At 43.2% G+C, this 61,860-nt stretch overlaps 5 protein-coding genes across 9 annotated transcripts; all 5 read right to left on the reverse strand.

Annotated features, from left to right (window-relative positions):
* Positions 1–7,878: 7,878 nt before the first annotated feature.
* Positions 7,879–18,296, reverse strand: raver1 (ribonucleoprotein, PTB-binding 1; the record flags this gene model as incomplete). Of its 5 annotated transcripts, none has more annotated exons than XM_079745693.1 (14): positions 7,879–9,753; positions 9,852–9,908; positions 10,400–10,537; positions 11,366–11,437; positions 11,758–11,900; positions 12,009–12,090; positions 12,193–12,362; positions 12,555–12,633; positions 13,214–13,320; positions 13,447–13,567; positions 14,034–14,225; positions 15,904–16,373; positions 17,116–17,182; positions 17,967–18,296. In XM_079745693.1, the coding sequence occupies 14 exons, from the start codon at positions 18,294–18,296 to the stop codon at positions 9,607–9,609; spliced, it is 2,175 nt and encodes a 724-aa protein (XP_079601819.1). In that variant the 3' UTR covers positions 7,879–9,606. The 5 variants fall into 5 exon arrangements, with proteins under 5 accessions (XP_079601819.1, XP_079601816.1, XP_079601818.1 ...); XM_079745690.1 differs by having other exon boundaries at positions 12,193–12,395; XM_079745692.1 differs by having other exon boundaries at positions 12,555–12,636.
* Positions 18,297–18,835: 539 nt separating this feature from the next.
* tyk2 (tyrosine kinase 2) lies at positions 18,836–28,024 on the reverse strand. Its single transcript, XM_079746533.1, has 24 exons — positions 27,889–28,024; positions 27,276–27,483; positions 27,056–27,176; positions 26,825–26,957; positions 26,570–26,733; positions 26,108–26,486; positions 25,807–25,986; positions 25,414–25,571; positions 25,038–25,155; positions 24,740–24,923; positions 24,386–24,489; positions 24,103–24,270; positions 23,752–23,836; positions 23,407–23,534; positions 23,064–23,199; positions 22,513–22,664; positions 21,743–21,887; positions 21,501–21,592; positions 21,203–21,395; positions 20,720–20,838; positions 20,029–20,201; positions 19,824–19,941; positions 19,478–19,588; positions 18,836–19,371 (listed from the first exon to the last, which is right to left on the reverse strand). The coding sequence occupies exons 2-24, from the start codon at positions 27,454–27,456 to the stop codon at positions 19,225–19,227; spliced, it is 3,489 nt and encodes a 1,162-aa protein (XP_079602659.1). The 5' UTR covers positions 27,457–27,483; positions 27,889–28,024; the 3' UTR covers positions 18,836–19,224.
* A 331-nt stretch (positions 28,025–28,355) lies between these two features.
* Positions 28,356–32,270, reverse strand: cdc37 (cell division cycle 37 homolog). Its single transcript, XM_079746565.1, has 8 exons — positions 31,944–32,270; positions 31,472–31,753; positions 31,125–31,230; positions 30,934–31,049; positions 30,720–30,842; positions 30,046–30,228; positions 29,868–29,939; positions 28,356–28,793 (listed from the first exon to the last, which is right to left on the reverse strand). The coding sequence occupies exons 1-8, from the start codon at positions 32,049–32,051 to the stop codon at positions 28,629–28,631; spliced, it is 1,155 nt and encodes a 384-aa protein (XP_079602691.1). The 5' UTR covers positions 32,052–32,270; the 3' UTR covers positions 28,356–28,628.
* A 3,404-nt stretch (positions 32,271–35,674) lies between these two features.
* Positions 35,675–41,693, reverse strand: LOC307082536 (vascular cell adhesion protein 1-like; the record flags this gene model as incomplete). The annotated part of the gene is made up of 9 exons (XM_079746155.1): positions 41,559–41,693; positions 40,950–41,225; positions 40,458–40,784; positions 40,012–40,266; positions 39,618–39,731; positions 36,832–37,098; positions 36,376–36,708; positions 35,768–36,022; positions 35,675–35,682 (listed from the first exon to the last, which is right to left on the reverse strand). Exons 1-9 carry the CDS (start codon positions 41,611–41,613, stop codon positions 35,675–35,677), a joined length of 1,890 nt encoding a protein of 629 aa, XP_079602281.1. The 5' UTR covers positions 41,614–41,693.
* A 4,067-nt stretch (positions 41,694–45,760) lies between these two features.
* LOC307083124 (vascular cell adhesion protein 1-like) lies at positions 45,761–53,885 on the reverse strand. The gene is made up of 9 exons (XM_079746933.1): positions 53,643–53,885; positions 50,752–51,036; positions 50,323–50,655; positions 49,851–50,114; positions 48,121–48,384; positions 47,820–47,975; positions 46,699–46,908; positions 46,264–46,500; positions 45,761–45,964 (listed from the first exon to the last, which is right to left on the reverse strand). Exons 1-9 carry the CDS (start codon positions 53,695–53,697, stop codon positions 45,768–45,770), a joined length of 2,001 nt encoding a protein of 666 aa, XP_079603059.1. The 5' UTR covers positions 53,698–53,885; the 3' UTR covers positions 45,761–45,767.
* Positions 53,886–61,860: the final 7,975 nt, after the last annotated feature.

Here is a 61,860-nt window from a genome sequence, read left to right on the forward strand (position 1 = left end):
ACCCTTCAGGCGTACTGCATTAGTATGCCCTCATTAAACGGCCTTGTTTACGCATTTGACTTGTGTGTGTGGACCCTTCCCATGATTTTTCTTGGGGTTTAAACCTCAACATACCGTTTGTTCCCGCCACAATTGCCGATGGACGTGTTGGTGGTTCCGTGGAATGACGATGGCCAGGACATGCGAGACTTTTTCAACCCGGGTCTGTCACTCGTATCCACCGCGTTCGAGCGCTCGATCCGGTGGTGATGCCGATCGGTGTCGGAGTATCCCCGGTGTTTGATCTTGATGGGCGTCCGCGGTTGTCTCCAGAGATGTTGCGGGGGTTTCAGGGTGGCCTGCCCTTCCCGGGGAACCGGGAGGGAGAGGGAAAGGTTCTTCTTCGGGCATGGTGGTGGTTCCATCATAGTGCAAAAAAAATGAAAAGATCCCTTTTCGATATCTTAACTTATTGTTGATAATAATATATGGCTATAATAATTCACTTCACTTCAAATGAAAATAAAAAACACATTTCATGTCCGTGACTGTCACTTAAATCAAAGTGACCAAGTCCAGTGTTCCTATAATGTCCACATTTATAAATCACAAGAATAAAAACTGTCCACAGTCCACGATCACAGTGGCAACGTGTAATCTACTGGTGAAATGAATCCACAAAAACCTTAATTTCATTGTTTTCGTTGTTGTTGTTGTTTCCCGTCTTGGTTTAGGGGGGGCACTGTCCTCCTCTTCTCCTTCTCAGACGAGATGCTCACCATGGGGTTTATCCTCGTGGCGAGGGAAGCCTCACCGGTGGTGGTGGTGGTAGTAGTAGTCGTCTCCTCCTGAAGTTGGAATCCTCCTCACCCATAGCGTATTGGATCATTTGTTTTCAAGAAATTATTGCTTTTTTTTATCAGCCTCTTTATGGCAGAGGCAAAAAATAAATTAAAAAAAGGAAACCGGGAGCTCCCGGTGTGTCGCGCGGCGGTGTATTATTGCTGCCTGTACACAGGTCTGGTCCTCCACCGTCTCCAACTGGAGCCATAAAAGTGCTGCTGATGCTGCTCAGCGTTCGCGCACGAGAGGCGACCGGCGCGTCCTCATCAGCGCGCGTACCCTGCAAGCGTCTCTTCCGCGGAACTGTTTGCTCCAACACGTTCAGGATGACGCTGGATGGACCGAGACTTCATACACAAAAGCCGCCGCGCTCATGTCACTATGTTACAAAAGTCTAAGAGCCTTCTGGTGGCCGGGTGGGCATTTAAACATCCACGCTATCTTCCCCTTTCTCTCCATCATTTCCCCTCCTCCTCTCTTTAGTTTTCGGGTGACAGCGCATCCTATAGATAGAAGACACTAATTGTTAACTGCGGAGGATTCTTTTCCACACTCTAAGATGGCAACATTTCTATACCAATCTCACGATAATAGTGGTTCGTGTCTCTCTCTCTCTCTCTCTCTCTCTCTCTCTCTCTCTCTCTCTCTCTCTCTCTCTTTCTCTCTCTCTCTCTCTCTCTCTCTCTCTTACTCTTAGTCTCTATCTCTCTCCCCCTCCTTCGCGCTGTCTATTGCTCGCTCGGTCTATTCGCTCGATCTCTGTACGCAATCCACTCACGATTGGTGGTTGCCTACCCTAAGGGTCTGTCAGAAGTGCAGAATATTACGTATTTTCGTTGCTCTACCATGTTTGTCATACAGTGGACTGTGGGCAAGTCCTTGATAGGAAATAAACAATGCACACTGCATTGCTGGTGGCTATGGAGGCATCTGGAAAAACAGCATCAGTGTTTGTTATTTCAAATATTTTACTCTTGTGATAGCCATTTTGGAATATTTGTTATATGCTTGCACTATGCGAGGTCATCACAAGGGTCACATGTCCTGATGCCCTGACCAAATATTTCCTGAAAGTCCAATGTTGCCATTAGGCAGTTCTTCCCCATCTTTGTCCCAAAATGACCATAAACGTGCGTACGGTTGGGATGGGGCGTTTTAAAACGTCAGTGGGGGCCCGTGGTGACGTTTTGCCCAGGGACCCCTAGAGGGTGAATCAATTCAGTAAAAGAGTTTGAACAGCTTCTCTAATATGGATGTTCATTCAGTGTTTTCTTCTTTCATAATGATGCACATGAAATCACAAACTAATTTGTGTCATAGAATTAGCTGGCTTTGATGGATAGGATTGTAAATCCTTGAGAGATGGAGACATTTAGCTACAAAGGAAAGGCTGAAGTGCCAATTTATTCAGGTTTCACAATTTTTGCAAGTTACGACTTGCATCTTAAGTAAGCTGGCATCTTGTTAATTCATTCTTGTTTTATTTTTCACATCCCAGCAATGCGTTAATGTGTCGCATTGCATATTGGGAGCCTAACAATCTAACACAAGACAACACATTGGCTCTGATAGCCTACAATTAACCATGGCCTTATTTGCAATTAGTTTCCATTTGTGAGCATAACTTATACAAATAATGGTCCAGGGACCGGAAGCCTGGATGGTGAAAAGCATTGCATTGTCGTTAGACTTCTGGCATTCTAGTGTGGCTATGGGGCTATTAGAAAGAAAGGTTTGTTAGCATATTAAAATACCACATCCATTTCAACATTTATAATGTGCGAGCAAGGTTTAATGAGGTTCTGTGTGAGCGTGTGTATACGTGTGTGTGTGTGAGTATGTTATTATGGATTTACCAAATACTGATTCATTCATTAAAGACAGTGCTTTGCATAGGAAGGTAATTATACATGCCCTTGAATCCAAGTCCATCTCTCAAAATGGAACGACTGAAAGAGGGACAAGCATAGAGAGGAAACCCAAGTCTCCCTCTCGGACCCATGTGTGCTTGTTTACATCTCATATATCAATGTGGATCTCCCAAAGTGGCATGCCTTTAGAATGGGAGTATAGAATATATAATTGTCTTATAATAGTCACATTGTGACCCTCAAAGATCGTATTGCTATTTTGTTCTAAAGTAATGAAGCAGTGTACTGACATAACGGTATACATAACCAACACTGTTTATTGGCTTATTTTTCCATAGCTCGTTGTGCTATGGCGATACTGTAGCATAATAATAAATTAAGAGACGCCAAACGTGATTTATGGCGAGGACACTTTGATGAGGCTTAAAATGGCATCACTGCACAAAGCACTTTATGAGTCTGTTTGTATCATCTCTTTTTCCATGGTCCACTGCAGCATGAAATGCTGAAAACAAAGTGCATTTGGACGACGTCACAAGCAAAAGTAACGACAGGCCACAATACAGCTGGGTGGACTCCGACAGAAGAAGAGGAAGGGTAAGAAAGCGAGGTCTTCGTACAGCTGGACTCGCAGTTCATCTAGCGACTGACTGATTCATATCGTCCAACTCAGACAAATCATGGCCTTTCTCATTACACATTCATACTGTGAGGAGTAATTGAAATGTCAAAAGACTGCATATTATAGGGTTGTTTTTGTGTATGTGCGTGTGTGCGCGCACGTGTGTGTGTGTGTGTGTGTGTGTGTCTACCATGGCTAAAGGTATGTATCAGTGTTATATAATACAGATGCACTGTGCGTGCCTGAGGAACTGCAGAGAGCGAGAGAGGCAGATACGGGCCCGATATGGTCGTACAGTATTTAATCATAATGAAGGCCGGGACTTGGGAAAGGCCGTCTATATCCGACACATCATCATCGATGACAGTTAACTCTTCATCACCTACAGCCAGACCCTTAGTCCCGTGTCCATAAAGAGTACACACACACACATGCGGGCGCCAGGGAATGCTGACTTTCCCCTCCTTTGTAAGGCCATTAAAAATTGATCTCCGCCACCTGACAGCAAGGAAATATTCCTTGCAACTGAAGCGTGAACTATGTATGCGCATTTGTGTGTGTGTGTGTGTGTGTGTGTGTGTGTGTGTGTGCGTGTGTGTGTCTGTGTGTCCGTGTGTGTCTGTGTGTGTGTGTAGGTTTCATATGTGCGCATGTCTTTGCAAATGTGTAGAACAATGGAGGGTAAATGAGATGTGTCAGAATATGTATTTTTGTGACCGTGTGGGTGCAACAAAGATAGAGAGAGAGAGAGACAGAGAGAGAGAGAGAGAGTAGAGAGAGAGAGAGAGAGAGAGAGAGAGAGAGAGAGAGAGAGAGAGAGAGAGACAGAGACAGAGATAGAGCCAGAGAGAGGGTAAGTGATAAGAGTAAACGGACAAGAGCAGATATATACAGCAGGGATGCTCAGGAACGGAGAAGGAAGAGGATGCAGCATTGGGAATTACAGGTCCAGCAGGTCATCAAGACGTGTGTGTATCGCGGCAATAAAAGGACTCCTGAAAATAGCCTCAGACTCAAGTGTCTGCTCTTTCTTCTCTGGCTTTTATTTTTGCCGTGTAGCAGTGACAGGGGGTGGAGGAGGAGGAGGAGGAGGAGGAGGAGGAGGAGGAAGAGGATCTGGCTGATGCCCCCGTATGTCAGTCTGACAACCCCCTTCTGTTGCCAATGCATATGGATGCATGGGCATGTCAATTTAAAGGGCATATGGTGATTACAACCTATGGCAATTGCACACCAACTGTGGACAACAGCTAGAACTAGCCTTGTATATACTTGGACATAGAATTGGACATCCAAAAAACGAATCCCCCATTCCAGATGAGTACCAGGAACCCAATTAAATAGAACCGACCAGTGTAGAGCAGAATTCATTAGAAAGTCAACCAGCATATGTGTGTGTGTATGCGTGTATGTGCTTGCGTGTGTGTATATCTACTTCCATCATGCCACTCAATGGGCGCTTGTGGTTACCTCGTATGCCCATTAAACGGCCCAGTCTTGCAACACGATGCCATTTAAGGGTCTGGGAGAAACAGGGAGGGGGGTGGTTCACTCCTGGGACACACTAAGCGCCGCAGAGACCTTGAATCACAGAGTCGCTGGATTACGAAGCTCTTCCAAAGAGAAATTGATTGGGTAGCGGGGCTGCTAAAGCCTTAAATGGAGACTGGAAACAGCGCCATCGATAATAACCACAAGGCTGTCCAATTTCTCTACATAGACTCATCCAGTGGCACCCCCACCACCACCAACACCACCAGCATCACCACCACCTTCCACTTCCCACGTGGCAGAAACGGTTATTGGGTGAATGACGCCAGTGGTTATTATGAAGCATCTTTCATATTGCACTGATGTGCAAAAAATCCATAACCTCTCACTGCACACTAGATGCACATCGACAACAGCACTTTGGAAGAGGGCTTAAAAATCCCTCTTAAAGTGTGTGTGTGTTGATGTTTTGTGACTTGTGACAGGAGATAGAGCCAGAGGTCTATTGCAGGACTTAGTCATTCAGGTCCCACTTCCCCTACAAACCGAGAGCCTCCATGGCGCAACAGTATAAACTGTTTAAAAATATCTTGCATCATTTTCTTTTCTTCTTTTTTTTGTAATTGCCGATGGAGGGGCATTAAAGTCCTCTCGAGTGGCTAGCAGGACACACCACAAAATGGAGGTTCCCATTCGAATGAAACAGGGAGACTATACTGGCTTCCTCTGATTTTTAAGAAGACACTGATTGTCAAACAGAGGAGTGGGCTGATGTCTATGACTAATTCTTCTATAAACAGCACTTGTGACATACCCCATTCCCGACACTTTGTCTTTTTCATTCCCATGCAGCAAGGCTGGATTCCACATTACGACTAAAACGAATACATCGTCATCGTGTCGCGTTTCAGCCCGTAGGCCTGTTTACAAATGTATCATTTCAATATGACATCAGAGGAAAACAGGCAATAACACAATGCTACATAAGCACCATCAAATCGGTCAAAGGGGTTTGGCTTGGGGGGGGGGGGGGGGGGGGGGGGGTCAGGTGAGGTGAGAGAGGCAGTGTCCTCACCACGAGAACCCCAAATTCAGAGCTATACAAGTGTGTGTGTTTGCATTCAGATCCTCTTCATACGTGAGGTCTCGCTGCGCTGCTGCAGTGCTCTCCCCACCTCCCTGTATTTGGGAAAATCACAGGTTTCAGCAGCATCCACCAGCTACTGTGCAGGGTGACTGTGTGGGAGGAGAGCATGAAAGGCAGAAATCTAAATGTGTCTGACATATCATCCACCAAGCCCCAGTGATTCCCTCAGAAGACTCTGGATAAGACACAGGCGGGCGAGGTCTAAGAACATATATTAAGAGACGCGTAACGGATTACAGGATTACACCGCAACACCGTTTGTTAATGTTAGGCTTCTGTGTCTGATATCTCTCCATCTCCTTTTAACGTGATTAACCTTCTCCAAAACCCTTTCAAGACTATAAAGAAATTATACTAAATGTTTGCAAATTGCATTGCCATAGAAATGTGTTGCATCCTAGGTACAGCAGATGCAGGGAGCAGTTTACGTAAAAAACAAAATAAATGGGCTGAAAAGATTGTGGATGTGTACTCTTGTTGCATCCCAGTTGGTTAAGATTTTAATACAAAAAAAAGCATACCGCAGTACTCCGCAGAGGAAAATATTACGTCCATTGCATTTGTGAAGCACGCTGCAACTTTTTCCCCTTTAAAAGTTATTGCTAATTGTGTGCACATTCTTCAGTGTGCCTCTAGCTTCTGACAGGCTGACTGCAAAGACAAAAATACATTTGAACAGGGTTAACCATCATTTAGACTCTGAATTCTAATTTCCTGGCTAATATTATCGTGTTGGATATAATAAAACTGCTATCAATCGTTTGAAATGTCTATGCTGCGTATACAGTGTGCTTTTGCATATTTATTTTAAACAAGTCCTTGCCATGGCCTTGAAGTGAATTCTTCTTCCCACTGGATTCTGAATCCATTCATCCAGGGTCATTGGGGTCATGTTTCTTTAAATTAAACCAAAGAAAAAATGTCACATTGAAGCTTTGCTTTTCAAAATGTGTTCACAGCCAGTGACAGGGTCCATTTACTGGACAGGACCAAAATATGAAGATATAGCTGCATTTATAAAACAGGATAAAATATGTGCTGTAAATGAAGAGCAATCTATAATCCGCAGGGGGCTGATGATATATTGATTACCGATATGCATAATATATTTTAAAAAAAGTGGTTCAGTGAGTAGTCATGATCTACAGGTCAGTGTCCATCATGGTATTTTTAATCAACATGGCCGGACATTACATCATATGTATTGACTATAGGCGAACACACTATAGCACATTATGGAAAATGGTATTCATTTACTTACACTAAAAATCGCATTGATACTGCGGGCTTACAATCAATTTCAATACAGAAGCAGACTTGTTGATGCTCTCGATTCCTTTCTCCCCCGCCCCAATCCCTAATAAAATAAGTACATCTAGCAAAATATATTTTAGGACACAGGACAGGCCCTTGATTAATCTACTTTGCTAGAACCTTTGAACTTCCATTTATTTTTAATACAGCCGAGCTTGGACAAAGAGGGATTTCCTTTTCTTTGGCCTGGCTATATGACATTAATAATAGGATAAGTTAATAGGATAGACCTAAAGTGAATTAATATTTAACATGAAATACCGTCACTGGTCCAATATGACTGGATTTATATTTAACAAATCAAAAAGTCCATGACCTTCCTTCAAGCCTCCAAAATTATACAGTGAACAAAAAAAACCTGCGTTCGCGAAATTGTTACCATGGAAACTAATTTGAATATTAGGTTGTGGCACTTTCACAAGATCTACTCCTATTAAAAGTTTGAGTACAAGCACTTATATAAAACAAATGAAGACATCCAAAAAATGAAGCTGTTTTAAATAACATTTAATTTCTCACATCACACACACGCACATATAAACAACCATTACCATACATATGAAATCACTTGCAAATGGAAAGACCAAAGAAAACCAGAAATTATTACAGAACAGCAGCATCACTTGGTCCAGTTAACATAAGGCCCCTGGCGCAAACCATTCATGGCGATCTAGCCGTTCAAAATGTACAGACAAAACAAAAACATGTTAAGCCAACTCACTCTGAAAAATAAAAAAATAAACGGACCAAAGGCTGATTTAGCTGAAGAAAACAAGAGTTCGGGACTCCAAGGAAAAAAATGATCAAGCTTAAGTATTAACACGGCAATGAACACAGAAACCAAGTGTAGCCGGAAACGATCACGGGGCCTCTTTTGGGCACAGACACACTTCTAGGCTCAGGTAGACCTACAGGCCCATACGAAGTCAGAGGTAATGGGTTAATACAATCAAAACAGTCAACCAAGGCTCCACAGACAGACACGCACAGACATACAGACATATCCCCGCTGCCAAGCATCCATTATTCACAGACTGAAACTTAAAGCGAGTGGTAGCATACCTGGTAAACTGCCTACTTCGGCGGTCTCCACCATGTCCCACGGAGGCGCTAGATAAGGACTTTTCATTATTTAACTCCCGAAAAAAAAAATGTTTGGATGTTTAAATGCGTCAAACGGTGCATTTGAGGTGAGGTGTCAGGGATATACCGGAAAGCCATCTGAAAGTCAGCAGGGGGGGGAAGGGGGGGGCAGAACATAATACTAAATACAAGCAAGAGGGGGTCAAAAGAAAAATACTATCACACCAACAAGTAACCACTCCATTTCAGGGCATACGTCGAGAGGGAATCACCGGGAAGTGTGACCGGAGGAGTGCTTCACTCAAACTAGTGCAGAGGAAAACAGAAGTGCAGTTCAAAGACATAACCATGTGGAAGGGTCCGGGGCTGAGACGGAGGGTTTCCTGGGTTCGTAAATACAAAGTCGATGGGGGGGGGGGGGGGGGGGGACGTCAGACGTCTGTACAGACGGGCGGAAAGCTCGTTGAGCGTCAGTAGAGGGGCCTGAATCGTGTCCAGCTATGTAAACAAAGAGCCAAACCGGTGGGATGAAATTGGAAGGAATCTAAGAACACCTAATGCAGCAAAAAATAAAAAAGACTGAACTTTTTACACACAGAAAAGTCTATCAAAAACAACTGTGAGGAATTACCATGGCACAAGCAAAGCTGCCATCCACACGTCCTTTGGGTGGTAGAGACTCAAATAAAAATTTGTATGAATGCATCACAGTAAAGAAGTAAAAAGAATAATACAAGTAGCACATGTAGATCCTTAAAGCACCACGTAGCAGCATGATGGAGCTTTGACGGCCATAGATGGAAATGAACTAGAGATAAACCTGTTGACAAGTCATACTCGATAGGGAGGAAGGTGGGGTAGCTAGCCAAGTTAACATCACCATTTTTTTTCTCTCTATTTCATTACAAAATACAAAAGTATCTGGCAAAAAAAAAAAAAAAAGGACCTCCTGAATTTAAAAAAAAGCCACACAAAAAAAGTAAGGCAATTAATAAAAATAATTTACCAACACACTGAAATCATATATACATTTGTCAAATAAAATACATCAAAAAGAAAACTCCCTTAAGGCTGGCACGCAACTGTCCAGATGGCAAACAAGCCGCGCTCCCTAGCGCCCTCCAGGGGTCGCCAGCGGGAGCACACACAGAAAAGGAACCGGGTGGAGGGTCACACTGCTGGTGGCTGGGGGCGCTGCGTCGGGTCCGAGGAGGTGGGAACGGCGACTAGCACAGGAAAGACAGCCAGGCCTCCGGTCAGAAGATGCGCTTGCGTTTCAGGTAAGAGTCTGCGTAGTGGCCCCCCAGGCCCTGGGAGTGCTGGCCCACGTAGCCCCCCTCAGGGCTGGGCTCCGGAGACGGGATAAGGCGCGAGAACATGCGCTTGTGACCGCCGATGGGCGTCTGCGGGTAGAGGAAAGTAAGACGTCCCGATGATGAGCGGTACGTTCACCAGCAATTGGGATGGTGAACGATATAATACATTTGGGTCGAGTTTATACCTTCATGGCATTCCCCAGGTAGTCAAGTGGGTTACTCATAGGGGGCATTCCTACGGCCTGGAAACAAAGAGAAACAGAACAATTGTTACCCACGGTGAGAACTTTTTTTAAAATATGACCTCCCTGGATTCTTGGCCATCATCAACGGATGACAACATTTGAAGAAAAAAAAGAACATAAATACAAAGCCAGGACCGTCAATGTAATCCAGATGGAGGCAAATTAACAGTACCATCCCACAGACTGCTGTAGTGTACACAACAATACACAACTTTAATCTGTTCTGCTCGACATGAAACCCTTGCATTAATCCACACAAAACATAATATAGAGCACCCAATATTTCACAAATCCCAATGTGTGTCACATTAATGAATGATTAATGAATGTCATTAATTAATGAATTAATTAATGACCTCGAATCCCATCCCTAAAAAAATAATAAAATAAAAAAATATATAAAAATAAAATTTAAAACTTTACATTGCATGAGAAACGTTGATTTAAAAAAAAAAAGCAACCGACTCAATTAAGAAGGGCAGGCTCACCTTGTTCAGGTGAGTGGAGGGGAGGCCGTTCCGGGCCGGCGCGCCGGGGGCCGAGTTGAAGTAGGGCGCGAGCGGCGGGCTGGGAGCGAAGCCGTAGTGAGCGGAGCGCTCGCCGTATTCAGGCGGACAGGACAGCTGCTGGGACATAAGAGCAGCGGGTTGTTCACAGCGGGCCCAGCATGACCCGTCGCCTCCGATGAGCCCCGTGGGCAGGTGGAGGGTGAACACGGTCCCCCCCCGCCCTGTGACATCGGCGGTCTGTCGACCACGATCGATGGCCTCGGGGGCAAGAGGACGGCGTCGTACCGCAGCGGCTTGGTAATGAGATGCCATTGATTGAGGAAGAAGTGCAACAGACTTATTTTCAGCAGCAGGCACGACCGAGCCAGTACGTTTGTAACCACCTCAAATTGGTTTTGGAGAGACCTAACGTTCTGTGGTCGGTCTTTAGGTTTGGACATGGTTTCTTGTAAAAAATCATTTAAGTTTCAACGCCATGGACGTATTTTTTTGGAGTTCAGTTGAGCTGGTGAGTGTTGCTGATGCAAACAGTGCCTTCTTAAAATGCTCAAATCGTGACCGTTACTTGCGCTCTGTCCTATTGCTAAATAAATATGAATTATTTATATAACTACATATTGAAAAGGGATTGAGGGACCCCACCACCACCAATACAAAATGGCACACAAGAAAAGGATGGCATATATATAACTACTGCTCCAAAAGCGCCGACAGGGAAAGGCATCAACGGTGGCGGTTTTTAACTGACATCATTGAAGATTAACCCATAACTAATCCGGAGATGTACTCTGAGCTTGAACCCCACCCCAAGCCCTCAAACAGAAAAGGGCCCATGGGATTTTCTTTCTGCAGAACACGTCCTGTGGCGTTTCAAGCTGCTGTGGCCGACGGTAGGAGATTAGAAGGGGGAGCAGCCGCCCCCCCACCGCCTCCTCCTCCTCTTACCTGCAGCCCGAAGCCTGCCAGCGCCCCGGCGTCCAGGTTCTCCTGCTGCTCGTACAGGTGGCCCAGAGGATCCTGCAGCAACACACCGCACAGGGAAAGGCCACATCAGACAGGACGGTCTACGAGCAGCCGGAGCGCACGGCCTTCACAAGGCATTGCGACATGACGGGAGTGCGACTCGTTTCAGAACGGTGGCAATCTTCTGTTGCCAAATTGTCTTGGAAAAACCCTGTGACGAATTATCGTCGACTTTTTGTAAACTTAAATTAGTTTTTAAATCTTGCGTCTCAGAAACCTCGCGGGGAAATGACAGCGCGTCAACTTTGTTGCCATGCTCAGCCCGTTCCTTCCATCACAAAATGTTCACGGGGGTGTGCTGTTGCGGCAGTTACCTGGTGTAAGGGAGGGTACTCTGGGCTGTAGGACTCCTGGTAGCGCAGGTTGTAGTTTCCATGCACGCCGTGGTTTGAGCGATGGTTGGACGCGCTGCTTAACGTCTGCCTCTTCCTGTAGGGGTGGGGTCTGCAGTTCGCTCCTATATATGGGGGGGGGAAGGCAAAGGAAGCGCATTGAGCAAGGGTACCCATGTATAATATAAGTGTATAAAAAAAGATGAATCCTTTTAAAAAAAAGGCACACGTACCTGATGAATACATGTTGTGGCCATTGAGGAAGGATCCCTGGCCGTGGTTGACCTCTTTCGGCGGCTCGCCTAGTATTGACAGCTGAAAAATAGGGAGGAGCTCAGTTGGTTTGCAGGATTTTACGATGATTAAAACGCTACCCATCAGGGGGTCAATATTCAAGCCACCTCTTGGAAGCCTTACCCCTTGTGGAGCGAGACCTTCTGCTCCCATCATGCCGGCCATGTGGGGCATGGAGATGCCCTGCAGGGTGGGAGAGGGCGTCTGGGGGAAGGAGCCCGCCGCGGTGGGAGACTCTTGATCCCTCCCCAGGCCTCGGTTAAGAGACATGGGCTTCAGAGGGGCCAGGGCATCTGCAGGGAGACCGAGACCCGGGGGCACGCCACCTTGTGGTTAAGACGGTTCAAATCAAGCATTCAACCTAGGACTAACATTTAAAATAATGGCTGAACATTCAGGAAAACGGGTCAGATGTTTTGCAAACGGGACTGCAAAACCGCATGGTATTTATGGGGGGCGACGGCTGGAGTGAGCAATTGCCAAACCTTGTGGGAGCTCTCCGAGCATATGGAGGCCCTGCTGGAGAGGCAGGGTCGCCAGAGGACTGTCCCCCATGAGTCCTGCCTGCTGGCCAGGGGAGAGAGCAGAGGGCACTGGATGAGACCTCAAGGAGGGAGTGAGACTGGCTGCTGTCCAAACTCGCAGCGTAGGCAAAGTGTTAGGGGCCAATGCACACTTACCACAGATGGAATGCACTCGCATTTTGATACATTCTGTTAAGGCACGTGCACCATCACACAAGAAAAACGAAACTGCAAACACGGAACACGCAAACGGAACACAAGGCGCGGGGAGATCCTCATTGCTTCCAGGGACACAACAACAAAAACCGCTGGGTTCGAGGCCGGTGGCCCTTTCCTCACTGAACTACAAAGCCCAATACGAAACACACGCCATGATCACTCACACATGGCACTAGTCGGTTCTCTTTATTGTGCAGCACCTGAGCCCAGAGAAGATGATTTCCTAGAAAGGCTTGCTAATGGCAAAGGGAAAAAAGAGGGGATGGGGAAGGGGGGGGGGGGGGGGGGGGGGGGGGAGGAGTGGAACCTTTCAGTCTGCGTGTGACAGTTGAAAGCAAGAGACGCGTGCGATCAGGAAAGGCCTGGGGTGGGTTGAGTGGGGGGGGAAGGGGCAGGGGTACCTGTTGAGCCTGAGCCTGGTTCTGCAGGAGCATCTGCAGGAGGGCAGCAGAGAGGGCCGGGTTTGCCAGAAGGGGCATGGAGGGAGGCGGGCCCATCCCGAGAATACCTGCGCAACATCAAAATACGCATTTAACACCAGAGGAGACTACGGACCGGGTCGTCCGCTCCGGCGCAGAAGACCCCCGACGCCAGACCACCACGCTACCAAGGGTTCCGAGGGCAGTGGGCTCACCTTGTTTACGGCCCTGGCTCATTGGATTGAGCAGCATCTTGAGCGTGGCGGGGTTACTGAGGCCCGTGAGGATCTGCATGGCGGTGGGGTCTGGAAGGAGCCCCTTGCCCCGGTTCACCGCCTTGGGTGGGGAGACAAGCGGCAATGACACAACACAATCACCCAAGGACTACAGACGGACGCAGTGTGATGGCACAACCTGATGTCAAATCAAACACCGACATTTCGATGTAATGGAACGTGATTTGCAAATCGCAAAGGGTGCGATTTGCTGCGGTTACTGACTTGAGATCTGTAAGATTCATATTTCTTTTACAATTCAATAGTTGAATAAAGAGGTTATGAAATCAAGCAACACATAGGCCAGGCCTAAAGGAAATAACATTTATGTTATTACAGTTACAATATGTTGACTTCTTCCAACGTTGTGTGGGTCATACTATAGAAGGATGTATTGCTTGTTTAGTGAATAATACAGAACAAAAGGAACTTACAAAAAAAAAAAAAAAAAGGCAATATTGGTCCTCCAAATGGCTCAGCCCTAGTGCCGATGGGGGGGGGGGGGGGGGGGGGGGAACACGGCCTACCATGGTCTGGGCAGCGATCAGGGCGGCCAGCATGCTGCGTCCCGGTGGACCGGGGGCACAGAAGGAGACCCGGATGTGCGAGCCGCCCAGCAGGCGGCCGTCGGCCAGCCGCTGTGCCTCCTCGGCCATCTCCCCCGAGGAGAACTCGAGGACTGCAAAGCGCCGAAAGCTCACATCCTGTCCCTGGGCGAGCTGTGGACGGAGCAAAAGGAATGACACCGTAAGCTTACCAACTGGTGGATACCCACGGTCACACGTCACCGTAGGCCTAGCTGATGCCAAAGCCAATTCAGACCTGGATCTGACAAGTCTTCGATTGGCCGCCCACGTTTCTCCGTCGTGATGGGAATCGTTCGTTTGCGGCCAATTCGAGATCGACTGCCAAGTGGTAATGCCAGACTTTGGCACATCCGTGCAAAAAATATATATTTTTAAAAACACTAACAGCATTCTATATTCGGGAGGAGATCTTCCAGAGGCATCGTCAACAGATTAGACTTAGTTATATAAAACATTCATCTAGAGATTGAGCCTTGGCAGTATCCATTGCATTAATAGTTGTACCCTCCTGACATTAACGGAAAATATACGGGCTCTTCTATCTATCCATCTATCTATGAACATAAAAGCCGAGCTGCTATTAAGACATCTAAGTGCGCATGACATTGTCTAGTCTACAATGCTGTGTGTCTTGTATGCAATTTTCCTATTCAAACAAGTCTTGCTAGGTTCAAATACTTAAATGGAAGTGTCCTTCTTCCGTAGATCCACTCCTACGCTCAACGAGTACTCATTTTGATTAAATGTCAACAATAGTTTGCTACAATGTACTAATTGTCGCATTCACTTCAACCAGTCTTATATTTTAAAGAATTGTACCGAATGCCTTAGAAAAACTAGCTGCAAACAGTGCAAGCAATGTATGCAAATCTATCCTTATGGAGCATCTTGCCATTTCCAACCTACTTCATGAACATCGTGCCTCATTTGACATGATTTATGCCCATGGCTTTACATTTTGGCTTGCCGTCGCAGTTATGTAGTTCAGGCAGCATCTCCAGTAAACTGCTGTAGGCCTCAGTTTAGTGTTAAGGTTTTGGGCAGGCAGTGGCCCATGTAAACCCTGTTAGCAACGCAGTCTCATTGCAGGTAATCCGGGGACAACCATCTTGACATTACACAACATTTTAAGGAGAATAATAAAAAAATAAATCTTGATTACTAAAATCAATCTTTAAATTGTTCTAGTCTAGTCATCAAATTAGATGTGTGAATCTCATTTTGTAGAGATGCCCGTAACATTTAAAGGGATGCCCTTATTTACCAAAACATTTGTGACCGTGTTTTAAGAGCAGGAGCCAACAGTAAACATTACTAAGCCTTTTGCAGCCAAAGGACAGTGCTCTTTCCCATTCCAGAAAGCCCGGCTGAATGACGCCACCTGGGGCGTCAGGTGGCCATTGTCATAGAAACCAGCTTGGCTCAATGCTGTATAAACCGTGAAAGGCCATGGGGTGGGGGAGGCGGGGGGAAGCAGGGCAAAGGTGATGGGTGTTTAAAAAAACGAATGTCAACGGTTTAAAATTGTGTGGCAAGTTACCATTTATCCATCTTCAACTGCCATTTACTGCTCGACATTAATTTACCACCATGACAGTTTCATTGAAAATAAATTGAACATCTAACCCTAACCCTTTTGTATGGAGTAGTCAACACTGAGAATAGTGCTCATGCATCATAAATCTCCTATGACACCAGCTTTGCCTCACCCTTTGACCACCGAACGACAAACCCCCGACAACCCAAGTCCCGTCAACCCCGTTGAAGCCTCTCCTTTTTCGTTGTACGAACGCGCAGGGTTGAACCAGACCTGGCAGAAGATGGACGTGTGGGCGTCGGCCAGGGCGTTGCGGAGGTCCTGGGCGGTCATCAGGCTGGGGGGCAGGCGGTCCACGCACAGGCAGCGCGAGTGCAGCAGCGGGTACGTGAGGGACCCCACCTCCGTCCAGTGGACGTACAGCGTGCGCGAGCCCAGCTGCTTCCCCAGCAGCTCCGACTTGGCGCGCGCCGCCGAGTCCTTCTTCATGTACTCCACGAAGCCGTAGCCCTTGGAGTGGCCCGTGGCGGCGCTGTACACCAGGAAGCAGCGCTCCAGGTTGCCGAAGGGCCGCACCAGCTCCTCGAACTGCTGCTGCGTGAGCGCCCGGGGCAGGTTGGCGATGCATAGCAGCGCGTCCGTGGGCTGCAGCTGCACCGAGAGGTCACGGTCGCGCAGCGCGCGCTGGTGGAACTCCTTGATGGCCCGCTGCGCCTGCTCGCCGTTGAGCAGCGTGACAAAGGCTGTGTTGGTGGGGGGTGGGGGGGGGGGGGGGGGGGGGGGGGGGGGGGGGGGGATAGGTTTGACATTTAATGATAAGCTTAAAGAGGGGAAATCAGTTGCTTTCATTAGCTTAAATAAATAAAAGTGTCCCTGTTGCCCTGTTTCTCGGCAAACCGGCGACTCAAGCCTCTGAAATGCAAATTTACGGCCCTACAGCTTGACTTAAAATTCCTGGTGAGGAATGCGCAAATTCAGCTAGACGCATAAAAAAGAACCGTTGCAGCTTACTCTGGTATATAGGTATATGTGGGATACATTTTCCCTGATACATCCATGTGTAAAATTATCAAATTGTAGAAATGATTTGTAGAGGGTGATTTTTACATACGGAAGCTAAGCTAAGATATTTTTCTCTTTCAAACGAGTTATTGTTTGGCTGAATGCAGTTTCTTCTCGTCTAGACCGATGCGATGCTCACCAGGGGATTATTCTAGCCTGGCTATCATTAGTTGTGGCTTTCCATATCATGATCATATCTCAAATAAAGTGCACTATTTGTAATATATTGTGGACCTTTAACATAAGACAAATGTATATAATAATTACTTTGTTGACTCATGGAGTTAGTGTTGGATGGTTAATGTTTGATTGGCTGAAGTTAGAAAGTTGGACCATTATTAGTGGTGAAAAAGTATGAATTACATAATAAGTGGGTTAAAAATGTTAGTATAAAGTCCATAGTATAATTGTTGCCATACCAACCTGTGCCCTTGTACTTGTCCACGAAGCAGTACTTGAGATCATAGTTGCTCAAAAGCTCGTGCACCTCCTGAAAAGAAGAAAAATAATAGTCATTAACACTATAACGTCATGCCTAAAAAAAAGACGCGATAGGGCGGACGGGGGGTTATCATGTCGCAATGCTTCGCCTGCTCAAACGAAGGCCGATGATGTCCAGCACTTTCTGAAACGTTTTGTCTCCAGGCCCCCAACCTTTTGTTGTGGCAGCACCCCATCCCTATCTCGAACTCCCAATACTCCCGAGCAAACAATAGCACGCCGCGGGCCCACCGTTCCCCACGAGTCAAGCACGTTCCAACAAACAGTGTGTCATCATGTTCACATTTGGGAACGCTTGACACTTGATTGACCGGTTAGTAGCTTTGATACTTTGCTTAGCCCCCTCAAATACGAATTATCATCTTCCTTCTGACATGAGGAAACGAAACATTTCCGTCAAAGACGAGTGATTAAAAGTTCAAATGGGCTGTGGGTGACATGTACTGACATATCTGGCCAACAACCCGAACGATGGGTTAGCCATAGTCAAGTACATTGAAAAGTTAATTGAAGTCAATTTTGGCGTACGGCTTGTCAAGATAAAACAGCACGGTTAAATAGCCAACTTTTCATCTATAATGCGAAATTAAGGGGAAAAAAAAGTGAAAAGTGAAAGAAGCACACCAGCAGCACACAACTGCTGGCTTGGCAGTAGTTGTTGTGCTAAGCTAACGATAGCCACATGAACATAATCAATTAAGCAATAACGGTACAGCGGGGTTCCGAACTGATTTGGTGTTGCATATTTCTCCACAACCTTGACAAAAACGTACCTGATTACTAATATCTGATGGTAAATTCTTGATTGTGATTTTGCGGCGGTTATAAAACTCTCGACGGGTCCTATCGAGGCGACTCTCGATCTCTTCAGGGTTCAACGATGTCAACTCTTCGTCGACTCTTCGCGGACAGTCGTGCCACGATGTCGCCGCATCTTCCCCGCCGGGCTCAAGCTCTACGTGCTCCTGATTTCTTGACATCCAGTTTCCCTGGTCAACGTCGACGTCGTAGCTCTCGTGGAGTGGACGGGAGGCAGAGTTGATGGTGCCTATATCTGTGCTTTCTTCTCTGGCAGCTGCGCTAACGGACACTGCGGCCGCCATCATTCAATTTGGAAGTTTTCTAAATCTCGAAACACACGGTTGATTTGAGCAGTTTAAACAATACACACATGGGCACGGCGCCGCTTCTCATTGGTCGAGAGTGGAATGCATTCTCCATGACTGCAGCGTACCCAGCGAAAGGGGTGGAGTTAGAGGCGTGGCTTGAATCTCTAAAGCATGGGTCCATTGTAAGGAGTATTATAAATTGTGTAAAGGCACTTTATCCATTACGTTCATAAGTGACTTCCTATATCATAATTAAATAAGGAATGTCTTCATGAATAATACAACATTGATTATGCTAGCTGCCAATCCTTGACATATTCTTTTAAAGGGATATTAAGATAAAGTCTGAGCCTTTAATCGTCACAAATGTGTTGAAACGGATTACCTGGGCTCCTGAATAATGAGATCCTGCCATATACTTAACTCATAGGCAAAATCAAATGTGTGGTACACATCAATATACATCTATCCAAATATGGTTCAGCATTTGTTACAAGCCATTTAATAACAAAAAATAGTTAAAAGGAACAAAAGGAGTTTATTTTTTTAATGACGTAGCATTACATAAAAAGAAACATAAAACCAACAAACAAACATTACATTGTAAAATATATATATATATTATATATATTTTTAAATGCCATTATAATTTCATAGTATGTTTTAACTTATTTGATCAGATTGCTCCGTCGTTAAAAAACAGAATTATCAATCTACATGATATATTTGGTCAAGAAATGGGTTATTCACTAGAATGTAGAGATGACGAAGTGCTTGCATACACAATCCTTTTGTGTATCTGGGAAGGCAAGAGCAGCCAGGGGGCGCTAAAGAGTAAAGAAAGCCCCTGCCTGTAAATATCACCTAAAACCCACCCAAAATCCAATCCCAAAATGATCCTGTGTGGATGAAGACTGAAGACTCAAGAGTGAATATGGCGCAAGGAAACATTCCCATTGGGTTGTCCTTCGTAACTCTGGCGAATGGTTTCGATACTTTCAATGAGTGATTTGAAAGATGGCCGTTGATCAGGGTCCACGTTCCAGCATTGCTTCATCAACATGTACACCTTCGAGAGAGGGGGGACAGGGACAAAAAAGTATGAAGATTTAAATGTCCAGACTAATTGCTTGTAATATAATACGTTGTATTGTTCTCTTAACATAAAGCTTTACCTCGTGGGGACAATCTTTGGGACAAGGCAAAGTCTTCCGCTTCTCCAGTAATGAGATCAACGCCGTCACCACCATCTGACCTTGCGCATGCCCGAGCATCTCAGTCAGTTTCTACAGATAACACAAACAAAAAATAACATTATGAAGTTATCCTATTTCAAGAGTAACAACGCTGCAAATTTTGTAATGTAATTAAAACCTCAGGGAAAGCAGAAAAAAACAAAAATCAAGTCAACAAAGACTGGTCAACAAGTCTTTGTTGGTGAGCAGAATATTAATTTAAACCTTTATCTATGGGGTTTTTAAAAATATATCTATCATTAATATCCTGAAGTATCTGAAGTACCTTCGGTGGGTTCATGGCCGGATCACAGCGGGTGAGGATCTCGTACAGCGTCACGCCAAATGACCAGACGTCCGAGGAAAAGGAGAACTTGCTCTCCCTGAGACACTCAACGGCGTACCTGTGTGAACACATGCGGTTAAAAAGGGGCGTACATTCAGGAACTAGGAACAGCAAAATGCTTAGCTTCAATGGTGCATCGACAAACCAAAAGACAGGGCTTTCTCCGTCATCCCGGACGCGGTAGTACTCCTTTTCCTCTGGGATATGCTTGGTAAGGCCGAAGTCTCCGATCTTCACCAAGTTGTCGTTTTCCACCAGAACATTGCGAGCTGCCAGATCCCGGTGGATGTAGCGTTTTGACTGCAGGTATTCCATCCCCTTTGATAGAAATACACTTGTGCTTGGCATTTTTTAAAGAATCACAGATTATTGACCCCCCCCCGCCCAATTCTCTAGCCAAATGGCTGGAGAACTTCTACTGAATTTAACATTTCGAGCCCCGTTTAAAGCTTGCGCTTTTGCCGGTTAGACTAAAAGGACTTGTATGCTCTGGTAGTGAATAGTAAAGCAGCAGCTTGATCCATTTAAAAAGGACAATGAAGAAAATCCTTCATTGGTTTACGTCTGTTTGTCAACATTTTAATCCCGATATCCGAATCCTCCGTTACGAGGAAGGGGCTGTTTGTTTCTGCCCATGGGCTGCTGTTAGCGTAATCCCAAATTTCAGCCTCAGTCCTCCCGCCAGTTTCAAAATAATAACACTGTTCTCCTGACTATACAGGGGACGACATAATCGCATGCCCCCCCCCCCACCTCTCTCCGACTGAGACGACAAACTCATTATCAGGGGGTCTGTCTCTTAGTGGATATAAGCCTAAAACCCAGACTTTGCTTACCTGGCAGATCTGCCCTGCGAAAAGGAGACACTGTGGCACGCCTATCTTACACCCAATGATGTATTCTTTCAGACTCCCCAGGGGCAGAAACTCCATGATCAGCTGCACAACCTTCCCACCTGCCAATCAACCAGACATTTATATTAATAATACACTAAAAATAAAAACGGCTCTATGGTTTATTTGATTAATTGTTCATCTTTCAAGCATTATATCCATATCTTTTTTTAAATGAATCCATTGTAGCGGACCAGAAATGCCCAGACATAGCCATAATTGTAATAGTATTGGTAGAGGTTATATGGCAGTAAATAGGCAGTATGTTTTCAATTAAACATTTAAAAACATATCCTTTTCTTGTTTCTATATTGTAGCACTTAAAACTGTTGGCTTATTTGATTAATGTAAAATACTCAGTGTGACTCTTGCACTTAAGTATCAGACCAAAGTATAAGCTTAATAGATGTAACGCAACGTACTCACCAAGCTCAGTACAACATCCTTTGTACTTCACAATGTTGGCGTGGTAGAGGGACTTCAAGATGTCGATCTCCTTCAACCAGCATTCACGCTGATTTCCGCCTCCATCGTGCTTCAATGCCTTCACCGCCACATGTTCTCCAGTGCCGTCATTGTTGGGGTCATACATGCACAGTGTGACCTTTCCAAAGTGACCCTGTGGACAGGTCACGGGTCAGGTGGGGTGACTTGGCTTTTTCTGATACAAGAAGGACCTAATTTTACGAGAACATTCTAAACACCAAATGTCTCCTGAAATTACCTCTCCTAAATCCCGCATCTTCCTTAGGTAGCGCTTTTGGAAAACGCTTGGGTCCAAGATGGTGAAAGAGCCACTGGGGGTGAAATCTAGATCTGTGCGCATACACAAATACATTGTATTAGGATCTGTGCCAGATACCAATATATTTTATTTCTCGTTATTATGCATGCACAGGTTTTGGACCAGAAAATCGGAGAAAGCAAACTATTAACTCAGTGCAATTATAACCCAGCGCATCGTACTTGGGCTATTGGAGAGCTCCCTGAGCACCGCGCGGAAAGAGGGCCTCTCGACAGGCTCGTAGGTCAGACACATGCTGATGAAGCTGGCCAGCTCCGGGGACTGCGGCTCAACCAAGCGCCCCTTCTGCTGGTAGAATTGCTCTTTCTGTTCAGAGGGGACAAGGAGTTCGGAGACACGTCAGGCATGAAGCCCAAAGCGCACAGAGCGGTAATTTCAATTTGTATTTGTTGGGGAAGGGAATCGGGGCACAAGTTCCTCAACGAATTTTGGCTGCAGAGACGATATGTATTTTGATTCTGCAAATCTATAAATATTGCAATATGATCTAAAAAGAAAATGTTGTCTGGTTGCCACACATTTATTGTGGTATAACATTGGGTTTCGGGTTGTCCAGGTCCAGTTTTTTTGAATGTGGCCGAACATAACATAACATCCATTATGTAACTGTATTGTTGCCGAATGCACTAAAGCTCCTTTCCAGGACGGCACAACTATTTCGCTTCGCCCGACATAACCCTGACTTGTATTGTATTTTAGAAGAAAATAATCTGATTTTAACAGAGCTTAGCACACCAAGCACAAATATAGCTGGGCTGAATTTGTTTGTTGTTGTTGCTCGTTTGTTAAGGACTCAAGTCTATCCCGGACAATGAAAATTAAAAAGTAAACAACGTAATTTGCGTATCATGATACGGCTGTTTGCTTTGGGCTTAGATGAGACTCAGAAGGACAGGTCGATGTTGTGCTGGTTTGTGGTGGTAAGCCTCACCTCCAGGTATGTGAAGCCACTCATGGGCACGTCGCCATTGTTGCAGATCTCCAGCAGCGTGACACCGAAGCTCCACTGGTCGGCCGTGTTCCCGATGGGTGCTCCACTCTGAACGCACTCCGGGGCGATCCAAGGGATACGTTCCAGACGTTCTGGGGATGAACTGAGTGTTATTAAAGTGCCATGCGGACTCAGTTGAAATCTGTGCAATTTGACTTCCTTCGGGAACCGACTTGAATTATCGCTTTGTGTGAAAACGCTTGACACTTTTCTTTATCCACTTGGTTTCCCATACTATCCTGTCTGCATGTTAATGGTACTGTCAAGAGTAAGTTTAGAACCAATGTTGTGAATGCAAATTTAGCCTGCTTTCTGTGAAGAGCGAATAACAAAATGTAGCAAGCTCTGAACAAGATTTGTGCCCAAAAATCTTGTTTTTAACAGTCATTGTTGCCGCTGTGTCTCAGGAAATGAACAGGGGAGATGTGATCTGTATGGCGTTTCCTGTGCATTAAGTGCAATTGACTTTGTTGCTTGCATTTGAGACCTACCTTCCCGGGAGAGGACATTTAAGGCGATGCCTGGGTCGCTCAGTTTAACAAACGGAGTAGTTTGGTGCTCCAGACCACGTCGAGCCACAAGGATGTTCTTGGCACAAACATTGCCATGAACCAGCTTCTTACTCTCCTGAAATAATTGAATCAACAGGTCAACTCAAGCTCAACTGTTTTTTAAAACGTAAATAATGAATTTCAGAGCATCATGAGAATGTATGTTGTAAAATCTTTGTATTTGTGTAAAATTCTGAATATCTGTAGATAGAGATACTAGCTTACAGATATGTTGCTTTGGGTGATATATAAGTGCATCCAATTCTCAATTGGATAAACTCACGAGATAACTGAGGGCACTGGCAAGCTGTTTTGCAGCAATGAATTTCCACTGAGGCGTCACAGAGGCTCTTTCCTTCCGCAGAAAAACATCCAAGGGCCCAAACTCCACAAACTCTTCGACCATTATGACTTTGAAAAGAAATCCAAAGTGAGGCCAACAACCAACCAAAACTTATCATTGAATTAAATTGGTTTAAATGTGCTGTTGTGTTCGGGGTTCATTTTGAGGAAGTTTACAAGTCAAAAAATGCAAATCCAGCAATCAAAGAATTGTAACCGTGAACCAATAAAGAGGGAAACCACAAAGTGAAAGGCAAAAGTTGGTGTATGGGGATGTTCATCTTACTTTCAGTTCCCACACACACGCCATGCACAAACACCAGGTGATTATGGGACACCTGGCTCATCAGACTGGCTGTGTCAAAGAAGGCCTGGTGACGAGAAAGAAGTAGGAAGGAAGGTTAGGGAAAAAGCCTTGAGTATAGTGTACACACACCCCCACACAACCCCCCCCCCCCCCCCCCCCCCCCCCCCCCCCCCCCCCCCCCCCCCCCCCACACACACACACACACACACACACACACACACACACACACACCCTTCTTAAAAAGGTCACATTATATTTGGTCCATACAATCAGTAGTTAACTTTGAAATGGATCATCGTTAGTTGTGTTGGGTTTTCAACAATTCCTTACAAAAGACATCTCCTTATGGCTTTGGTCGAGAATCTTCAGGACCACTCTGTTCCCCTTGGGGTCGTTCAGGTTGTTGTTGTACTCCTCATCATCGTCATTTTCTTCACCAGTAACCAGAAAACGACCGGAGAAGATGTTTGTCCATGTCCCAGGACCCATGTGCTGCTCCTACTCAGGGACATGAAAATACAATTAACGTGTGTGTGTGTGTGTGTGTGTGTGTGTGTGTGTGTGTGTGTGTGTGTGTGTGTGTGTGTGTGTGTGTGTGAGAGAGAGAGATCACCTGTACAATGTCTTTCTCTTTAATTTGATGAAAGCGCATATGGGGTACATCCAAATAAGAGGGATGGATGGATTTGTCTCTCACCACCAGCAGGTTGGATAGCTCTGCATCAGATAAAGACAGAGACATTTGTATGAGTCAAACAAACACAAACCAGGGTAGCCGCAAACTACAAACGCAAAAGATCCAAAGATAGCATTCAGTTTAGTTCATGTTCCATACCAATGGCAAGTCGGCACAAATATGCCATATTTATTGGATCAACTTCTGAATAGTTGTATTTGAAGCTGTAGAGAAGTGGCAAAACATGACCCAGTAATGGAACAAAGAAGGGCATAGTTCTCGGTGTTCTACCTGCAGTCCTGGGTAAACAGCATTTCTTGAGAGTAAAGCTGTCGGCACCAGATCGGAGCACCAAGCTCCTGAGGCCATCGATGAGCTCCTTCACACTGGAGAACTCCTGGTCCCAGCTCTCCAGGGAGTACTTTGAGGCCCGCTGATGGATTCTGAACTGCTTGTGGACAGAAGCCGAACCATCCTAAAATGGGTTTCAGGCATACATTTAAAAAAAAATAAAAAAAATAAAAAAATCGAACCTTCTGTATGCGTGGCATCCAGGAGAACAGTGTTCTGTACTTGGGTTTAACCTTACCGCCCTTGAGTTCATCACAGCCAGTAAGATGCGGTGGTAGTTGAGTGCACTCCAACGAAGAAGAAACACTCCATCCTCCATCGCCTCCTTCTTAAGTCTCATCATTGCAAATTCCTCCCTGAAAATGAAACAATGTACAGTTGACATCAGTGCGTCTCTTTAAGCACGATTGAAGTCTAAAGACGCAAGAGAGGCATCTACCAGGTAAGTGGCGATGCTCGTCGTATCTAATCAATTTGGTATCGTCGCTGTACTATCCACAATCGATTTCGAAACGTATGGGAATCGAATGCCAGATTAAATCCTTGTCAATCGGAATAAAATCGATTTGGGTGCCCAATACCCAGCCCTAATAACGAAAGAGTAATAGACTCACTGCATTGGTCCATGCAGCCCATTTGCTGCACTCATAACCACCCTTGGTGGAGCCACCTCATGACAGAGGTAGTGGTGCGCATCTGCAGTCAGGCGGAAGTACCCGTCGAGGAGGGAGATGAAGGAACGAGCCTCCAGGGTGGAATTCATGTGAACTTCCTAGACGTGCGCAGACACACAAACAAACAGGCAAAGATCACAATCCCTCTCCTCCTGTTAAGAGTGCACTAATCTGCAGACGACAAACAATCCTGCACAACTCAATATCCCAAAGTGTGAGTAGAAGTGGTGTATCGTTTAACCCTAATGCCTTAGAAATCAAGCAAAATAAACAGTTTGTGTAATAAATGCATAACGGGTTTTAACATGAAGCCAGAGATGCAAGTCATCTCACCATGGAGTGGTTATCCTGAGTGCTAATGCACACCGCCTCGCCACTGATGGTGATGTGGGATATCTCAGGGAAGTCGCAGAAGTGTTGCCATTCCTTGGCTCTGTTGTCGTTCGGCTGGCTGTTCTGCTGTTTTGCTTTCTTCTTTATGTAATCCTTCCTGAAGTAACTGTTCTCTCGAGCCTGGTGGGTGGGTTAGGAGAGTGAGAGAAGGTGGAGAGTATCACTTCCTACCTAGAGAAAAACAACAACATGCGATGGCAAATTGCACAACGATTTGCCATCGTCACCTGGGGACATTTACCTTTTGCCCAAGCGATTTCCTCCACATTATTCCCTTGGTGCCGGAAACCAACACTTCGTGCGCAAGCAGGGCGTCAATGTTGCTTGTTGAGTTCCCATAAGCGTAAGAAGAGTGGCTATTAGATCCGCCGCCGTAGCCGTCTCTCTTTGTTGCCATGTGGGACACAGAGAAGGTCTCGGTAGCGAAGTTCGGGGCAAGGTGCTCGAGTGTGAAGATGTACTTGTACATGACGTCCTGGAATCCCAACCTCCCCATGTCCGCAGTCTGTCGCTGGAAGTTCCTCACAAACTTTGCAAACACCCGACTGATCCTCAGCCTGGTCAAGAAGTTGATCCGGCCGATGTGTTGAGAGAAGGATTTTGGGATGCAGTCCAGAAAGCTGAAAGAAGGGAAAAATATCAGTGTGTGCTTTGATAAGATGCAACATACCGACAGCCCTCATCTGTCCAAACCCCCTGTTACCTGATTTTGTCTGAGACTTCTGTTATGCTACACTCTCTCCGGGCCGCTTCATGGGAGAGATGAAGCACCGCCATCCCCAGGCTCTCATTTTGCAGTTGATTGAGCTGCTCATCTGTCTCCGCTTCCTCCATCGGCACCACATCATTCACAAAATCATATTTGGCCTAAAGAGATAATCGTTTATCAAAAAGATACATATGATAATAAACAATATGCGGAAGCGCGCAAGCACACATAAACGGTACACAAACAAACCTGTGAAAATAGGTACTCCAAAGCTGTCTGCTCAAGCAGTGGAGAAGGCCCCTGCTCGGATCCCGAGCGCGGTGCATATCGTGAGACCGTCGACTCCTTATCATTTAGCCCGTGCCAATTTCGAAAGTAAAACCTGAATTTAGGGGATAGGAATAAATAATTGTCTTTCATTCCATGTAAGAATTAGTAGTAGATACCCCTGATAGGAAGCATTTAAATAAATCGACTTACCTCATACGATAGTGAAGTACAAGGGATGTCTTATCTGGAGTAAAAACGTGATTGGGACTGTACCAGCAACAGGCAAGAGGATCGTACAAAGCAAACAACACGGAACACAGAGGGGTGATGCCTATATTGGAAACATTTAGGTCACATACAAGGTCTTTCAACAATATAAAACCACTTAAAGTATTATGATGGGCCACTAGCGCAACAGCAAAAGACGTACCAACAGCTTCTGCAACAGACATGCATAGCTCCTCTGCCGTGACATCTCCCACTGAGTGAGAATGGTAGCGATCCCCTTCCTTGGTCCATAAGAGATAAATGTGGATACCCTCACTCTTTGGTGGCTCACACCGTCTGGAAGTCGAGTTCACCCGTCTGAAATTGTATCTATTTCCAAACATGGTTGGGACAGCCCGAATCGCTGTGGCCTTTAGGAAGCAATAACACACAGTATGTCGTGAGATGATACTGCTCGGGATAAAATAAGGAAGTAACCAAGTACATAAAACGAATAGTCTTAGATAAGAGAAGTGTGGACACCTGTTAAACCCATTGAGCCACGCAAACAGTAGTCTGTTAATAATGAATGTCTTCACATATAGGCCTTCCGGGTTATAGCGCGTTTTGTTTACCTATCGGTGAACAGCATATCGTAAAACAACCATGGTATACGGAGAACATACGAGATACATACGGAGAACCGCCACATTATCGCCTAAAAAAACATATCAATAAAAGAAACCCACCTATATGCCAATCGACCAGCACCTGAAAATGAAATACAGCGCTCACATTCACAGAAACAGAAGTAACTGTTAGTGGGTTTGACTCACCTCAGTTCGGTGTAAAAATTACTCAATAGTTCAACTGGAACGAGTGACGTCTCCTGATATTGAATCCCAGGCTCGGATCTGCCTCGCCGAAGAAATACATGCTAGACACGCAAGAAACCAGAAACTGTCCAAGAGCCGCTCCCCTTTCGACTCGGCAATTCGCAGCGACTTCCTGTTGACGTAGAAGCTCTGCCTAGCGTCCCCGACCGCCGGTACCCACACGGACAAACGTTCATCTGGGGGCGCACTAATGTCTTTAGAAATGATCAGAGTTGATTATTTTAACTTTACTATATTCTGCATAGAATGTCATCTTGTAGTTTACCTGACAGACTGATTTTTCACGTGGGTATGATTCAAACAGATCCAAAAAGTTGTACTAAAGGCAATATAAAGTGGTAGAGCGTCATTTGAAAACAGGCAGAAAGGAAGCATGAGGTGCACAGGAAACGATGCAAGGAGAAACATACAGAATACATATTTAATAGTGTCCAAACAAAAAAAAAGGTTTAAGAAACAGAGTTGGCGACATTCTGATTCCAAGCAGGTAATACACAGCAATGTGTTTTGGGATGCTAAGACTAATCCTTAAAATCAGAGCTTAATATCTTTTGAGAGGTTACACAGCTGTACGAATACTCTGGCAACAAACTAGTCATACATATAGTTGGAAGTAGCGGTGCAATAGGTCAATACAATTGCATAAACAGCAGTCAATTCATAAAAGCGTTGTTGGTCTGTCATTCCTTCTTCTCATCCACCTTCTCTTTTTCCACCTCCGACTTCAGCTCCTCGTACGTTCCGTCCTCCTCTTTGCCCTCCTCTTTGTCCTCAGCGTCGTCTGTCCTGGAGTTGGGCACCCAGAGGCCTGACTCTATACACGCCTTCATATGGACCTTCGCCTCCTAAAAGGGTAAAGATCAATTCTATTTTCACTAACAAATTCCTTTTTAAAATAACGTGTTTTCGATTTGCGAGAATCAACATCACAAATAGGTGTATTTTTGCAGCATTTAATGATGCATTTGTCCATCAGGCTTCCACCAGCCTCTGCCCAGTATGGACTGTTTTTGCATTGACGTCATGATTACGTCACTGCATTAGGTTGAGACCTAACTTCTGTGTTGTTGAGTGCCAGCATGATAACGTTTTGCCCGTTATAGGTATGGATAGGTGACTAATGATCAGAGATGTTAATCAACTAATCAGATATTGGGGAACTAGAAGGAACAGGTGATTGATCTAGTAACACTCTTAGCGAATTAGCTTGGAGAGCTAAGATCTATTTGCGAACTGCACGATTAGAGTCAAAAGCTGCAGTTCTTCAATTCTATATTTTCTTCATTGATTTTTTTCATTAACAAATGTGAAAACTGTGCGTAGACAGGACCAAGCTCTCAGTCTCCACAGACCAGTTAGGTTTTGATTTCATGGATGCATTATATTGATTACTACATAATATTAGCCTAGATTATACCTTATTAGGCTAAATCTCTCTGTCTGTCTTAATTTTGACCATCAAAAAACCTTGGTTAAGGTCATACTCTCTCAACTAATCCGCTGAGAGAGTTACAATGCCAATCACCTGTTCCTCTTAGTTCCCCAATTTCTGAGTAGGTGGACTTGACTGTAGTCCCAACTCCATACCTCCGTACCTATAACAGGCTTTCATTTTCTGGCCCTCAACAACACAGCAAGATGATATAGTATGGATAGTTGGTGTAGCCTACTATTGGTTGCTTTCTAATCATGACGTTGACTGAAATAGGTTATATTTACCAGCTCATCTATTTTACCACATACTATTTTATCATTCAGCAGAGACCTCACTTCCATTAAGGAACTGATGGGATATGGCATCCCGCTAAGGAACGCATACAGGTAGACAGCAGACAGCAGGCGATCACACTGCGAACCTCTCAGCTGGAGGGCAAACACCCAAGCCACTACACTATAAATCCCAAAGCTTCTTAACCTACCGTAGGGTCCATTTTGCTGATAACCTCTTGCAACATCTCAATGTTCTTGTCATCAAAGCACTTCTGCATTTCCTGTAAAAAAGAAAGGAAGAAAAAAAGAACAGACCAAATATCGTCAGAATAATAAAAATACGGAACAAAACAAAGGATACAATGGTGCTATGATGTGAAAACCTACCTCCGGCAGTGACTCGTACACTTCTACTGGATCCAGGCCCCCGGGGCCGATGCGCTTCTGCCGCTCTTCCTCCTCGTATTCCTTCATGGCCTTCTCTATGCGGATCTTGGCCCGGCCACGCACCCGGCCCTTGAAGGACTCCAGCTCGTCGTTGAAGGCATCCTGGTACTGCTGGTCAGCGGTCTGGGGGGGGGGGGAAACAACCAATGGCTGGTTAGGCACATGCCATTCGAAGAAGGCCCAGTTTTTAGGCCAAAAAAGTGCATTGGTGTCATCATATCCCTTCTCAGAACACACTAAAGTATAGAACATTCAATCAAACACCTCAAGATATAAACAATCTATTGTTTATATCTTGAGGTGTTTGGTGGTTTGCTGCCATAACTTTCATGTAAAACATGAAATTAATTCATTTGACTTCAAATGTTCCCTTGAAATGCTACCCTATGTCTATTATGGCAATCATTGCACCCCTAACCACCTCTAGAATAAGGGATCCCGACTCTGAAAAAAAATAGGTTGTCCTTGGTGTTTGGGGAGCTAGGGTTGGGGGGCTTTACAGGACATAGAATACGTCCTTTAAAGCCCTTTAAGACTGTGATGAAGGACAATGCAAATGATTTGATGTGACAGTACCAAGCCACATGCAGTATTATTAACTAAAGCGACATTACCTTGATCTTAGCAAAGAACTGGCGAAAGCAACCGCGTGGGTCCACCTTGAGGCTTTTGGCCAGCTCCAGAATGAATTGCATTACAATGGTCTGATGAGCCACCTGCTCCATCAGTGCATGTTTCTTTGAAGAAAACACAAGTGGTCAGCCGTTACACACATTTGTGAAGAAATAAAAACAACGGTCATGAGACTAGAACCTCCTCCAGATTTACCTCCTCCACCTCAAGGTCAATGCACATGATAACCAGGTAGTTGGCGGTCTCCTCACATACTAGATGAGAACGGTCTGAGAGGTATTTCTGGCTGTCGTCCCACCGGTGCATCATTCCTGCAGGAAGAAAATGCAATGAGGACTCATGCTATTAATTGCTGGACCGAAGGAATGAACACAAAAATTGCTTACCAAAATGTTTGATCTCCTTCTCGTACTTCTCGACAAAGGTTTTATGTTTTTGTTCTTTCTCTTCCTCTGTCTCCTCACTTGGATCGGGTTTGGCGTTAACAACACTCTATGGAACAGATAACAGATCATTTACATCAGCCAATATGATCCTGATGCCTGCATGTCTTGGACATCTACCCTCCTACCACACTGACAAACAATGCCAACCATTCGCTTACTAGCGTCATGGTCATAGAGATCCTTTGAGAGGTAGCGGCATTTTGCGGATCACAATGATGAATATTTGTGACAAAATTTGGACACAAAGTCCCAATGTAATGTTTTCACAAATCAACGCAGAGGCCCACCTTGCTGAAACCCTCTTTACTGAGTGTATCGACATTCCATGGCATCTTCTTCTCCTCCCGTTGATGATCTTCAAATTTCTTCTCCAGCTCCCGTTCTTCTTTTTTAAGCTTCCTTTCCTCTGCCTGTGCCTTGGTCAGCTCCGCCTTTGCATCATCGGTTGCCGAGCTAGCGAGCTCCCTTGTTTTCTTCTGCGCGACTGCCAGTTTACGTCTGCTTTCATTAAGCGCTTTCTCCATGTCTTGTCCTTTTTTCTGATATTCATCCATGCGATCAACTCGTGCCTAATAGAAGAAGCAAAAAAAAATTGACATTTGCACATGAAGATATCATCCCTGCGACAGAACTTCGTTGCTGCTGCTAGCAAATGCCTGCAACTGCTTACCGACCAAGTGTGCTAACGTTAGGTAATATGCTATGAATCGGGCACCTATTTTTGAATATCGAGGAAAACGAAGCATCGTTATAGTGTACCTGGTGTCGCCATCTGAATAGACTGGGTGTGTCGATGTTGGGATGTGTATCGTCTTCATCATCAGAGACTTCGATGTTGTCCCACACGCTGTAGTCTATTCTAGACATTATGCTAGCGAGTGCTAACGTTGATAGCAGTAGGTAAAAGTTATTTCAGAACTGTGGCCGTTAAAAACTGGACCACAGTAATATTGCCAGACTGATAGAATAACGCCTGGCCCCAAAGATTATTTCTGCCGATTCCAATGTTTGCTTGGCTTATTTTTTTGTGGACTGCTCTCAGCTAAAGGTTTCCTCCGGCTAACGCCACAGCTCCTGTAAAATTCTAGAAAGAATCGCTGCAGATTTCCGCTTTGACGTCAGCACGTCACATCCCTGACGCACGGCGAGGGAAAGGCGAGTCCTGGTTGGATTTGATCCACCCCACCTAGCTACGGCTTGTAATAGCGTAATTACTTGTACGGAAGTATACTACCAAGGATTTGCCTCCATATATGTATACATATCAATAAACGTAGGTCCCAATGGTAGGCTGGTCATCAAATGACATTTATCATGTTAATCATGCCTTTTATCGACCCAATTTACCGACCCAAAGTAATAAGTAATAAAAAGTAATAAAATCGACCCAACGTAATAAAACAAAGAAAATTCTGAGGGAACTGCACAACTCCTTGAAGATAGTCAATGAGTTCAACGATTTTGTAAAACTCGTCTGAATGAGTTCAAAGATGGTTACTTTACATATTATAAAACGCGTATCATGAAATAAAACCATGGATAAATGGCCCATATACTAGGCGCGTTTTATCTCTTCAGGACAGGGGTGTGCATGGGACATGAGGGCTCCGCAGTAAGCCCCAAATAGTCCTATGTCCATATGGCTTTATTTGTACGCAGACTATAGGACTTAATTGCAAATACAACATAGAAATGTAACCAGTTATTTTTGTTTTTGTATCTTGCTGAAAGTCATTCTTTATTTTTGTTACAATTATAAAAAATATAAATTATACAACAAGTGATAGGCTACAACCAGTGCTTGCACGTTTATTCTGTTTAGGTACACCAACCAAAACATTTTCCCCTCCAAATCAATTTAATAACATAAATACATGATTACACCGATTGTATTGTAATATAAAATGCAATGACATCTACATAATTCTTATAAAGTAGTCGTTTGATTCTTTGTAGCATTCTGGTCTCTTGAAAACCCACTGCAACAAACGGACACACGGTCGGCAGACAGACTCCGGCAGCATCGACGCATTTCCCTTAACGCATCCTCACACATACTTTCGACGTATTTGTTTGCTGTTGAGGAGAAAATACGTTTAGAAGGCGCCAATAGCTTATTACTCTCAAAATAAACCAACCAAGTCGTAGCCTACCTTGCAAACACGTTTGAATTGCACATGCTTGCTTTTGACACGGGTCTTTCGGTGGCATGTTTCTGAAATACATAATTCAAGAGATGTCCACACATTTTTTTGTTGTAAGACATTGTGAATAAACAGACACTTGAGTATACATAGCATCCTTCTGAATTAAATACCTAGTAGTTTATTTAAACGTCAATACCTTTAAACATGGATGGCCCTTTAACAAAGGTCACTTTTAGGTTCAAGAAACGAATACAAAAACAACCTATAAGTACTTTACGACTACCCCATTACACTTCCTGTTTTGGTCACGTGACCAAACAACCTAACCAATGAATGTACTTTACAAATGGCAAAACATTTTCTCGATTGCGACATATGGTGGCCGATAGAGTAAGTACACCACGACACTTGTGCTGAAAGAAAGTTAGTGAACTTTATTTATAAAAACCCTTTGTTCTTTAGTCGAAAAAGTCTATGGCCTGACAAAAAAAAAGATGCCAAGTCAAACATGACCAAGAAAGCATCACACAGTAGTAAAGGTATGGTTAAATGTATGATAGGAAAAAAATGAAGATAAATAAAACAGAACATCTTAGAATAAATATGCAATATTCCTTTGACATATTTTAAAGTAGAATATTAGTTTAAATAGATGCAAAAGTTCCATGTTAGCATCAGTTCATTTTAATTGGGAAACATGTTTTGTAGTTGATTTACAGGAAATGTCATTGATGAAACAAATAAGCTGGACCTGGCCTGTGGATAAAAATAACTCTTACTGTACGTGTGCATTAATTTAATAATCTAATCAGAAGTATCAGAGGGGGCCAGGTCATGAAGCAAAGGGATATAAATAATGAATCAATTTGGACCCTATTTGTCCAATATGGCTCAGATGGTTCCAGGATGAAGTCGGTAGCAGCTGTAGGCCTATGTAGGCCTGTCCAGGACATGGTGAAGCAAGTAAATCCAGGCTTAAATTAGTTAAAGACTAATGAAATAATACAAACATAGCATTTTTCCAGAAACAGAACAAATATTGACACTTGCAATGTCAATGTCTATTTGCTTGATTACAAACCACTCATGTTGTGTTTTGTATTTTCTATATTTGATTGGAGAAAACCAAAAAAACAAAAGTATTAATGACGCTTATATTCAAGTATAATATTGCCAAATGTCCTCAATGCAAATGGAATGTTGAATTCCATTAATTGAATAAAACGTAACACAAAAACAATGCTTTGATTTTTCTGCATTGCATGCATCTGATGCTAGAAATTGTTCTGTTGTTGAATTTGTTAAATTACCATCTTAATTATTTGGCAAGCAATATTAAATTGAACATGCCAGAAAAGGAAGAGCAATGGATTGCAGGCACGCTAACACATACGCTTGGAGGCAGAGCATGCTCCAAGCTCTGGTGGTTATGGGAGTGGTAGGGATGGGATTGTCAGACAGTGGAAGCCACAAGATGAACCAAGCTCTAAGTTCAGTTATACTTTGTTGATAGTACAGTAGGATATATTTGAGTGTACGGTTCAAGCCACTTTCAGATATTTTCTTGGCAATCCGTTGCTCTTCCTGTGATACCCGGAAGGTGAATATTAAGACAGCATTTGAAGCTGAATTGAAACCTGAATTTGCAAGTTTAAAATACATTTCACCTGTAGAATAATGAAGATGGTATTTTATCAACTAAATTCAACAATAACAATTTTCAAGCATCAAATTGTAATGCAGAAATTGCAAATATTCAAGCATTGTCATTGCTATGTTTTTATTAAGTTCACCTAATTCAACATGCCATTTTGCATTGAGGTCATTTGGCACTATTATACTTCCACGCGCTTATACTTTTCTAACTATAATAGTGAGTAATGCTCCAAAGGATTAACTATCACTTGTTTGTATATTCTATACTAATTTTGAAACAGAAAAAAAACAAATAATGTTATTTTAGACATTAAATATATTTGTAGGTCAGATAGATTATCTTTTTGTCTAACAAGGTAAGTAATATAGTTTTTAATAGTCTTAAAGAGCATTTTGTTTGCCAAAAACTAAAAGATGCAATATATCTTAAAACTACAAATTAGGTTTGAGAACATCTATATTCAAATAAAAACACATCTGTTACAAGGGAATAACAACTCCTCGAAGAGTTGCTTCACCTTCTGCGCTTTATGTGACCTGTGATTCTCCGTGTTAAGACCCCCCAAATGTCCTTTGAGTTTTCAAGGCAACCCTTCCCTGGAAGACACATATTTTCTCCCCTGAAGAATCCTTCTCATACTCTCAATGTTCTTCTTGGCTGCCATCACATTTACAGGATCCAGTTTTCTAAACACCTAAGCAAAAAACAAACATTATGTAGAAAAAAATAAACAAAAAATAAAATAAAGTTTGACTTGATTGTTCTTGAGTCCCTCCTACCTTTAGATCTGGCCTTGAGCAGAAAGCGCTTGCTCTTGCTGTCCAGCCTATTGGAGGCAGTGCATGTGTAGGTGCCAGGGAGCAGCGAAGAGGACGTGATGATGGCTTCATCCGTCAGGGTCTCCTGCAGGGTATGGGCTGACAGCCAACTGTATATTGGCGTAGGGTACCCGGTGGCACTGCAATTTAGGGTGACCTCCTCCCCCACTACCAGGTCCAGCATCTCTGGCTCTGGACTGAGAAAGTTTGGGGGATCTACCGGGAAAAACACACTTTTTTGTTTTAAAACATAGAGTGATGTTTGTGTAATGGCCACTTGATATAGTTGTTGACAGTGTATTTGTCTCATAAAATGGTTTTAATGTTATTGCTCTGAATGAATTGTTAAGTTATGCAACACAGAGTTACAACATATGCAGCATTATTCAAGCAACCTGCACCCTTTCAACTTTTTGTCTGTAATCTTGTGAACAATGATATACGACCCCTGTTTATTTTACTTATTACCTATCAGCAGAATGTTTGACTTGCCTCCAAACTCAAATAAGGTTTTCTACAAGCTCAATCCTAATGACAAAATTTCCGTATATGCAGGGCTTCCAACTCACAGTGTACGGAGGCATTCAGGGAGCCGGAGGAGACTGTAGGAGCCAGCTGGGGCCCCTCTGGTCCAAGGTCCAGCTCGGCCACGCACCTGTATTGGGCTCCATTGTCCGCTCTGGTTGGAGTTATCAAGAGAATAGAGGAGACTTGCACCGGAGAGGATTGTGTGAGTTCAGTGAAGGCACTGTGATAGACCTCTGTCTGGTCCCTGTACCACCTCAGCACTAGGTACTGGACCGGAGCGATGTTTTGCACCTCGCAGAGAAGCTGGTACTCCTTGCCTTCCTTCATGGAGCCAGTGTGGTTCACTAGGCGGATAGAGACGCTGTCGGGGGTTTCTGAGAAAGAACACAGGAGAATAATAGCAGAGTCAATAGCAGGTGAAATCAATGCTTGTTATGTAATAGATGGCTAGTACTAGCCTATATGAGCGGACAAGTTGAAACAAGTGGTTGACTCACTGTAGAGGACCAGGTTGAGCTTCTCCTCACACTGCCTCGGGGCAGTGAAAAATACTCCATAACAGATAGGCTCCTCTATCCAATCGATAAGGCTGTCTGCCTTCCACTGGACTGAGAGGTCCTGCTGGGTATGGGCTGCGCCGACTGTTGATTCCCAACCCAGTACTCGAGGTGGACGGGCGGCTTCACATGTGACTGACACAGGCTCCCCGAACTTCACCACCACTCTGGCGGGCTTGAGGACCAGGGAGCAACCTTCCCCTGACACTAAAGATACAGTGATGATGTGATTACAAATGCAGCGATTATAATGCAGGACCTGGTTTTTTAATGTTTGCTTTCGCACAGGGGAGCGCACAAACACACACACACACACACACACACACACACACACACACCCACACACACACACACACACACACACACACACACACACACACACACACACACACACACACAGAGTTCAAACACAAGTGCACGCACGGCACTCGACCACACACAGACACAAAATTAACCATAGTATGGAATTCAATTATTCAGAAACTTTGCTCCGCTTTAAACATGCTAAAGGAATGGCTATCGACCACCATCACATTCGACACGAAGCCTCACAGAACGTCGTGTTAGGACCATGAGTCACCTTGCGATAAGTAGGTTAAGAATGTTAGAGGCTCCTGATTAAAGCACTAACTAACACTTTGCATCAAATATAATAAAATAAGCAGTTTAGGAGATGCTGAAGACGCTTTCTTACCTAAGTATATCATGCAAATCGCTGAAATCCATTGGAGCGAGTTTCTTCCCATCGTCATTGCAGTGAGGGACGGCAGAGAAATTCCAACTTGACCGTGCTTGGCAACGTAACATTGAACTATGTTTGAACAAAGGCCCCCTCCCATCCGACGGAGCGATGGCGGGGATCTAGGAGAGAGGGGAAATCTTACAGGTGGCTGGCCTTGTTGAACCGGACTTTAAATTCCGAGGTTTAGTAGGCTACATACCCTGACTAAACTAATAATCGTCATATAATCTACAAAAGGCCTACTTATCAACCAAACAATGGAATGATTCTCTAAGCCCCGGGATTTAACTAATTGGGTTTACATAACGAATTATTCTGCAAACTAGTTATTTATAGGGTGACATGAGACTGAATCACTAAGCTATAACATCTGGGATATTACCTTTATAGAAATAATGGAATTAATATCGTATTTCCTATAGCTTCAAAATGAATGTATGTTGAATCCCTGCATGCAGAACTACAAGCACAAACCATTTTCTTGCAGGGCTCCTACTGTGATTACGATCCCACACAGCACATCAGCCCTGGCGTTACATCAGTTAATCAACAAAGGATCTATGAATGCATGGAAAGCAAACATTCTAATCTGAATGCATATAGCTTTCTGACTTCAGGCTGGTTCGAATATTTCTTACAAGTCGTTACATTAATGACAAAATCCAATACTGAAGAAATGAGAGAAATATAGGACGCAATTGTGAAAAAATGTTTTCTATTCCCATGACAGGACGGTTGCCTCAGTCTTTGCTTTACATTCACATTGGTTTGCACTAATTAGTATGGCTGTCTTGGCACTGGCTAATGGATTCTAGAATGAAAGAGTGAAAGAGAGGTCCAAGGGGGTGACAAAAGGTTGCAGCGAAACATGCTTCAGTGCAAAACACTGGTTTGACTTTGCTTTAATCAGTATGCTGTCTGAGAATGCTACAGAGTGACCCATTAGCATCTTACAAATACATAGTCAAAAATCACACATAAAAGGTAAACAAAACATAATATTCTAACATCAATACACTAAAGCATTTAATTATTGTGCTACGTTATGTAACAACCAGAAATTACAAGAAATCAGTGAAAACAGAGAACCAGTGAAAAGAAACCTGTAACAAAAGCAAAACCAGAGCATACTAGCAAACATGTTTTGCTTAAAAATATGTGTGAGAATGCTAGAGTGATCCATTCGCATTTTATAAATATATATATATATTGAAAAATCACACTAATAAATGGTAAACAAAACATATATCCACATTCCAACATCATCAACACATTGAAATAAATCAGTGAAAACAAAGGACCAGAGCATACTAGCAAAGATGTTTTGCTTAAAAAAATACCATGTGAGCTTCAGAAAGCTGAAAAACGTATTTGGCAAAGGACAAATTATGAATAACATGGGCCTTAAAAGAAAACTGCATGTTAAACACACAAGTTATAAAAGTGCACTTCAAAATAAACAAAGAAACACAATCCGGCATATGCATAATGCATGACTCATGTCATACAAACAAATAGTACAAAAAACAATCAAAACATCCGTTTTATGTGACCTCTTATGTTGTTATTCATAACAGCGGACTCATCATGACTATAAAAATTATAAAAACAAACTTCCTCAAGGTCAGTTGGTTCTTGACATTAAAATGACAAGAAAATCATCAAGACAACATAAAAAGTGTTAGTGAATATACTTGCATTTTTCAAATACACTATTACAACTTTTATCAGTGGCAAGAATATGAAGAAGAGTAAAACCACAAAATTAAAAAAAAAATCAGCACCATTATCATACAAATGTCATCACAGATATTTATGTTGAATTGCAAATTGGGCTGCATGCTGTTTGATAAGGCTTATTGTTAGAGCATGCATGAGGACTGCATGCTCACAAGTGATTCAGAAACCTCTATGGCTTCACTAGCTCAAACTCAAAAAGGGCCATGCATTTGATCTTTCATAATTACTATTTATAAAATCTTTGATGGGGGAGAGCTCTGTGAGTGGCCTCTTCTTGTCGCCCAAACTGTACCACCAATGAGAACGAGTGCCAGGGCCAAAACCGGTCCAATTATGACCCAAAACGTTGCCGAACTGTCTGTGGGAGAAGGAAGCTTTCGTTACAATCTTCAAAACGTAACATACGCTGACCTCTCAGCTTATTCCTCCAGATTCGTCTAGGCTGTAGAACGCTGCTTGTGATAAACCACACAAGCCAATGCAATCCCAACAAGTATGAGCACTCCCACTACGATCCATGCAGTTTTCCCCGTGCTACCTGTTGAAGAATGAACGTAGTTGGTGAGTTAGGGTTGGGGAGGGGGTTGGGTTAGGGTTGTCAATGAGATCCATCAAAAATAGCAATAACGGGAACTTACTTCGGGTCCTATGGATGATGAAAACCTTGGTCGCGGATCCCATACCGTTGGTGGCTGTGCAGTTGTAGGTGCCGGGAATTAGGGGGGAGAAGGGCCGGAAGACACCCTTGGTCTCTGGGGCCTCCAGATCGCCAGCAGGGGACAGCAAGTGGTAATAAGGCTGGGGGTTCCCATCAGAACTGCAGTTCAAGATGGGCTTATCATCCTCTGCGAGGTCCAGGATCTCTTGTTGAGGACTGGTGAAGGATGGTGGATCTACAGGGAGTACAACATTATAAAACACACAACCACCATGGCTTGTAGTAGAGCACTTTGACAAATTAAAATGGGAAATAGTTTAGAAATAGAAACAAACAAATTAATAGGAATAGAAATCTAACTAAAATCAAATTTTACAATTTCACCCATCTACAGTGTTTCTGAAGCAAGTGACTTGAGAGACTCACAATGTACCACCATGTCAAATGGTTCTGACTTTATTGGAGTAAATTTTGGGCCAGAAACACCCAGATTAATTTGCACTTTGCATTGGATTTGGAGTCCATCATAATCCTTCTTGGGGCTTATCGGCAAATAAAATGACTCGTTCTGAGGTTTGGCAATATCGTTGTGACGCATCTCAGTCTTGATGATCTCATTTCCTCTGTACCAGGTCAAAGAGAGGTTTCTCACTGGCGCAATGTTTCGGATGTCACATTGCAGCCGGTAAGTCCTACCGGCCTCCATGGGTCCAGTTAAACTTGGCTCGAAGATTGACACACTGTCCGGCATTTCTGAAAGCAAAACACACATATATATATATATATATATATATATATATATATATGTATATATATATATATATATATACACACACACACACTCATGTATATGATAAAATGGCCATACAATTTGAAACAATGTTGTTGGACAGGTAGCCTATATAAAGTTGTACTTACTGTAGACAGTGACTTCTAAATTCTGCTCACATTGGAAGTGATCATTGACAGTTATGTAGCATTTTGGTTGTATTGACCACGTCTTAAGTGAAGCTAATGTCCATGTGACAAATTGTAAATTTCCTATTAAGGATGTGCCTCCTTCTGTGGCCTCCCATCCCATTCCTTCGAACTCGTCCAACGATGTGCTGCAGTTTACGGAGACGGGGTCTCCGAACCTGACAATAACACTGCTAGGGCTCAGTTCGAGGGGACACGGAGTGCTCCAAGATTGACCTACAGGTGGGAATCAAAGGTTTTTTTAAAAAACATGCTGTATCACCGGACTTCGATACATTGACGTGCCGAGATCAAGTTATTGAAAGATTAAACAATGAAGCGTGATCCTTAACATGTAACGTTAGGTCGGTCCACTGCTGCCGTAGTACTACACTAACTACACAGGCCTACACACAAAAAAACATTCGTTCCCTCTACGGATGTTTAATTAGCAAACATATCACAACAGCTGCTTTAATCCCGCTACCCCATAGCAATCGTGCCCTACTTTCCAACGGTGCTATTCCTTCAATTTGACCTAAAAATAAAAAAGTTAAACGCAGTTCTTACCTGAAACAAAAAGAGCTACTTCAAAAATAAGGATCCACGCACGTACACACCACATGTTGTAAGCTGTCTACAGATGGGTATTAGACTGCAACACCTGAACACCACCAGCCTACTTTTACAAAGGTCCGCTCACACTTTCCCTTTGCCACTGTCGGCGCAATGATATCTATTTCCAATGGTAGAAGTCAGATTAATCGAGCAGAGTATTTTTAAATTCCGGGCGGGCTTCGATGACGTCCGCCCAGATGTCTGTTCGGAGTTTTTTCGGCGATGTCGCCATTCAAATTGTAGAAATATATACCTAAAAAATACAGTTAACTGTATGTTATTGTGTATGAGACGCATTGCCATGCACGGAGAGTAGTATAGCAAGAGTTCCTATAACAGCTTGATTCTTTATTATTTGTTCGTTTCATACATAACTTTAGAAACCTAATATAGCCTCAAAAGCGAAGTAGGTAGTTGAAATTGGAACAGATTAGTTCGTTCAAATTAGTCTTGGTGTAAAGACACTCGGACAATATGTCACACTGTTAGATCGATGATATCCATATTGAAATAATATCAAGGACACCGTGTCGCACTCGGTGAAATAGCTGTGAAAAATAGTCCAAAGTGTAAACAGGGCTAATATGACATAAATCGGCTCTCAATGAGCTATTCAGATGAGGAAGCACAAAAGGGGGAATATTGGCTGTAACGGTAATGGAAATCCCAGCCGCGCCTGTATTCCCCTTATTCCGCGCGTAAACAAGTGGGGCGCAATATTCGTTTCGTTTTGTGTTCTATCTTCCGGTTGAGCAACTCTGTCCGTTATCGTACAGTGGCACAATACATTAGCAATTTCAGTCAAGATGACCAGCATTATTTGTTCCGTGCGGGGCTGCCATAAAAACTGGAATAAAAGACGGGTGTCCTTGCAACAATACTGTGTTGTACACGGGAAAACCAGGGCAGAGTGTTGTGGGGCAACCTTCAATCTTCATCCTCCGCCATCCGGCGATGAGGACCGGCGTATGTGGCTAAAGGCGCTAAATTTGAAGAACGCTCCGAAAAAACCCTACTCTGTTCTTTTAATTTTGTGGACGGCAGACCATCAGACCAACACCCATACCCCGAGAAATGTTTGGGATATGTTATTCCTCCGGCGAATAAGGCTCGTTTGATGCTTGTGAGGCTCCAAGGTAAGATAACATTTTAGCACTAACAGCTATCAATATCGCTAGTCGTTAGCCAGCTAGCGTCTAATGAGTATGATCAGCATATACCTGTAACTATGCCTTGGCTTGACTTCAATAAATGAACAGCATTACAAGATAACATCAGGTCGAGGCTTTCTAATTTGATGTCCAGGACTGGTTGTGTTGAAAGGCAGCAAAATGATTAACCTTATCGTCGATAACTTCCTGAAGTCTGACGCTGTTATTTCTACAGAACCCTCAACCAGTTCTGCAATCCAGGAGACTGATGGGTTGACTGATGGGATGACACACCTTGATGCTTCTACACAGGGGAAGTATACATTCATGGAAGATCACATCTTTGCTGTCAGTGACTCACTCCATTGTCCTCTCCTCCATGACCAGGCAACACAGTGTCCTGAACAACATCTTGTACACACCGAACTTCTCCGGAATGATCGGCTGTGTCTACTGTACAAGTGGATGCCTTTGAGGCTTTATCCGACGACCTGAAAAAAGGATGCAGCATCTCTCATCTACATCCCAAGGATCAACTGTTGATGACCTTGATGGAGCTCCGGCTGAACCTATTGCAGGACGACATCGCAGAGAGGTTCAGAGTGTCTCAGCGGAAAAGCACAATACGGGTTGAGACACAAGAAAAATGTTGCAACCTTTTTGGTTGACAAACATTGATACAAGACTCGACTTGGTATTCATGACTTGACTTAGACTTGAGACAGCTGACACGAAATGACCTTTCAGAAATGTGCCTTTTTCTATATTTTGAGAAGTAACTTTTTATTAACATTTTATCTGTGTGGTGTAGTAGAAATAATGTACACCTAGGTGGCGGTGGAGTTGCCTAAAATTGGACACCGCCAGAGGTGCTTGTGGGTTAAGAGACCAACACAATTTAATGATTAGTGTTATATCTCTAACAAGTACAATATCAGCAATATCAGAAGCAGTGTTGACTGGCTGAAAAATAACAATAAAGGCAATAGCAAAAAGTGTAATTGTCAAACATTTTACAAAAAGTCACAAAAGTATATTCACAGCAGTATACACAAAAAAGAGTAGCCTAGCTTTTCCTTCTTCATACAGTTATCACTTACCAAAATACCTGGTTATATAGTCATTGGTAGGCTCAATGTTTGTGGTTGTGCTTGGTTTTCCAGAAATCTTTATATCATTCATTTCAGACATAATGTAAATCACATCAGATTTAAGATATTTAAATATAAAGGCCTATATATAAATATAATATATCTTTATTTATCAAGTAAGCCTAAGGCCTAATACCCATTGTTGCTACAACAACACACTAGGCATTAGCAACAGTATTTCCCAGTCTTCCTTTCCTTAAAGTGTAATTCTGGTGAAAATTGAACCCAGGGTATTTTTCGGCATTAAAACCTATAAAATAAGCCCTCCAGACATTTTCTTTCGTTGATAATAGAGTATAGATGGAGTATTTGTTGGCGCCTCTATTAAATTATTTACGGTAGCCGGTAATCGTGTGGACTTCCTGGAAACATGGACCTACCGGTAAGGCATAGACTTAGAAAACAGTCTTTTTTTAATATACTCCCGGTACGCTAACTAAGTTGTTGATGCTTCGTTTTATGTGAAGGGACCCTAATCATGCTACTGCAGCGGTTTAGTGCTATTTTTAGCAATATTAGTGGTTAAAAAACAGATTTGGAAGCGTTCGCTGTGCCCCAGGCCAATAATTTAGTAGCCATTTGTGCTGTTGCACTGCTCTGGGCAACTTTGGGCAAGCTCTTAACTCACTAACTTAACTTATTATCAATGGAGAAAAAAAAGTGTCTGGAGGGCTTATTTTATGGGTTTTCACGCCGAAAAAGAACCTTTTCGCCGGAATTACACTTTAACTGCTCTATTCATAAAATATACTGTATATAGCATAGACTAGACCGTTTCTTTACATTACACACATATAAGGTCCCTTGATTTATCTGACTAATTACAGTTCTTATCTTGCAGTCCAATTGATTTTATTGTACATTTACATATATTTTTCATATCAATTTAATAAAAAATACACACCTAATCTAAAAAAATCTACAAAAGGTTTTTAGCAGAATAGCCTGCAATACCAATTAAGCAGGCAACAACAGGACTCAGAAGTCCAAAAAGTCAAGAACAGCACATTGAATAAAGGGACCAGGCACTTAGACCACCAATAGTGCACAGTGTTTGGCTTCTTAGCATAGTGATGGAAACATGTTTTTCTGAAACAAAGGCTAATTTTAACCATAATAATGAAGCTGGTATGAATCATATTTGCAATGATTCATTGCTGCCCTTTAGCAGAGAAGTGGGCAGGCAATGGAACAGTGCACTCTTTGTTGGTTTAATCTAACAGCAATCTTAGAAAAACACACCTTCTGATTGTTCATAACAAACGTTTGAACTATTGGGAGTTGTGGATTGGAGCTACCTATTATCACAATCATATAAAATATAAAACATAATAAAATAAAGATTTCCTTCAATTATTCCCTTTGAGATAATTTCCCATTACTATGAGAAACGCGATGATCCAGTAGTATACACGATTGTCTTGGATTAGAAGAGGCTTTTGTTCGTGGTATTCATAAAACTGAACTAAAGTTGAGTTTTATAAGACAATGCATCATGAAGCTTGCTGGAAGCATGCCTCTGAGGCAGGGTTTAAAGTCAACATCCAGGGTTGGCCAGTTGTGGCTGACAATTACAATTAGAGCATGTAGCAGATGCTTTTATCCAAAGCGACTTACATCGGTTAATACACATTGACGGCAGACAGCTGTCGGTGTGTCAATGTGTATTAACCGATGTAAGTCGGCACACACCGACGGCAGACAGCCGTCGGTGTGTGCCTAACTGCTTCTGACGAGCAGCCAGCTCATCAGAAGCAGTTAGGGCTTAGTGTCTTGCTCAGGCACACATCAACACTCAGCTCAACGCGGGGAGGTACACATCTTGTACTAACACTAGGACAGACCTGTGTCTATTAAGGCTAGGACAGCTTGGTCATAGGAAGCTGTGAGTCCCAGCTGTTGTGTGCTACGTTGCCCTTCAGAGTGCTGGGTTTGTGGAGACTGTAGTTGCGCATCTTGGTGTTCTTGTAGTAGATGGAGTAGAAGAAAATAAAGACAGCCGAGATTATGAGAACCGTTGTGGCCACAAAGCCGGCTATGAGGGGCAGATGGTCCTCTGGGATGAAAGACGAAAAAACGTACCGTTAATGTGAATTCAATGGATGAGAGCTTGTCTTACACCAGGTGTTATGTTGATTAGCCACCACAAGTCATTTCCAAATCCACCCGATATTGACGTCACAAGATCAATGCACAGGCCTACCCAGTCGATTATATATTATAGATTATAATAATTGGTAAACGTATCTAGTAATCCTATATCTATATTCATTATCCATTCATATTTTTTAAACATTGTGTTTCATGATCACCTTCATCATTCTTTGCCCTGACATTGAGTAAGCATGCTCTCACCTTTCATCACCACCTCCACTTCATGGGAGTCGGAATCAACCACATTAGTGGCGTTGCAGGTCCAGACGCCTGCTTCTGTGGCTGTAAGGTTTCCACCGAATCGATGGACGCCTTTTTCTGAGAACCAGTGGATGTCGGGGGCTGGTCTGCCGTCGGCCTCACACACAAGCTCTGCTGGGTATCCCTTGAAGACTGGAACTCTTAACGGTAGTTTGGTGCTGTTAATGGTAGGCTTGTCTGGAAAGAGAAAGAGAAGAGAGGGAGAGAACCGACTAAATATTAGGGCATGTGAAGATAATCTAATCAACATCAGAAAGAGACAACGTACGCATGAATTTGAAGCATATAATAAGCATGAACTAGGAGTATGCTTATCAAAACCTTGCTTGCACTCATAGCCGCACACACACACATCCTCCACACTGCAGAACTCACAGTGTACGCTGAAGTTGTGACGTTGGAACATCATTGGTGGAGGAGGTTGTTGTTCAAGGGCCAACTGGGCCTCACACCTGAACTGAGCTACGTCCTGGTTCCTTCCCAAGCGGACCGTGATGGTGGAGGACACGTTCACAGGGGACCTGATCACCTGGATGTCACATTCCACCTTGTTCCAGTGGGGGCAGCCAGTCACCCGAAGGCTGCCTGTACACAGAGAGACGGGGAACAGAGCTTATATTGACTTGCACACAGATTCAGTCGTTTGGCAGACTTACAAGTGAGTCTGAGGTCAATCAACACATGTAATCAAAATTGGGGTAGCTAAAAAATAAGAATGTTCGTCACAAACTGGTTCAAAATTTTTAAGTTTGTAATAGCTTAAAAAATATAAAGAAATTGACGAAAGTGTGGGTAACAAAATATACCATTATGTAGCTCATCCCAATGCATCCACATCCTTGTTTTTGCGGCACTTCGCCGATTAAGCACATTGAGGCCCTGGTTCCGGCACTAGAATTTTGTGCAACTTTCCATTACAATCTGGGTAATTAGATTAAATTTACAATTGGTACCACTCTTGGGTCACGTTTTGCATCACTTCTTTTACCTCATCGCTGGGAAAAATTAAGAGGATCTTGACTTTGAGCTGTTTTAGCAATCAAAAACAAATACTCCAGTACCACTTTCCTAGTCTCCAGCCCCGAGCACTTTGTAGCTCAGTCACTGCCTGCGAAATATCAGCTAACTCACGAGAGACTCACTTGGTTGTGTTGGGGAGACTCCCCTCTGTGGTGCTCACCTTGCTGTTGCCTTGTTTGTATTGCTGTTAGACTCTGCAGATTGCACTGGCTATTGTTGGTCTTTTTTATTGATTGTATATACACTATGTAGTGAAAATCTTCATCATTCCGCCAACCCATGATGTAGAACACTGATGCGAAATGCGTACTGCTGGCCCCAATTGTATGCTAAATTTAATGACACTGATTATACTGGAATGTTGCATCAAACTCCTTCAAACCTTGTTCCCACACCCCGAATGGTAAGCTCAATGTGTTCAATCATAATAACGGCTAAGCTTGGCTGCTGATTCAAACCTGACTATTGTCACCTACCCTGGTCCTTGAGGAGGTCATCGCCCTGGTACCACCTCACAGTGAGGTTTTGCACAGGAGCAACGTTGACGATGTCACACTGCAGCTGGTACTCATTGTCCGCTAACATAGGACCTGTGTGGTCCATTGAATGGATCAACACTTTGTCGGCTGTTTCTAGGGAAGCAATGGGATACGCAGCAAGCATGTTAAAACGACAGCCTCATGGTCCCTTGGCAATTCCATATAGGCTCTTGTTAGCTATTAAGTTAATGCTTGATAGGACAAAAAAAAGCAATCCTTCATCTTCTATCATACTTACTGTAAAATGTTACATCAAAAGGTTTACTGCACTTTCCGATTCCAGAAAAGGTTGCAATACATTCGGCCCTCGGATCCCAAACTTCGTCTTCGTCAAGGTCCCACTGAGGGCCAGGAACAATGCGTGGACCGACTCGCCAGTTGAGAGCAATCACATTTTTTGATGCATCTTCGGTACTAACCACGCATAACACTGATCTGTTGCCTCCATATGGCATCACCAATCTCTCCGGAGTAATTTTAATAGGGCAATGGGAGTTGGCACCTGAAGAGTAGATTAAAGGAAAGTATAATTAGTGTGTTCCTTTCTTTTACCAAAAATCATCATTGGATGCTGCATATTTCTTTTACGAAAGCTGTTGAAAGGAGAATGTCGCATACACGGATGGCGTCATTCAGGAAGGATACCCCTCCTACTGAGGAAAATGGGCACTTATGATAAATTCTTTGTAATTTTAATGGTTAAGCATTGTGGTCAAGCCGATCGTTTTATTTTTGTTAACATACTGATCAACATGATTTCATTATTGAGTGTGTTGATTTACCAAATGGAAAAGGTCGACTCTACATGTCTAGAGAGCCGCTACTTTTAGAGGCGAGTGAAGTGTTGAGGCCAAAGTTGACCGCTACTTCGTATATCATGATCTCATAAAATAGTTTAAATCGTTTAAATTGTGTCAACTCAAAGAAAAGAATACTCACTTGACCTAGACATGGTATTGGAAATTGACAGCAATTCCAACGTGAAAACGATTGAAAGAAGACGAACACAGTGCAAAACTTCCATTGGGAAAACTTGAGAAGCTTTAGATATTTTCGATGCTTGCCTCCCGTTATGTCTTGTCTCCTTAAACATTAATTTTAACTAAGGCTACAATCGACAGCGCCAAGTAAACTAAGACCTATACGTCAGCATTCAATCGCTAGAGGAGTTATGCCAAGTATAACCTAGTTCCCTGGCGTCTTCATCGCACTTCGGGACGCCTGAACGGGACACCCACAATGAGCGTTATTGGCGACAAAGAGGGCGGGACTTTCAGTTACATGGGTTTACTGGCCAGAGGCGAGGGACGCGAGAGAGGGATATCCGTTTGCCTTCATTTCGGATATATCTTTGTCAAAATGTTCGTCCGAACGCAATAGTTATGATCATTAAAATGATCTACCTCTTATCATGTTCTTATCATTCTCGATATGCTCGGTTGATTGACTGACGTCATAGGACGTGAGTAAAACGGAAATTGAATTTCGGTAGACCGGGGTAACGTTACAATTCAGGATTGTCTCTCAGACTTTGCCAAGTATCACAGTATAGAAGGCGACCCTCCCCCCGAAAACCAGCGTCACCACCCGGGTCTATAAATACGACTGATTATTAACAGTATATTAAGTGAGTGTTGCCATATATGATGCGAACTCGGGGGCATACTTTTTTAAAAGATGTCCACATCCTCTATAAGAAATGGTTTAAGTAGCAGTTTCATGAAACCACAAATTCATATAGCATTACACTAAGGGTTTATGCAGTGACAATTATGACCAGACAACAATCCCATCAACAGGTACAAATTTGACTTAACTTTTAAGGCAATGCAATGCCTAAAAACAATTTGAAATTAATATACAGCTACAAATGTTATACAATATACTAAAACAATAATTATGCAAGAAATTTTAAAGCAATAAGTAATTCAAAAATGTTTTGTCTGCTTGTTATGATCTTGGGCTTACCTTTAACAGTGACTCTAGCCATTTTTGATATATTTTTTAGGTCATTGGCCACGATGCAGGTGTAGCTGCCAATGTTGACATCGGTGGTCTTGTTAATGTACAGATGGGAACCACCAGCTACATCCATCACTCGAACGTTTCCAGTCTTGTAGTAATCCCAGTGATATGTCGGCGCTGGGTAGGCTTCGGAGAAGCACTTCAGTGTGCTGAACGAACCAACTTCAAGTTCAGTGTCTTCCAGCTGAGTGATATTCTTTGGAGGATCTGAAAGCCACAGTATCAGGGAATATCAACGCCGATAAGATGTCAACTTGTCAACTTGAACAATTACTAAAAATAAAAAAAGAATGAATTATCCATAAGTCTTTATTGCTGTTACCAGTTCTTAATAACACAAATATAATCAAATATAAAATATATATATAAATCAAGCATATGAAATAATATGTAGTGCATGAATAACCACACTTACGTCTAATTCTAAGTGGATGCGGCTGGGAGGTCTGAGGTTTCTGGGGTCCATAGGGTCCCAGGTTGAAGTTTACTTGACACCTGATGTGGAGTCCGTCATCCTCTTTTTTGGGATCATAGGAGAAGGTCGACATCACGTTTTGGGATTCCTTCGAGTCAGTAAAAGTATCATTGGACAGCACAGTCCTATTTCCTATGAGCCACGTCACACTGATGTTTTGAGCAGGAGCCACATCGGTGACGTTGCAGCAAAACACACGAGGGATTCCCTCATCCAGGTCGCCTGCATCCGAGCCGCCTTCAGTGTCCCAGATGATCACATTCTGTGGGTATTCTGTTGAATTAAAATAAACAGGAGTTTGTGGTGAAAGAACAAATGCAAATGATGGGTTTGGTCTATTATTGCACCGTACGTTGGAACAGGACTTACTGTATACAGTGATGGGTATGGGTTTTTGCCACTGAAGTTTAGTGTAATTGCTGCTGGGTAAAAGGTTAACGTAGCAATGTGCCACCAAGTCCCAGAAGACCACCGTTGTCATAGACCAGGTCACATTTTGGGTTTTGCTCGAGACCTTGTCTCCGTATGGGGCCTCCACGGCGAGGTCTTCCACCATAGGAGTGAGGGCACGGCAGTCGACTGAGAAATTGCCCCCATAAGGCACCATAACGCTGGGCGGCTCAATCTCCAGTGGACAGGACGAGGCATGTAGACCTGAGAGGAGGTTAGAGTTGGGGATACAATGGCATTTATTAACTGCCTAACTTGACTATTTGCTTGATGCTGGTTTTCCATGTGCTGCAGCTGCAGGCAAATGTGAATATGAATAAAAGGGAATTGCAGGGTGAAAAGATTTTGGAATCCTGTTTTGAACAGTGGTTGATTGGTATGTCATTTGGGAGCAAGACTAGACCATGATACAGAAGAACCTCTGAGGGGAGATCACACAGAGTCTAGCCTGAGAACTTCAAACTTTAATCCATTCAGATTTTAGTTTAATCTAAAGTCTGATGGGACTTGATGACCTAATCAAGTCCCATGATGAGCTCAAGTCTGGGCGAACGGGACATCACACTTTAGATTAAACTAAAGTCTGATTTGAGACAAATTGCTATGTAAATTCGATGGGAATTACCTATGACTGAACACAATCACAGCATGTTGTGACATTAGCTATGGTAGGCCATAGCTAATGGTAGGCCATTACATTTAACACGATTTTATTCAATGCTGCTCAGGTGTTTTGAACAGGTTCCAATATTGTAATTGAATTTAAACAGAAGAAGGCTACGTTGGCATATAGGTAATATAACTAATAACTTCTACTTCAGTTATTAAATTGTTATTTACTACATATACTACATAAAAACAAATTAAACTGTTGATTTCGATTGTGATACAGGCATATGCCTATGACTATGGCCACAGTCGTAGCCAATAAGATGGCATAAACGTGACTTAATATTGCCCTCTTTAGGTATTTTAAGTTCTTGGCTCTAGTAGGACAATAGTCACGTTTCCATCTAAAAGGTGATGCGAATCTTTAGAAAGTTCGCAAAAAAGAAATTCGAATTAGGTGCGTTTCCATCAAGAGGTTGGAGCAGAAAAACTACACACATTCCAGGGCTTGTCGTATCCTTTTGATAACAGCCTCTCATAGGTCCTGATATATAGTGGAACAGCGCTGTTTTCCATCTAAAATAGCTGTAATGTTTTTTTCTTCGATGAGAGCAATGAAAAGTTTTACCTCTTCAGCGGTCCACACATATCTATTATTCACATTGGCCATCTGTTCCATGGACGTATTTAAAGGATACATTGTACATATTTATAATTCGAAATTCTTCGTAGCCTTTATACCACAGGGTCTACTCTAGGGTCTATAGCATATAACCGCGTTTTCTGATTACAGTTTAATGCATTTTCCACAATGTACAAGCTCTCGTTTTGAAGGCTGAACAGACAATTTGACTGGAATTACTCAGTAGGTGTCCATATATCAGGGATAAATGGACACGGTATAATTAAAGGATATGCAAACATAGACATCCTATATCATATATATATATATATATATATATGATATAGGATGTCTATATACAAACGCTTAAAAATATATATTGACGCTACAAGTTGATGTCGGCAGGGTTGCTATGGCCGGTCGTTATGCGGAAATCGGAAGGACGTTTTCAGTCCTGTATGTTCAATGTTCGCTACGTCACAGCTGTTTCTAAAAATGTGTGTCTATCTCCCATTTTGCACATTAAGGCCCAATCCCATTTCCACCCCTTACCCCTTCCCCTTCCCCCTTCCCCCTTCCCCTTGCCCCTTCCCCCTTCCCCTTGCCCCTCAATACAGAGGGGTAAAACGTTCTCCTAAGAAATGAGACCGCCTTCCATTACGTCGCGTCATCATCGCTTGAAGCTCGCGGACTGCTACGTCAACAGAGGCCAAGAGTAGGCGTGTTTCCAAATGATAACAACTAGTTAATAATAATAACAATATCAGTCTTGTATAGCGCATTTCTAGTACTCAATGCGCTTCACAATATAACAAATAAAGTATAAGGGCTCAGAAAAAAATAAATAAATAAAGGATTCATGACAGCTGCCAAATTTGCTGGCCGGCTTTTCCTCAAAGCCCTCCCTTTAAAGTGTGGTCCTTTGGAGGCTTCATTTCAAGGGCTACGTAGCCCTACGTCTTGGCCCTAGCCCTTGACCCAAATGAGAATTGGGACAGACCTACCCCTACAAAAACAAGTGGGAGGGGTAAGGGGAAGGGGTAAGGGGTGGAAATGGGATTGGGCCTTACTCTCTTTCGCAGCGAGCGGATAAACTGGCGATGGACGCCAGTTTGAAAGCAGAGACGTTTTGAACTCAGTATGGAGCGCAACGGGGTTTGATTTATGTCTGCATTTGAATGTCTAATGTTTACGTTTTAACGCAGAACAAGACCAGTCAGAACAATTTAAACATGAGCGAATTGCGCACATCCCATTTCAACATGGATGTCAATCGTTTTTCGAGAATTAATGACGATCACTTGATAACATTTAAAAGTAGCATAGGCGTTTATACTTTTCCCCAACAAAAAAATATATATACGCTATATTAAGTTGATACAGTGTGTTGACATGTGGTTGCCTAAATATTCGACTCTTGTCAAAATGCTTGGCAACGCTATATGACGTTGACTAGCCTGCAAAAGCACCAAAATGAATGGACGATGCCAACAGTCAAAGTTCAAAATGATCAAAATAAAATGCAATACAATGTTAACCTGTTTTTAAGGGGAAATAAAATAATAGGATAAATATCTACCCGTCAGGTTGAGCAACACCGCTGCCAATAGCGCAACACGTTCCCCGACTCTCATTTGATTAGTCCAGTATGGGCCGATATATATCTAAATGTTTTTTTTTGTGATAAGGTGCCTACGTCCAGGCCAGCAACTCTCGGCAAACTGACCGTTGATTAATAGCCTATCCTTTTTAACCTTTGCTGATGAAACTCAACTGCCGGAGGGAATTTACGTTAAGGAAAACCCCCGCATAGTCAAACTTCTGCAGCCCACTCACTCTTCCCCCCTCTCTCTCTCTCTCTCTCTCTCTCTCTCTCTCTCTCTCACACACACACACAATAGCAGTTTCCCGGAAGACACCGCCTTAGATTTTTGCTTAAGTTCTTATATAATATGCACATTCCACATTCCCCAGCTCCTCCTAGCTGATGTTGATGTGTCCCTGAACAAGACACTTAACCCTAACTGCTCCTGACGAGCTGGCTGTCACCTTGCATGGTTGACTCTGCCGTCGGTGTGTCAATGTGTATATTAACCGATGTAAGTCGCTTTGCATAAAAGCGTCTGCTAAATGCCCTAATTGTAATTGTAATTGTACATTCCAATGTACTATTGTTTATAGTGGCAGGCCGCTTGGGTTTTTCAGTTGATTAGAAAAAAAGTATATTTTTCATGAAAACTATTTCATTAGGTTTCAATCAAAGGTTATTAGAACAGTATACATCAGTGAAGATATAGCCTACAGTAGTCAAGTCTTGCTGTATATCATCAAGGAAGGAACAGATAAGATGACTCAAAATCAACATGCCACAAGGTCTGTTGGAGTAAGCTCAATGAATGGTCAGACCCACACAAACACCTGATACCACACACACAAACACACACACACACACACACACACACACACACACACCTGATACCAGAGACCCCGGTGTGAAACACTCACTCACTAGGATTTTGCTGACCAGATGACTTTTCAGACACACGCGCACACACACACACACACACACGCACACACACACACACACAAATCCCCCCCCCCCACACACAAATTCCCACCCACACACACACACTCCCCCACTTCTTCCCACACACACAACCACACACACACACACATTCCTATGCACACAAACTCCCCAATTCCTTCACACACACACACACACACACACACACACACACACACACACACACACACACACACACACAAACACAAACTATTCTACATGCATATACCGTCACACACAGTCTCTGCCCCACTCACTACCAAGACTACTACAACAGAGTACTACACTATAGTAACAGTACTACAATATGTCTGTTGTTCGTGTTCAACAGTGTACTGGGTAAGGTAACTGTCATGTGATCATGGAGAATAGATTACCCCCACAGAGGTCCTTCTGTCTTCACAGATTCCTCTTGTGACTGAAGGCATCTCAGAGCCACTTCTTGTTCCCGTTCCTTTTCCTTGGCAATATCTCTGCACAGCTTAGAAATCCTTGAATAGCAACGACTACCAATGTGACAGCAAGCAGGATCAATTGCTTCCTTGATCACATAAATCACATTACCGAGTGAAAAGGAAAGTTAAATCAGAACTTCTGGTCAGAGTACATTTGACCCTGACCCAACAACACAACAAACGCAATATTGTCGTCATACTTTCTTTGTAAGTCTATATATTTTAATATAACACATGTTTGTGGCTCTCAGAGATATACATGTATGTATCAATGACTTAGTATAAACTGGACCATTTTACCAATAAAGACAAAGACCCAGACGGTGTGTCATCAGGTATTATGCTTTTGGTGTAATATAGATATGCAGCATTTGATGTGTCAAAGGAAAATGATGTCAGATAGCAAACAGGACACAATCAATCTCAGGACTGGAAACCGACAAAAAGTCTTCACCAACAGGAAGAGTGCACTTAAAGTTAGTCTCTGAGGCGATGGCAGATGCCAGGCGGTAATGGAGTACCTTTGCCTGCACAGCATATTGTCCTCTTGTTCATATTCTGTTTGGACATACCTTTGGATGGCACATACCTCACTCTCTCCGGCAGGCTTTTTTTTTGGAAAACTGTGAGTCAACCTTTGTTTGGTTGAATCATTAACTTTTAGGCATCGGTTTAGAATCGTTTGTTTTCCAAATAGGTCCCCCCACCTCCCCAAACCCCCTACACCTCCTCCAACACCACCATCACCAATTCCCTCTTATCTTAACCCTTACCCTAATTCTGATGTTGCTGTTCATGTCAATAAACTTCCCCAATGTCTTTCTTTTGCAACCTCTTTCTATTTACCATTACTGGAGATCCCCTGATCCCCGAAAAGCTTTCTCTTTCTCTTACACTACCACGGCGTAATGTTTCAGAAAGGGAAAGCTTTCCGGGAAGCAGGGCCCTGTTGCTCTGATCTGGAGCTAAGCCAGAATGTTTCCCTGAACACAGCCGGCCCTCCCACTCGTAGGAGGGCACCCACGGCTCCTAGTTTGTATTTCACCTATGTTGCAGACGAGGGAAGTGCAGTGAATCACAAGTTTCACTGAAGTTCTCCATGATTCAACCTCACTGTTAAGAAACAGAAGAAAAAGGTAATTTCAATGTAAAAATGACAATTTCAATATTATGGTTTAGGTTGATTAGTTATATTCCTGTTCATTTACTTACTTCTTTATTTTGCCGAACAATAATATTCCAATCAAATTATGTGCAGGACCGAAGCAAGTGGGCAACATCAAAAACAATGGTATAAAACACAATGTATAAAACACAATTTAACACAATGTTAAATATGTGTTAAATATGCACTTACATAACATATAACACTTATTCAAGTTATATGATTAGAAATGTGAAAAAAGAAAGCTTGAGGTCTTTCTGTGGAATGAACTCAGATTAAAAGAGAAAATTCCAAGGATGGGATATTGACTTTGGGAAGGGGTTAGGGATGATGTAATGCATTAGGGATTTTGAAGAAATGTCTAGAGGTCGGTCAAAGACTTCAGTGTGTATGTGTTGGAACTATCTCAGATACACACACACACACACACACACACACACACACACACACACACACACACACACACACACACACACACACACACACACACACACACACAAACAACCATGACCACAGACACACGCAAACACACAGACCCCCACCATAGTTTTTTCTAGTAAGTATACGTTGCCTGGTTATCTGCTTTGTATTATATACTGATAGAGCTTTCCAGGGATTCCTTCATATGAAAATTACCCTACACATAATAACATTTCAGTGGCCCTTTAAATAGAGTAAGTGTACTTAAGTGTGATTACATGAGAATAATTTGTTTGACAGTGCAGTAATTAATACCCTGTTTTCAGGATCTTAGGGACCCCCCCCCCCCCCACAGGCAGAGGAGTAGAGGCCGATACAGCTACTGCTGCCACCTGGCAGTGGTATAGTGCCATGAATGCTGCACTCCAGAGGCAGCACTCATCAGTCCGCCCCTGGTTGTTGCAGCAAACATGACTGCCACTACAGCTGGAGTAGTAAGCACACCGGCTTCTACCTCCTCTGCTGAGGAAGCCTGGGGAAGCGGCAGCAGAAAGCGACCCAGAGACAGTCTGCTGGAGCTTTTGAGGGAGCAGGGAGAAAGGGAAGAGGAGAGAGAGAGAGAGAGGCAGGGGCGAGAGAGGAGGCGAGGGAAAGAGCGGCAGCAGTAAGGAATGAACGGTACCTGTCCCTGTTTGAGCAATTCATTGTAAATAAATCTAATTCTAATTCATCCGCTCATTCTTTATAGAACAGTGTATTTTTATATTTTACACTTCACATTTATACTGGCAAATTCAGAGGGTTACACAAGGACTTCAGAAGGCAAGAGTTTCAAGAAGAAAGTCGCTGCTTTATTAAGCATAATAAACTGAGAAGATATCTGCTGAAAGTTGAGACTCATTCAGCATCAAGAACATTGCAAGCAAAAAACATAAAAAACGTATTTACACATCAAAACGGAAGTTAACATTACTGAACCGATTGAGCTAGTGCACTGTACATACAAAGCAGAATATAACATTTGTCATTACAAATATGTAAAAAAAAATTGTGTGTGTGTGTGTGTGTGTGTTTGTGTGTGTGTGTGTGTGTGTGTGTGTGTGTGTGTGTGTGTGTGTGTGTGTGTGTGTGTGTGTGTGTGTGTGTGTCTAGAGGTAATCATTTTCTCCAAAACTTTGATGTGGCATCCATCAATGGCCCCGGCAGCACATCTGAAGGCCTCGTGACCTGAAAGGCGAGCAAAGCCAGCCCCCACCTCCTCCATCTCTTGTGCCTTTGGGAAATTAATCGCCCTGTGGAGGATGGCCATCACCTCCTCCACCACGCCATGGACCGTCCTGCAAACTGTGGACAGGGGCATCCCAACGGCATTTGCCGTCACCCTGTACGATGCTCCACAGGCCAGCCAGTACACCGCCACCAGAACTTGCCCCTTATTGCCGGGGCAGCAAGGCAAGCAGCCAGTCGAAGCTCTCCCTGGAGACTCTGAAGGCTGGTTTCAGGTCCCCTCCAGAGAAAAACACAGCCATGATAGGCACAGTGGTGTTCAGCTATGCATAGAGCTGTGAGCTGCTTTGGTGCTGGAAGGCTACCAAAAAAAGAGAATATTTTTATAAACCGGTATATGCCATGGTTAGGTTCATATATTTTTATATTTATTGCTTATTCGTGTATTTTAATGTACAATAAATTGCATTTATGTATTTAATGTGCATTGTCTGCTGGGAAAGTATAGCAGAATTAAAATTCAATTTAACATTTTACTTGTTTGATCAGTGAAAAATTAAGGGTAAATTCACTAAAGGAATCTTTCCTAGGCCTAGTTTTTTTTATATGCATTTCTGCCTGTTCTATATGTTGTATGTAGCTTTAAGGGGCTTAAACTTCCAACCCAGTGGTAAAATGACAAATTCACCCATTTTCACCCATTTTCACCCAGCACACACACACACACACACACACACACACACATACACCACACACACGCACGCACACACACACACACACACACACACACACACACACACACACAAAAACATGACTACAGACACATGCAAACACACAGACACCCACCACTGTTTTTTCTACTGTACTATAGGTTGGGCAAAAACTATTGATTATGTGCTAACTTTGTAGCCTACCCTCTACCAGGAAAGGCTCTGTAGCAGTACAGAGCCTTGACCGGAAACCAATAACTGAAAGAGGCGGAGTTAGGACTTGTTTCCTGTTTCTACTGAAGAAACACACGCACACACACACACACACACACACACACACACACACACACACACACACACACACACACACACACACACACACACACACACACACACACGCACACACACACACACACACACATACACCACACACACACACACACACACACACACACACACACACACACACACACACACACAAAAAAACATGACTACAGACACATGCAAACACAAAGACACCAACCACTGTTTTTTCTACTGTACTATAGGTTGGGCAAAAACTATTGATTATATGCTAACTTTGTAGCCTACCCCCTACCAGGAAAGTTTATTTCACTGAACGAGATCACACAAATCATTGTAATGATTACCTCTCCATGTACTTACAATTTATAATAAAAAATGGACGTGCTCATTCAAAAAGTAATACTAGGATATTAGAGAGTAGACGCAGTACAGTCGAGCGTATTCAAGTGTATATATCAATATTAACTGAAAAATTGAAAGGTTAAAAACAAACCATATCAATAAAAACACATACGTGAGACAGACAACAGAGGATGGCTCGTGTCCTTAGCATCCCCGCCGCATCCTAGCTCGACGATCCGCCTCCTCAGTTGGGCAGCAATCCTCATCTGCTCGCTGATAGAGGAAACCCATCGCAACGGCAAACCCGCTCAGATCCATCCGTTGTGTGTGTGTGTGTGTGTGTGTTTCTATTCTAATCGTGCAATCTCTCCTAGTGCGTAATTCAATAGAAATAGCCTACTCTCCAACAATAACTCCTACAATCTTTTCCCGCCACTGACTTTTTATATGTAATGTACAGATGCGTGTGCATTAGATGAAAGAGGCTGGGGTTTTGTTTTATAGAATTTGTTTATATTGTTCAGTAGTATATGCCTACATGAGGCCGTAGCACAGTTAAAGGTCCCATGGTATGCCACCAGGTGTGGTGTGATTAGCCGCTACAAGCCGTTTTGAAAATCTGCCCCTTATGACATCACAGGTGGGCGTGTCCACCTAGCTGGATAGATCAGTCTGCCAGCCTACCCAATGGACTGTAGCAAACGTTGCTCATCTATCCGTCGCACATCTAGGTGGACACGAAGTGTCAAAAGTGAAGGCTTTTCTAAAAAGATAAGTCTTAATTTTTTTTTTAAACAGCTGTAGTCTGTGGGGCCTTCAGGGAGGGCGTTCCATAGTCTTGGGCCAGCAGCGGAGAAAGCCTGATCGCCCATGGTGCGGTGTTTGGTCTTAGTTGGTCTGAGGGTGTGTGCTGATGCAGAGCGAAGGGTGCGTGAGGTGGTCTTGAGGGTGAGGAGCTCCTGGAGGTGGGGGGGGGCATGTCCGTGGATGCAATAGTGGGTGAAGAGGGAGACCTTGAATTCAATTCAATTCTGAATGCGACAGGGAGCCAGTGAAGGGATTTGAGGATAGGGGTGATGTGTTCAAATTTGCGCACCCTCATCAGGATGGTATGACTTTGTAACAATGAAGTTCAGTGTAATTGCTGCTGGGTAAAAGGATAACGAAGCACGTTGCAATGATGTCCCAGGCGTCCACCTGTTCCAAAGACCAGGTCACATTTTGGGTTCCGCTGTCAAACTTTTTTTTTGGGGATACAATGGCCTTTATTAACTGCCTAACTTGAATTTTTGCCTGATACTTGTTTTCCATGTGCTGCAGCTGCAGGCAAATGTGAATATGAATGAAAGGGAATTGCAGGGTGAAAAGATTTGGAATCCTGTTTTCAACAGTGGTTGATTGGTATGTCATTTGGGACCAAGACTAGACCATGATACAGAAGAACCTCTGAGGGGAGATCACACAGAGTCTGGCCTGAGAACTTCAAACTTTAATCCATTCAGACTTTAGTTTAATCTTAAATCTGATGGGACACGATTTCATTCAATTCTGCTCAGGTGTTTTGGTGGCTCCACTATTGTAAGTGAATTTAAACGGACTAAGGCTACATTGGCATATAGGTAATATGTAAAGACATAGTAACTGATATATTGGACTACAGTTATTAAATTATTATTTAGTACATATACTACATTAAAACAAATTAAACTGTTGATTTTACTTGTGATACAGGCATATGCTTAGGGCTATGGCCACATTCGTAGCCAATAAGATGGCATGAACGTGCTTATAATGCCCTTAGGTCTTTTAAGTTCTTGGCTCTAGTAGGACTATGTCAGCTTCTGCGGCTCAAGCCTAGAATCTCATCTCATCCAGAAAGTTGATGGGTATTTCTAAGTGCAATGGACGCCAGTTTGAAAGCAGAGATGTTAGTTAGATGTTGAGTTTTTTAACTCAAAATATTATTTTGATCAAACTGATCAAAATAAAATGCAATACAAAAAATAAAATAAAAGGATAAATATCCTACCTGTCAGGGTGAGCAAAACCGCTGCCAATATGGCAAAACGTCCCCCGACTCTCCTCTTATTTGTCGATATATATATAAATGTTCAAAGGTGATGTCCCCACGTCCAGCCCAACAACTCTTGGATAACTGACCCTTGTGTAATAGCCTACAACCCACCTCTCACTCTCTCTCTCTCACTCGCCCACTCACTTTCTCTCTCTCTCTCTCTCTATCTCTCTCTCTCTCTCTCTCTCTCTCTCGCTCTCGCTTTCGCACAAAAGCAATTTCCTGAAAGACTAAGGTTTAAACCGCTTTCTGATAAAATATGCACATTCCTATTTAGTAGTGTCATAAACATGGGATTTCCACGTTATCCAGCTAAATAAGCAATAGTGGTAGGCCGTTTGAGTTTTTCAGTTGATTGGGGTTAGATAAAAAATAAAATACAATTATTTTTCATAAAAAACTATTTCTTTAGGTTTGGATCAAAGGTTATTAGAATAGTCAGTGAAGATAAACAGCAGCCAAGTCTTGCTGTAGTTCATCAAGGAAGGGGTAACAGATACTAACAAAGGGTAATGAACTCATCCTCCCGACCTTA

The sequence above is a fragment of the Pollachius pollachius genome (assembly GCF_949987615.1).
Source record: "Pollachius pollachius genome assembly, chromosome: 11".
Lineage (NCBI taxonomy): Eukaryota > Metazoa > Chordata > Actinopteri > Gadiformes > Gadidae > Pollachius > Pollachius pollachius.

Excerpts from the sequence above, each read along its gene's own strand:
- tyk2 (XM_079746533.1), bottom strand. The coding sequence starts at position 27,456 with ATGTTTGGAAATAGATACAATTTCAGACGGGTGAACTCGACTTCCAGA. Across the intron at positions 23,535-23,751 it reads CGTGTGTGTGGGAACTGAAA|TCATAATGGTCGAAGAGTTT; the intron begins GTAAGATGAACA and ends TTCTTTTCAAAG. Across the intron at positions 21,888-22,512 it reads GTGGCTTCACATACCTGGAG|AAAGAGCAATTCTACCAGCA; the intron begins GTGAGGCTTACC and ends CCCTCTGAACAG.
- cdc37 (XM_079746565.1), bottom strand. The coding sequence starts at position 32,051 with ATGTCTAGAATAGACTACAGCGTGTGGGACAACATCGAAGTCTCTGAT. Across the intron at positions 31,754-31,943 it reads TATTCAGATGGCGACACCAG|GCACGAGTTGATCGCATGGA; the intron begins GTACACTATAAC and ends TTCTTCTATTAG. Across the intron at positions 29,940-30,045 it reads TGTACGAGTCACTGCCGGAG|GAAATGCAGAAGTGCTTTGA; the intron begins GTAGGTTTTCAC and ends TCTTTTTTACAG.
- LOC307083124 (XM_079746933.1), bottom strand. The coding sequence starts at position 53,697 with ATGAGAGTCGGGGAACGTGTTGCGCTATTGGCAGCGGTGTTGCTCAAC. Across the intron at positions 50,115-50,322 it reads GCATCCACTTAGAATTAGAC|ATCCTCCAAAGAATATCACT; the intron begins GTAAGTGTGGTT and ends TGTGGCTTTCAG. Across the intron at positions 45,965-46,263 it reads AGTGGAGGTGGTGATGAAAG|AGGACCATCTGCCCCTCATA; the intron begins GTGAGAGCATGC and ends CTTTCATCCCAG.